At 51.1% G+C, this 69122-nt stretch overlaps 3 protein-coding genes across 3 annotated transcripts; 2 read left to right on the top strand and 1 right to left on the bottom strand.

The window, feature by feature from the left end:
- Positions 1–2093: 2093 nt before the first annotated feature.
- On the bottom strand, positions 2094–8526 carry EMC8 (ER membrane protein complex subunit 8). Its single transcript, XM_010220438.2, has 5 exons — positions 8276–8526; positions 4495–4571; positions 3289–3358; positions 2690–2784; positions 2094–2416 (listed from the first exon to the last, which is right to left on the bottom strand). The coding sequence occupies exons 1-5, from the start codon at positions 8483–8485 to the stop codon at positions 2257–2259; spliced, it is 612 nt and encodes a 203-aa protein (XP_010218740.2). The 5' UTR covers positions 8486–8526; the 3' UTR covers positions 2094–2256.
- Positions 8527–8601: 75 nt separating this feature from the next.
- Positions 8602–12808, top strand: COX4I1 (cytochrome c oxidase subunit 4I1). Its single transcript, XM_088529075.1, has 5 exons — positions 8602–8739; positions 9398–9477; positions 10456–10623; positions 11631–11762; positions 12544–12808. Exons 2-5 carry the CDS (start codon positions 9399–9401, stop codon positions 12678–12680), a joined length of 516 nt encoding a protein of 171 aa, XP_088385201.1. The 5' UTR covers positions 8602–8739; position 9398; the 3' UTR covers positions 12681–12808.
- Positions 12809–24111: 11303 nt separating this feature from the next.
- Positions 24112–31779, top strand: IRF8 (interferon regulatory factor 8). Its single transcript, XM_088529074.1, has 9 exons — positions 24112–24166; positions 26464–26638; positions 27331–27514; positions 28282–28370; positions 28848–28959; positions 29291–29338; positions 29979–30365; positions 30938–31050; positions 31511–31779. The coding sequence occupies exons 2-9, from the start codon at positions 26465–26467 to the stop codon at positions 31679–31681; spliced, it is 1278 nt and encodes a 425-aa protein (XP_088385200.1). The 5' UTR covers positions 24112–24166; position 26464; the 3' UTR covers positions 31682–31779.
- Positions 31780–69122: the final 37343 nt, after the last annotated feature.

Here is a 69122-nt window from a genome sequence, read left to right as displayed (position 1 = left end):
TCATTTTGGTAAGTCTTAAGAGGAAAAGAAAGGGTGGCATACACAAGGGCAGATTAACATATATATTAACATACATATGAACAAAGCTTGGTCGTATGACATGTACTTACAGAGAATGAGCAATACATTTCCTGTGGCTCACAAGACATACCAGCTTGTATTTCAGAGCTGGTTAATAACCTCACATAACGAATGCAACGTGTCTTGCTAAGATAACATCTGCCTCTGGAAACCGTAGATGAGAGTTCACGAGATGTTTGCACAAAGCAAGGCAGCAGCCTCCTTCCTGCAATATGCGTGATTTGTGGCGTTTACTCTGAACACACACGGCCAGAACGTTGCTGTTCCTGGGAAATCTGAGAGGTGTGTAGGAAAACAGGCTCTGAAATACGCTCATCTCCCTGGTCGTGAGCTACCCGCTAGTTTGCATTCAGCAAGTGAAAACACTTCCCTTTCCTGCAAGTGCATCTGACTCATGCTTAAGGAAGACTATTTGTATCGTCTTCCTTTAGATCAGAAGTGCCAATCCCTTTTCTAATCCCCATCATACCTTATTAGTGTAGAGAAGGGGTCAAACAGAGCCATTAAATTCCAACTTTTATTCTTCTCTTCTGTGGGCAGGGAACCAAGCCTCGGACATGATGGTTCTGTTGAATCTGAACTGCAGTTTGCCAAGCGGGACCGAATTGAACATCTCATTCTATTTGTTGCTTATTATTTCAGCCTTATTGTGTCTCTCACTAAGACTGAGAGTAAAATTTGTGCTTATTTAAACAGAAGCAGAGGTAGACCAAGAAGTTTTGACAATCCCATCTCTCATTTTTTTTTTAAATAAGGATACTAAGGAAAAAAAAAGCAGGAACTTGGAGGCAGCTGGATGAGTGAAGATATGGATCTTCACTGGAAAAAATTATGGAGGAGGAACAGGAAAATGAGAGAAATAGTTAAAAGACTGAGGCTACATTAACTTAACAAATGTGCATTAGAAGCAAGACAACAAGTGTCATTAAGGGCTGATCATTCCTAGTCCCAGGCTGATGGCTGGCACGTGCATCAGGCACTAGGTAACCACAGTGGGCAGGTTGTCCATCCATGAGGCCATTTTTTTCTCTTCTCCACCAAAAATTCCACATGATCTAACAGACACTCCCCACACCAAATGTATTTTGAAGTGGCGGGGACCATGCTGCAACAACAGTGGATCAGCCAAAGTGTTTTTCTTTCATTGAAACTGTTTCTGGCAAAAAGTGTTGAATGTTATAAAATTAATTCTTCTGAGTTCATTAAGTTCACCAGGTCAAGCAGTTACAATCATGTAGTGAAAAGAAAGAAGTGAAAAGAAAGAGCAGGTAACATGCACGACGTTTGGTGCACCTGATAAAAAATAAAACACATAAAAATAATGTAAAAGGAAATGATACTACAATGATTTCTATTTGACTAGCAAACTTATTCTTAGAAACCAACATTGATTAGAAAGAGAGAGAAGCTTTAACTAGAGTATTTCTGGACTCCTTGATCCAACATATTCAGATTATTTGCTTTCAACTCGGATCCTTCATAGAGAAACTCTTTTGGGAGTTTCACTCAAAATCATTACTGCGTTTCCAGTCCTTTTTTTACCTTGGTTTTAACTTTTTCAGGCAATAACTGCAGTTATACGTCCGGGGAGAGCAGGAATCACTGTAGGATTTGGGAATATTGCTTTAACACATTATCTGTAGTTGCATCATCCTAAACTGCTGCAAAATAGGTGCCATGGAGGCATGATACATCATCTTCAGCAGTTCACCTTTTGCTGCCCTGATACAATGTCCAAGGACCAGTTAACCTAAGATTTTATGTATTTGACCTTAAAATGTCTTATTTGAGGACAAGACTGATTTTTGGAAAGATATCATCACAGATCTTTAAAAATTATTTAAATATTACAAAAGCTTAGTTAAAACTTGTTAATATGAACAATGGGAACAAGCAGTAGCTTCGTTTTTGAATGTTATAGCAAAATTTGCTGCAGCTGGGACTGCATCCACAGGGGCAGCTGCACCTGACAGTTTGTAGCTCTTTCATGGCATCTTATTAAAAAGATTGGATTGCTTAAGGACACATCACTCTTTGAAATGTGACATGTCACTCTTCTTTTAATCAGTCGGGTTTCCACACACGGTACTGAATATTACTCTATTTACATTCAAAAATATCATTTCTGTATCTTCAGCACATAGTGGAAGGGCCCATAAATTAGTCCAAGTCTCTCTAGCACAGGTGGAGGACGGCTTTGTTGATCTCTGGGTTTGTCCAGTCATTCCGGATATCATCCAAGTGATTATCAAAATCTACAAGCGTCTCGTAGGACTTGCTGTCCAAGAGGGATGCAGCGATTCTCTGGGCTTCAGACCAATCTTCACAAAAATCACTAGGAAGCAAAATAACTCGGAATTAATCATCATCACAGAAAACCCCCCATCCTCTCCTCTCTGGAGATGTGTCACTCTCCACAGTGTGGTCACGGTGAAGCAGGGGCACAGGCTGCCTTGGTTTTAAAAGGTGGCTGTTCCCTCTCAGTTTACGCCCACCACTCTTATGGTATCATTCTGCTACGGTTTTGCCCTTGTAGCTATACATTTTTGACCAGGCAGCCTTTTTTGCTGACTACTCAAATACATGTACATGTCTCAGGTTTACTCACACATGTGGGTCTTTGCACCTCCACTTGTTCTCGTGAAGTTCATACACGTGGATGGCAGGTTCTACGCACTCCATTGTGAACTTGGTGTTATCAACCTGGTGAGCAGCAGAGAAATATGGTCTTATCCTTCCCCTCAGGACCCCGAGTAAAGAGATGGAATTTTAAAAAGTCAGTTTTTACAAACAGGGCACCTTACATTAACTCATTTACTGCTTTAGATTCAAATAAGCAGATTTTCACGTTTAAACCACTGATCTTCTTTGTAGCTGCGACAAGAAGGCCAAGCACAGTTTGTTTCATGTAAGACACTTTTCAATCATAGAAGGGCTCTGAATTAATGAATGTGCCACCTTCGTGGAAGTCTTATAAGCACAGAAAGTCTCCACTTCCTTGGTGACAAAGCAGAGCTAACAGCAGTCACTTTGCAGACTTATTAACAACTCTACTGGCTAAAAAATGATGGTTTCTCTTCCCCAGAGGATTTGGTGGGAAAGGGCAAATTAGTTACTTCACCATTAAAAGGTCCAGAGAATGGCATTTAAATGGTCAGTCCGATACCATGGTCATAACATTAACAGTAGGGAAAGGAAGTAATTTACCATTATGAGCGCTGTATCATTAAAGCCTTCTGCGATTCGGGAGGCCACCTTTTCAGCAACTTGAGTTGGACTGCAGAAAAAGGTGAAAAATAATTGTTATCTGAACCGTGACACTTGAGCTCAAGCCAGCAGGAAATATGCTTAAAGAGATGTGAAAATTGCACTGTGTACTTATAAACAGGAACAAGGTATCAAGCTGATGCTATATTTGATTTAAGTCAGGAGGCCAAGAAAACCCTAGCTCCTCTCTTCAGCACATGATTTGAATCTTAGATATGCTCAGGAGATGCGTTTTTGAGCAGCAAAATGCTTACTGCAGATATACAGCATATATATTAAATATCGATTCTAAGCAATGCTATTTCCTCTTAATAACTGTAAAGGGTGTCTATAGTGGGGGGTTTCCAACACTTGTGTTAGTTTTCTTGCTTTCCTGCAATTTCCTATGACTACAGGTTTTGTCTTGTTTGTTTGTTTTACTTGTAAAACATTTTGTGGAATTTTGCATATAAAATAGAATTTAGGTCTGACAATAACTGACAATTAGTTTGTAATCAGAACCACCCAGGCAAGGTTTCTGAAAAATAAATTAATTGACAAATTATATCGCCTTTTCAAAAACAAAGCTTTCTAAAGCTTCTAACAGAAAACACATGCACCAGAGGACCTCCACTTTTATTGAAGTGTAACTTGACCATTAATACTACTCCTGTGGCAAAAAATAAGCAAAAAGCAGGATTTCTGCTTGGCTGACATCATCTTCCTTTTCAAGACAGTCCCTTGACTGCACAAGAAATGAAGTATTTTACTCAGGGACAATTAAGCAATGTGGAAAGAATTAGATCTCTTCTGAAAAACTTTCCAAAAGGTATTTAGAGTCATTAATTAGAGGTCAGAGAATAGTTATTGCATAACCAAATCACCTGCAAATTCTGGCCTTTTCCCTGATAACTGCAATTAAATTGGCTGGCAGTCATTCAAATACTGGCCTGCTATAACATCCACTGAAGAAGAGAAATTCAGGAAGGACTGAGGTTTCTGCACCTGAACAAAAGCCGTATCCACCAGCACCGCGAAGACAATGTGAAACCACATGACAGGTGTCAAAGTTAATCAACATTCACCATTTATGTCAATGATTTGTGCTGGCAGAGTCCAAAGTACAGCATAAAAGAGCAAACAGAAGGAGATATTGCACCAACACACCTGGCGTCTTTCACACGTTCATTTGCCTGGTAATATCCAGCTATCACGTAGCTATTTTCTTTGCACCAAGAGTCAATCTGAAAAAGCAATTGGAACAATTGGGCCCAGGAAGTCAAAAGCCACTAGCGCACACAAGCATGGAAAGTCTGTATCTGTCCCACAAATAAAATAGCAACTGGCATCTTTAACAGTATAATTTAAGAGGCAATTGGAAAAAAAAATAACCAGATGGTATTTACAGATATTTAAAAAAAACTAAAACAGAGAAAAATAAGCATTTGGCTAATGTTTTCTTTTGTTTGATTTGTACAAAGACGGAAGTGATCCCAATCAAAGCATGGCCTAAATTTAAGTGACAGGATTTGTGGAGCACTTGATCCATGCTGCCTGGGAGAGGATTTCAGGTCTTATTATTTTATCTTGCTACTTTCAGTTAGTGCTCATTTAACAGAGAAAAAACAGACAGGGTTTAGTGTGTGGATCTGTGACCATACTGCTGTTTCAAAAGAGTTTCTTGATTTTATTTTAGATATAACATTGCGAGAAGGTTAAAGCACAAATATCACTTACCTGAATTAGCAATTGAAGTTTCAAGAGAAAAGTAAATGTGTGGCAGAACAATAAATCTGTCCCTTTAACATTTTTAAACCCACTCTATTATCAAAGGCTTTTGCAATAAAATTGTTTTTCTTTGAAAGTTCACTTGCCCTGAAAGTACCTTTCAGTACATTTCAGTGCTCCCTCTGCTTTACGCTACATCTGACATTGTCCTACTGACTCTGTCTTGCTTTGAAAAAAACATATATATGGGTGTGTGTGAATGTGAGAGAAAGAGAAAGATGGTTTTGCTTATAGTTAAGGATACCAGGTCAGAATAATATAGAGCCTTGAAAGAAAGAAGTTAAGACAACAACTAGTACTTCTCTTTGCTATCCCCAGAAAGCATGCATGAAAAAAAAAAAGGTTATATTAAAATTGATTCCGAAATATGGCATCCCATAAATCAAATCAGTCTCATGGTTATCAAAAACAGCAGCCTTAACCTGCATAAACAAAGAGCCATGTGAATAATCCCGTATCTACGGGGGGATGACATGGATTTGTATGATAAAAAAAAAAAGCTATGTAGCCCATTTTGAGGGCTTAGGACTATGGTTTTAATTGTTAGTTGGTTGAAAGCTTGGCATTAAGGCCCAGACACTGTGTTTTAGTTTTTGGAGAGTCAATTTTTAAATTAAAAACCTTAGTCCTAAATTAGTTTCTGCTGCCTCTGAAAATAATGTAGAAAGAAGTAGGCTTTTCAAACTCTCAGTTCCCTAAGTGGTAATTAAAAACTGTTTTTGTAAAAAAATCTAAAAAAAAAAAAAGCCCCAAACAAATCTTTCTGGATTTACTGCTGTGCTTCCAGCTGCAATTTCCAAGCAATCTCTAGCTGCAGCAATGTCGCTGCAGGTAGCCCTAGCATCAATTAGCCACTGATATTTTTAATCTCCAGCCCCAATTAAAGAATTTCAACAGGGAAAAAGAAAAAGAAGAAAAAAAAACCCACCCTGGATCTAGCTTCTGCAGTGCTTGTCACCTCCTGGAGAGGTAAAAGGTAAAAGAAAAGCCAGGAGTCAGGAAAGCAACTGAAAATACAAATGATTCCAGCTGAAGTTCTGTCCTTTGATCTCTCCTTTATCCATTTCCAACTCTGCAACAAGTGGAGCTGCAGCCCCAGACCGCCTGTTGCAGGGCACAGCAGCTCTCAAAGGCTTGAAGCTCCAGAAAAAAAAGAGCTTTTTGGGTTTTGTGCGAGCTGTGAGAGGAGAATGACTTAACCTAGTGCTGGTCCTGCGGTGGGAGCAAGCGATACAGAAACAGGGGCAAAGCACCTTTTGTTTTTAGAGAAGTTGTGGTCCTAAAGCCACATCAAGTAGCTGAAGAATTCAGGCAGCTTGTGAAACAACTCACTTTTTCTTTAATGACTCAGTTTTGAAAGTTTTTGAAAAGCCAAAGCGCAAATTAAACACATACATTGCAGCTCTTTCTTCCAGAGCTGCAGGGCCTCAAGAACTGCTATGTATTTAATAGAATCTAGTTTTAGAGCTTGTTTTATAGAGACTGTGGCTAAAGCATTGCTTGCAATTTTCAGAAGTTACCAGGTGGTCAAGACTATCAACCCCAGAGCAGATGAAACTTACAGCCAGGTTCTAAAATCCTTCACACACATTAAAAGTCACTTCAGTTTTCAGGACACCTTGACTGACCTGAGTAACCATCAGCAAGGACTGAACTGGATGAGAAAGCGACTCCATCAGATTTTGCCAAACTTCCAAATCTATTAGAACTGAGGTGCTTAGTTAAAACACTAAAATATAACTGTGCAAATGTCACCGATTTATTCTTGTAAATACTCAAGCGTTACCTTGGACAGAACAAGCAAGAGAGACTTCCTTTTAAATATTACAATAATAAAATTTAGCTTTCATAGCTGCTGAGCTAATATTTATTTCCACCTTTCCTTTTGTTTAAATAAAGAGTCATAGAAAAAAGGCCTTGGGCTCTTCTCAAACACTATGCTTTAAAGCTGCCAAGTCATAGGAATCATCAAAATACATCACAAACCACAATATATTTTAGTAAGAGGATTCTAAGTAATATGTGAAATGCCAAAGGTTTCCTCTCTAAGTTTTTGGATCAAAAAACATGGGAAAGAAAACTGCTGCAATGACCATGCCAATTCTTTGGCCCTACAACAATTCCAGATTTTGGTTGCTGTAGATGTTGTAAGATGTTTCAGATGTTGTAAGGAACAGGATTTATTTCCCAATAATCGGATCCTGTAACAAAACCTATGCAAGAGGACTAAGAAAAATTACAACAACAACAAACTTCCATGGCAAGAAAAAGATCTATCTAATGTGAATACTGGCCAAATCTCCCAGGTTTTACTGCATTATTTTGAAAGATGGGAGCAGAATTCTAGTATAGAGACTTAACCTCCCTCTTCATCTCTCTCAGAGGCAAGAAGACACATCGTATATAACTAACCAATATTATCAAGAAACAAGTATTTTTGATGAAACAATCCAAATGTGCGAGAGACACATTTAGGTCAAAAACTCTACAGGAACCAAAACTAGTTATTCTTATTAAACAAATAGCAAAAAGAATGATTTTTCCACTGCCAATAACCACAAGTTTCGAATAGCTAAGATTGCAGCTCAAATCACACACACATCTCACATTAGTAGCTGCCGTGTCTACACGGAAGACGTCGTTCCCAACCAATCCACATGGCAATACGGGATAAAACAGGCTATCCCGACGACTTAGTGTTGGGCTCCTGGGCAGCAGGGAGCAACTCATGGCAAAAGGGAACACGCTGGGCAAAACCTGCCTATCCCAGCGATGACCAAGTGGTTGTGTTGCCCATGGGAGCAAACAGAGACCTACAGTGAACTTGTAATAAACACCTCAAAGGGAACTTGTAATAAATACATCAAGTGGGAGCTCAAACTCCAGCCAGCAACTGCAAACTAAAGCCTTTGGTTTGGGTTTGTTTATTCAGCTAATGGGTTCTGTAAATGGGCAAAACATGCAAAAATATACATAGGTTTCTGTGCACTCTTTGACACAACAGGGGATCTCTCCTGATTACTGGCCGCTGCTTCCAAAGGGCTTAGGATAAATGAGGGGAACCAGGACAACCGGCAGCTCCTCCGCCAAGGCAAAACCAGCCCAAACCCCCGAGAAAAAGCTAAGAGAAGGGAAACACCGCCGCGCAGCGGGGCCTTACCAGCGTGAGGGCCACCTCGAGCATGGGCGCCAGGGCCAGGGTGCCGTGGAAGAGCGGGACACAGTCCACGAAGAGCGGCGGCGGCTGCTCGCGGCCCGGGCGCGGCGGGCCCGGCGGCCGCTCGGCCACCAGGAGCCCGTTGACGGCGCAGTGCGGGTACTTGGCGCCGTGCAGCACCATCTTGCAGTAGGCCTGCGTGGTCAGCTTCATCCCGGCCTCAATCCCAGCCGAAATCCCGGTCCGAATCCCAATCCCGCTCCCGGCCGCGCGCCGCCGCCTCAGGCCGCCCGCCTCGCCGTGCCGCCAAGCGCCCGCAGCGCTGTCGCAAAAGGCCGCCGCCGCCAGGCCTCCCGCATCCCATCGGCCCCGCGGCGGGAGCCCTTCCCGCGCGCCCTCTCGGTGGCCCGCGCTTCCGGCCGGCGCCTCCTTCCGGTGGCGGGCGCGGCGTAGAGGACGGTCGACAGGTCGTGAGGGGAGCGCGGCCGAACGGGGCCGAACGGGGCCGAATCGGGACCGAACCGGGACCGAACAGGGACCCCCGCGGGGCCGCAGCTCGGCCTGGGGCCCCGGGGGACCCCGCGGGGTCGCTGTCGCCAGGCCCGGGGCTGGGTGGGGGGTCGGGCCCGCTGGGGCCGGCGGGGCCCGGGAGCCGCGGCGCGGCCCGGCTCGGGGGTGCGGGGCCCGCCCGCCTCAAGGTCACGCCGTCCTGGCGCCCGTAGGCCTCGCGCTGGCAGCGGGGCTTAAAAGCACGTTATCTGTACCAAAGCGTATATTTTTAATATTTATAATATAAATGTAAGTCGTATATGTTATTAGAGATGAGGTTACAGCTGAAAACCGCTGGTAGAGCAGAGGTGCTGCTGCAGGGCAGTGCGGGTGCATCAGAGAGGCCGTTGGCGCAGCCCCTGTGGCTGCCCTTGGACCGTTTGGGTGAAAGGGGCAGGGAAGGGTCTTCCTGGGAGCTGGAGTCGTGGAGCAGCCGTGGGAATGCAGCAGGGCTTTGAGGATGCTCTTCAGAGAGCGATTCCTATATCCAAAGGAGCAGAAAATGGTGTTTCTTTGACTTAACGGGTGATTCTGATGTCCCCTCGTGGCAGTGATTTACGTGTGTTTTTCCTGCAGGATGTTGGCTTCAAGGGCATTCAGCCTCGTCGGCAGGAGAGCCATTTCCACTTCCATCTGCATGAGAGGACATGGGCAGGGTAGGTAGTGTCTGCTCCACGTGTGGAATTGATGGGGTTGAGGGTCAAGAAGAGCTTTACAGAGCGCAGAGTGCTGCTGATGGAAGCTCTAAACATGATCAGGAATCTTTGCTAAATTCAAGGTGTTTCTTGGTATCAAGTGAATAAGTCAAAGATGCTGTAAAGAGAGAACTGCAGTGGGAAGGAACATTAGGTCACTAATGTTTTTACATAAGAACCTGATGCATTACAACCTTAGTAGACAAATAACATGAAATTTGACCATAGGATTTTAGTGAGTACGGGATTATTGAACCTCCCTGCATCTTTCCTTTGCAAACACAGCTAATTGGCAGCACGTGCTCCCTCGGGAATCCCTTTCCGAGCGCTCTAGCCCTGGTGCTCACGGACCCAGCGCTGCTGAGTGTTTCTGCTGCAGCTTTCAGCTAGGAAGGGTGTCCTGTTCCTCAGAGCAGGACAGGGCAGCGGTTGGCGAGCCCGATTTCCAGGCCTGGCAGGGAGACTCATCCCATCCCATCGGCTTCCTTGCCGGCAGAGGGCATTGCCGAGGTGCCAGCAGGGATAACGGCGTGTGGGGCATTGCAGGAGCACAATCCTGGTAGGAACTAGCTTGGAAAAGTGTGTAGAGTTCCTAGATAACCAGGGTGGCACTTGGAAACAGAGGTATCTTAGAGTTCAGAGTCATTTCAGGTATCACTTTTCATGTAAATTCTCTACTATTATTCTTATACTCTTAAAATAGCCTTCATTTTAAGAGCTGTTTCTTTTTCTTCTTCCCTGTTATAAACATGGATGAGACTAATGGTATAGGCAGGATCTAAGTGTCATCTGGGACTCTTTTTCCCTTCTGGCCTCCTTAGGTATCATTCCCCTTTTCAGATTACCTGTATATATGTGCTTTTTCTATAGTAGCCATTAGGAGATGTCTTTGTAGGAGTCACAAACTCGAGTCACTGTCTCTTCCATTTCCGTATGCAGCTGGTGTGGTGAAAGCCGAGGACTTCAGCCTTCCAGGGTACTATGATCGCCGGGACATCCCCCTGCCTGAAGTGGCCTTTGTGAGGGACCTGTCTGCTCAGCAGAAGGCTCTGAAAGAAAAGGAAAAGGCGTCGTGGACTGCTCTGTCTGTCGACGAGAAAGTTGAACGTAAGTAGTGGGGGCTTCAAATAAACCTTACTGATGGCAGTGAGGCTTCCTGATCTGTTACAGGTACCTTCCTGATGACTTTTAGGAAAAAGACAGCCTTGGAAGGCATCGGGGCTCCTCCAGGCAGCTTTTAAGCCCTGCTCTTTTAAATGGATCTGCAGGCAGAGACGTGAGCCAAGAAGGAGCCATTAAATGTGATGCAGCTCCTTGTGTTTGCTCAAAGGGGGAGCGGAGTTGTCTTCCATAGCTGGGATTCTTGGTGCCATTTCAGAATCTCAGATACACCTGCCTTTTATCTATTATGTGCCCTACATCACAGGGCAGACTTGACATAACGGATTTGTCTAGTAATTGGTCGAGTTCAGCAATTTCTTCTTAAAAAAAGCAGGTGTCGTGGCTTGCAAATGAAACTGCATCATCATTTCTGGCTGTCATCGTGCAGCGCGAGAGGTCCCACGTTGGGTGGCATCTCTGAGCGGTGTCATGTCCCCCTGCATCAAAGAGGGGTCGGGCTCTGCCTCTCTGGAAGTCCTTGGATGTCCACGAGCCCTCTCCAAATGTGATGTGGAGATGTGGCCCTTACTGGCAGAGCTGACAGCAGCCTTTTTAGATAAAAGCATTCTGGTTGAAATGATTCATGTAAGTGAGATTTATGGCAAATAGCTGTACTGGGAGTTGTGGGGAAGGAAGGAAAACTCTATTTCTCTTTCTGCCAGGCCTAATATGTGGCTTTAGCCAACTTCAAAGTCATATTTGCTGTATAAAGTAGACACTAACGCTGACTTTACTCAGAAGGGGTTGGTGAAACACAACTTGTTTGCTTTGGCACAGGTGTCTTGCTACTGGCATGGGAGAGGCTGGCTGAATCGAGAGTTATTTTTGCCTCCTTCCTTTTCAGACTGCCTTAGGCTTTGGTCATCTCCCTCTGGAGAGTATCTTGTTGCCTGCATATTGCAGAAAAAAAAAAGAAATACATGGTTTAATGTTTTGCTTTCCCTCCCACGCAGTGTATCGTATCAAGTTCAATGAGAGCTATGCAGAAATGAACAGAGGCTCAAACGAGTGGAAGACCGTCCTTGGTGGAGTGTTCTTTTTTCTTGGCTTAACTGGGCTCTTCCTTGTTTGGCAGAAAATGTATAGTAAGTAAATAACATATAGTGACAGCTCTTTAGTTTCAGAGGGGTATCAGTTAATATTGAATGCAAAACCTGAAAATCCTCTGCAAGCTGTTTGGGAAGCCTGAGTTTTGCCTAGAACAGCTGCATGGGTGACAACTTGGCAATTGCTCTTTGCTGTGCTCCTAAAACTCAATTCTGCAATTGTGCCTTAATGGATATAAGCAGATGCGTAGCTTAAATAATCAGGAAGTTGACTGTAGAAATGTGATGTCAGTGGACAGAGCTTTGGGGGAAGAGAGGAAAGGGAGGTGAAAAAAATAGTGATATCCTCATGATCCCAGAGCTTCCCCTCTGTGAAATCTGGTGTCATGAAAGCTCATTGCCTTCCTGGTAGTAAAAGTTTGGGGCTTTGCCACGTCTGGCTTCCTGCCCAGGAAAAGATCCTACCTGGAGCGAGCCCTGCAGTTGCCGTGAGGCAGCACGTGCTGTTAAACGAGCTGCTCTCCATCTTGAGTCCCCACCTGCTCACGGTGAAGGTTGGGAGAAGCTGTTGTCTTTGTACCTGTTTTTACTGATTAAGGGAACTGTTGGAGCCTCAACAGAGGAGTCCAGCTGGTCCAAGCTCAGCACCTCGAAATCGGATTTAGGGAACTTGAGTTGGAGCAGGTGCTGACGTGTGTGTGATCGACACTAATTGCTTCCCTTAGCAAAATGTTTGTCTTTAGTTAGCAGAACTTGTACATCTGTTCCCAGCTTGTTCGTCTTAAATCCCGGTGTAATTCCACCTGCTCTTGAATTGCAGTGTATGGCCCTATCCCGCACACCTTCTCCGACGAGTGGTTGGCGGCGCAGACGAAGAGAATGTTGGACATGCGGATGAATCCCGTTGAGGGCATCTCTTCCCAGTGGGATTTTGAGAAGAACGAGTGGAAAAAATGAAGCAACTCAGTGGAACCTGCTCTGCTTGAATATGAAATGATTCCATCACCTGCGTGTGACCTCGTTGCTTATGTACTGGAACAACCTCCACCTAAGTAGATGCTAATAAATGTCTGGTTAACTTGAAAGTTTGCTTTTATTGGTCTTCAAATGCTTTTGTTGTGATTGTAAGTTATGGTGCAGTTTTGTTGAAGAGCGTTTTTTTTTTTTTTTTTTCTCAAAAGGTCTTACCATAGTTAATATATGAACAGCATTAATGAGTTAAAGGGAATGAAACACTTGTGTTTCTCAGGAGAAAAACAAGATTAAAGTCAGCTTGAAAAGTTTCAGTATTTGATCTTGCATTTATTACCCTGGAACTGAAGCAGCAAAATGTCACCTGGCTCTACAGTGAGTATTGCTGAGCCTCCAGCCTAGATATCCTGCTACTCTGATGCTATGTTCTTAGCAGAAACTCTGCCTGAGAGGGAAAAAAATGTATTTAGTGTTTCTGGGGCACAGCCTGAAGTCTTGCACTGTGCAGGGATCTGAACTACATTTAAGGTAAGCGGATTCTCACTCCTGGGGAGGCTCAGTGTCCCATAACTTGATTCCGAAAATAGCACGTCAGCGCTCCAAAAGGCGGTGGTATGAATCGAGCTGCTTTAGTTATTTACTCGACGGGGATAAATGCTGCTCCGTTCTTTTTGTAAAGGGAACTTGGCTCAATATCCCGGTTCCTCTCAGCTCCTGCTTCCAGCTGAACGACATGGGAATGTTCCAGCGAGCTCTGCAGAACATTCCCATGTTGTTCAGCTGCAGTGTTGCCTGGAGGGAGGAGAAGAGAGTTAACAGCTCCAGCTCAGGCGTGAATGGGCTTGGGTTGAAACCCCAGGGCTTCGTTAGCTCTCCTCTAATTTGAGCAATTGTGCAGAGTTTAACTCCAGCCACAGGAAGGGAAGGAAACGCCTCAGGTAATGGAAACATTTCACATCTCTTACTGAATGTTAACGGTGTGAGCGAGGTCTGGCTCACAACAGTCTGAAGGGCCTTAATATTTTTCAGGGCTTGGATTTAGAGGGATAGTGCTCCTGTTCGCTGTGCTCTGGCGGTTGCTGTTGGATTTTCCCCCTCAGGATCGCTCCCCAGCACCACTGTGTGTCCTGGCATTTCCATGGGCAACTGCAGGCCTCCGGGTTGCCCTCCTAGTGGGCCTCCAAAGATCAAAACTACCTTTTATTTATATAAATAAATAAATAAAAGGCAGCTTCGTGTTCATTTTGGTATTCCTCTTTCCTGAAGGTTGTGGTTTTAAGTCCGTTTTTGTGTATTTAGTTGTTAAGGCAGAAACGCTGGGGAGTCTTCGGCCCTTAGTCACTTGGTCACAGCTCTGCTGTGGCAGGGCTGTCCAGCCTTTCCATGTCATTACAGGGACTTTTAGGGGAAGATTTCAAAGGTGAGATGATTCAGTGGGATTTAAGGGATGAGCTCCCCTTCCTGCTCCTGAGATCCTTTGCGTAAAACGTTTCTCCGGCGTGCCAAGAAGGATGTTATGAAGAGGACTGCGGGTGAGCTGGCCAAATTATGTTAACAGTAAAGTGGAAATGATGACAAACTTTGTGGCTTGTGCTCCCAGGACATCTGGATTCCTTGGAATTGGAGGTAGCTTCACCTTGCTGCTGGGACACAGACGTGCAGGGACTGCAGGGCTTTCCTGGCCAGAGATATTTGTTCTTGTTCCATGTTAGTACAGCTCTTGTCTCCGACAAGCTAATAGCCATGAAGTGAGATGGCATCTTCCTTTTCTTCTCCTCCTTTGAGACTCTCGGCATTTAAGGAAGGGAATTCTTCTCATTTCTTCATCACATCCACGATGCCTCCGTGCTGGGGACAACTTACTGATGGTTGTTGCTCCGCTCTGCTTTGCGGCTGGCAGAGGAGATTGATTTCTGTTTGTGTCCTTAAATAACCATTCTGTACACGTGTTATCCAGGTTAAAATTAGACTCTGGAGCTCGCAGGGTTTCCACAGTGGGATTCCTCACTGGAAGGCTGTTTTCCTTGTCCCACCTTGGGATATGCAAGGACCCCGAGCGCTGCTCCCTGGCTTTGCTATGCTCAGTGTGTGTCCTTGCAGATCACTGCACTTGTTGCAAAAACAAGCAAAAACTTGTAGCAAAAACACCGCTGTGCCGGCTGCAGAGCTGTTCACCAAATCCAGGTGTTCGCACCCCAGATGTTGGAAATGAGGAACTTCTCCCTCCATCTCGTGTCCTCTGTTCCCTGTCTGCAGCCCTCTCTCCTTTTTGTAGCCAAGAGCAGGGAGCTGGGCACAGATTTTGCATATTTGGAGGTACCTCTCACAGCATCCCGGCCAGAGAAGCAGTATAAATAGCTGCTGCTATTTATAATGCCTTTATAATGCCTGTTTATTCCCAGCTGGTGGAGGCAACCTTGGAAACAAGTTAGAAGAGGCAGTTGCTAAAGGAAGACAAAGCAAAGCCGTGGGCTGGCCCCTGCTCCCCGCTTGGAGCCCAAGTCCCCCAGGGTCCTGATGGGCTCCTTATGCTCCAGTGGGTCCTGTGTGCCTTTGGATCTGCCTTTGGAGGTGGATCTGTTTGGGGAATGCAGCTCCTGGCAGGAATTTCCCGTCAGGCACAGGTGGAAGGAGGAAGGATGCTCTCGGCAGTGGGATGTGCTAGCGGGGAGAGGTGGTTCTTGCTCTGCCTCTTGTGCCTTTGCTCTGGATGGTTCTTCAGCCCTGGATATCAGTGTCTTGGGAGCTACAGGCAGTGCCAGGGAGGAGGGCGCCTCTGGGTCCCTTCTTCCCCTCACACCCTGCAGCAAATCCTGTGTCTTTGGGCAGTTCCCGCTTGGGGACCTTGGAAAACCCAGAAAAGCCCCATTCCGACTGCAAGTGCAGGGCAGCCCCATGCAGCAAGGAGCAGCGCTGGCCCTGGCCAGGGGATGTCCCCAGGGGCTGAATGATGTCCTGCTAGGGAGCTCTTGGAGCCCTGGGAGGAGAGGGGAGGTTTATGCCTTCCTGCAAACTCCCCAGCAGCAGCAATGCCCTTGATTCTGATGCACAGATTCCCCTCGCTGCAGCTTTCCCCGTTGCCTCATGTTTTAGCCCCGCTCCTAGCAGAAGGGTGACGCTGCGGGAGGGAGCCCTTCCCTGTGGGAGCCCCGGGAACGGCTGCGGGATCCCGAAGGCCGGGCAGGGAGGCCGGTGCTGGCGGCGCGGGGGCCACGAGAGGGCATCGCCGCCCCGTGCACGGCGGGCGCGGAGCGCGGGCAGCGCCCGGGGGGCACCCAGGGGCGCTGGGGGGCTCGGATCCCGCATCCATCCCCATCCCTAGAGGAGGAGAGCAGCGATGCCCGCTCCTATGGGGCGGATGCAGCCGGGACGGGCACGTTGGTGCTCCGGCTGCACGGGGCGTTTGTCACAGCAAGGGGAAAAATGTCCCCCCCGCCGGTGCCGCTCTGGTCCCTTGGTCACATCGGGGCTGCAAAGGGGCTGTCCAGACCCACCCCCCCATGTTGCTGCTCCCTCCCGAAGAAACAAGCGCAAATAACCGCGGAGCTCGTCCCGGCGGAGCAGCCGCGTTGAGCAACGCGGCGCGGGGAGGAAGGCGCAGGAAGGCGCAGGGGGCACAAAAGCCGGGCCCAGAAACGGCCGGGGGGGCAGCCGGAGCCGCGGGGCCGCGCGGGGACAAACCGCCCGGCGCTTACGACACCCCGGGGGGAACTGCGCCCGCCCGGCCGCTTGAGCAACGCGGCAATCACGGCCCTGGCGCCGCAAACCCGGCTCGTGTCCCCCGGCACCCGCCGGCGTGTGCCCGGTCCCACCGTGTCCCGGTTTGGTCTGGATGGTGCGGAGGGCTCTGCCCGCTTTGCAGCATCCTCCTCCCGGCACCAGCCTCGTCCACCTCCTGTGGATGCTCCCAGCAGCTTCCATCCTGTCCCTTCCCCTTGCAGCCACTTGGAGGGTAGGTAGGGAGGGAGCCCCTGGCATGTTCCCCTTCCCTCCCTCTCTCCCTCTATCCCACAGGGATACTTGGGAGGAGAGGGATGAGGCCAGTGCAAGCTTTGGTGCTCGTCTCTTCCAGCCCCACCTGACAGGATTTTCCACTCCGTTTGGCTTGGAGACAGGGAACAAAAAATAAAATGGGATGAAAAGGCTCTTATGTTAGTGGGGAGCAGGGAGGCTTGAGGAAGCGACGCTTTCCAGAAGGAATGGGGCCTCGGCCAGTGTGCAACAGTGGGAGATAAGGAAGATTAAAGAGTTCAGGGAGGAAATGCCACCGAGCATCCTCCCGCCTCGGGAAGCAGCCAGGATGCAGCAGGGATTTCACCCGCAGCTCCCCCAGGGAGGAGCAGAGAAATGGTTTTTTTTTTTGCCTTCTTCTGCAGCCTCTTGCTGCCGCATCTCTCTGCTTCTGGCAGGGCAGGACATATCTCAGCATAACAGCCTCGGACACGGCCAGCCAAGACCTGCAAGGGATTTGTGCTCTCTTGGCAGCATGATAAGGAAGGGCTCGGAAAGGATGCGCTTGCCCTTGGCTTAGAGGAGAAAAAAAACCCAAAATTGTCATAATCTTCCCAGCACTTTCCTTGGAAAGAGGAAATAGAATAATCATTAAATGAATTTTCACGGAAAGAGAGGATTGAGGCATTTTTCCACGTGGGTTTTCCAGCGCCTTTGGGAGAAGCCGTCCGTGTCATTCTGCTGGCTCCCGCTCCCGGCTGAGCGGAAAGAGAAGCTTTACAAGAAAGCCCTGCCTCAGCAGGAACAGGGGCTTTCGGGTGTTATTTCTTCCCCTCCTCTCGTTTCTCAGCGCTCGCGGCAAATCGGCTGAGCCAGGAGGGAAAAAGCGAGTGCTCGGCTGCCGGAAGGAAGGCGAGCTCTATTTTTTGCCTGGCCGTTTATGCCTGGGATTTCGCAATCCGGGTGAACTCGGCGTCCAGGAGATGTTTGTGCCCCACAGAGCTGAGTGCGCTGGGGTATCTGGATGGGGATATATCCTCCTGGATAAGGTTGGGAATGAGCCTGGGGTCAGGGCTGGACCTGCAGGCTGAGATGGTCTATCCAGGATTGCTCCGAGGAGCCGGGACTGGCACCTCCTGGAATGGCCATGAGGATAAATATAGTGTGTGTGTGTGGCCAGGGCTTGGAAGAATCACGTTTTCCTCTTCCCTTGCTAATTTGGGCCGTTGCCTTTGACTGGCTTCTTAGAAGATGCCCAAACTCTGCTATTCCAAGGACTGCAGAGCAGCATCCCTGCCGATGCCATGGAGGTGGGAAACTCTTGTGGCTCCTGCCCCATTCCTGGCGGGAAGCTGGAGCTCTGGCAGGTGGACTGGCCAGGAACAAGAGTCCAGAGGAGGAATAACTCTGCAGCCGCCGGGCTCTTGGCTTCTGAGAAATCAGGAAGGCGAGAGCACGGCCCCGTCACGAGGAGCCAGAGGAAGTCCGGGAGGCGGCCGGCTCGGCCGGCTCGGCAGCTCCACTCGGACACAGTCCCAGCCACATGGGTCTCCCTACACCTCCCGTCTGCTTCCCACATGGGGTTCCTGAGCTTCCCCCTTGCTGATCCCTGTCTGCTTCCCGGCTGGCTTCATGCACGGATGTGTTCCTGTGGTGATGACAGTTGCTATGGGTGGGATTTAGCAGCTGCTTCCCATGGGAACAGTGTCAGGATACAGGCAGGGTGCAGCATCCCATCGCATCCCATCCCATCCCATCCCATCCCATCCCACTCCATCCTATCCTATCCTATCCTATCCTGTCCTGTCCTGTCCTGTCCTGTCCTGTCCCGTCCCGTCCCGTCCCGTCCCGTCCCATCCCATCCCATCCTATCCTATCCTATCCTATCCTATCCTATCCCATCCCATCCCATCCCATCCCATCCCATCCCATCCCATCCCATCTCGTCCTATCCCATTCCATCCCTCCGGTGAAGGTTAAAGTGACCCCTGCCCTGCCAGGAGCCGCCCGTTCCTGGCAGCACTTCCCATTTTGGGAATGGGGACCAGTGCCGAGGGCGGGTGCCTGGGTGCCACAGCCTGGCACAAAGCGGCTCCCATGGCCACGAGAGGCGGCTCCCGCCCGGCCGGCTCCGGAACCACCTCAGCTCCATCTTCCCTAGGGAACAGGCTGCTCCCAGCACAGAGGGTGAGTTTCCCCTGCAGTCGATGGGAGATCCTAGCAGATATCCCTGGCACAAAGGGGCGCCTGGACCACTCGGACATCTGGCTCATCCCCAAGCTGCTTCTGCTCCAAGCTCTGTGCCTTGGGAAGCGGGAAACTCCAGCCAGGACCGTCCATGTCATTTTCTTCCTCCTAGATGAAGATTGAACCCAACGCTCTTATTTTCTCCGGCCTTCAACATGGACTTCATTTGCCTGAAAACCCCGTGTTTTGATGCACCTGCCAGAGAGGAGCAAGCAGCAATGAAGAAATTCCGCTCTCGCTCCCAGACTTAAGCGGGACATCAGGATTTATGCGAGCGGCCGTAGTGCCCAAGGGGGTTTCTGGCCTCTTTTCTCCAGTGCTGCCGCACGTGACGCGGTGCCGAAACCCAGTGTGTTCCCGGGGCAGCCGGGGCACGGCCGCCCACGGAGCACCGGCTCCGAGCACTGCAAACCACGTGCTGGCGATTCCCGCGGGGCTTCCCCATCCCGCGGCGCGATCCCGCGCCTTCCTGCGTGCCGGTGGGATGCGGCGCCTGCCAGCGCTGCTCGGCTGGCGTGATTCCCCCCAAATCGGGGGCCGCCTCCGCAAACGCCGCCAGCTCTTCCCTTTTCTTGGGGCTTTGCTTTGCCTTTTGGTTTCTTCAAGCAGCACGGTGCGTTTTGCAAGAGTTTCCATGTGAGTTGCAAGGGCCGGACCCTGCTGGAGCTGTGGCCGAGCGCGTCCATGAGCTTCCGAGCGCTTCTGCGAGCTTCCAAGCACCAGGACTTAGCAGTTTGCCCGGACTTTGCAGGCACTGCCTTTTGCTGAAAGTGCATCCCATGGACAAGGTCGGCAAACCAGGGTGCTGGCTGGGACGCATGGGAGCTGTGACCCGCTGCCACCCTGATCCGGTGCACATCCCTGGGAGCAAACACGTATCCCGGAGCTCATCCTTGCTGCAGGCTTGGGGCTGCCTTCCTGGCCTGTGGCAGGTGGGAATCAGGGTGTCGGGAGCTGTTCCCTGTGGCACATGATGGAAAAGCAAAGGGGGAAGGTCAGGTTTCCCAAAGTAGCCCAGTTATCATTCCAGAAGTGCAACAGATAAGAACACTGGGCTGAGTGGGCGGCCAGAAAGGACGATTCCTTGTTGGCTAAAGCTGCCCAAAATCAAGTCAGTCCTCCCGGATCTGGGGGATGCTGCAGGCACCTCTGGGCCTCCATTTCCCCCGCTCTCCGCCAGACTGGGGTCTCAAACAAGACCCCTGGAGTTGGAATGGGGAGGATCCATTGCAGGCAGCGCTGCAGGATGCACCCGGCAGGTCCCCAGCACTCCCAGCCCATGGAGAGATGTGGGAGGCCGCAGAGCGCGCAGGAAGCGCCCAGGAACCACCTCTTTCCCCAGTGGAAACGCCCGGCAGCGGCGGCAGTGAGTGGTGCAGGTCCCGCCTCGGCATTCCAGCCAGGAGCATCCAGCCCTGACGCCAGCTCTTCCAAGTGGCCAGTCCATGGCGAGTCCCTGGCCCGCCAGGCGGGGGGATTAGGGAAGCCCCAGCATTCCCAGCAGAAATCCCCTCCAGCCCAGCTGACTTTCCCTGGCTGCAGGGAAAGGGGGTCCGATGCAAGCCTCAAGCTCGGACTTTCTCCTGTTGCACCTCGCAGGGCCCCAGAGTCACTGCTGGTCTGGTCCCTGCGGGATATGGGATTCCAGCAGGATGCGACTGTGGCAGACCTGCTCCGTACCCTCCATCCTTGCTTAGGATGCACCCATGGGAATCGTTTCCTATGGACCATCTTCCACTTCCAAGCCACCTCTGGATCGTGGGCCGGCGCCAGCTGGTCCCTGGCCAGCGGGATGCAGGGATTGCAGCCCCGGGTGCCCTTTGCCTCCCGGGCAGGGATACGGGCCCAGCCGGATGCAAGCGGGAGGCGGCTCCGCAAACAAACCCGCCGGCGGGCAAGAGCCGACCTGCCCGCGCTGGGAATTCCAGCACCATGCTGCTGCAAACCCCTCGTTTTTTTGGGTGCAAAACATTGTGGCTTTGGGTGCAAAACATTGTGGCTTTGGGTGCAAAATGTCGTTACTTTGAGTGAAAAATGTCATGTCATTGCTTTGGGTGCAGAATGTTATTACTCTGGAAGCAAGAGCCTTCTCGGCCGGCACATAGCTGGGACACCGGTGCATCGTTCTTCATTATTTTGCAGCTGCAAAGACCTGTTGGAGCTGACAAGGTCTTGCTCCTACCTAGCGGAGGCACCTGCACCACCCAGGACACAAGTTTGCAGAGTCTCTGCTGAGCTGGGGGTGCGGATAGTTTGGGGAAACGTTGCCTCTCTGGGTACAACACATCCGTGCTGCGTGTGTTGCTGGTGCCTTAGGATCCTCGGGAAAAAGTCCGTGTCCCGCTGCTCCGCGTCCCTCTCGCATCCTGCTTCCACCTCCGCAAGCGCGTTTGGACTTTCCTGCTCCAGACCATTCTAGACAGATCCTTGTCTGGCGTTTTTGCAAAACCCCCCAGGGGGGAAAATCCAGAGGCTCTGGAGACTGGCCTGTTCCAGCACCTCCATCCTTACAGCTGGGCTGGCTTCGGTTTTCCCCTGCTGCCCAACCTGAATGTCCCTGGCTGTAAAAGCAGACGATTTCTCCACCCGGCTCAGTCCATTTAACAGCATCTCTCTGCAACGACTCCTTTTGAACACCAAAAGGTTGCTACCAGGTCTCTCGTTTTCAGGCCGTGCACCACGTCCCTGTGCACCATGTCCCCGTGCACCATCTCCCCATGCACCCTGTAGTGCTTTCTCAGCCCAGTTTCTTCTGTGCAGAAGAGACTGGCCCTGCACTAAGACCTTTTTGAGGTCCTTTTCTCCCAAAGCGGACGCAGTTCTTTATTTGCTTCATTTTCTACCCATATCTCTGTGTCCAAGGACAGAGGCCTTCACCAGCTCCGCATCTGGAACATTTAAGTCTGAATGCAAGCTTCATTTTTTACTATAAATACCTTGCTTGGCTTCTCCAAAATCTCTGTTCTGCAATGCCTTCTGAGAAAAACGGGTGCTTTAAAGTACTTCTAAGAACTCCCCTAATTAAATTTTCTGGATACTGGAGTCTCCAAGTGTGACAATGCCATATATGACCCGAGAAGCTTGTACTGGTGGGGAGACTGATTAAAAGCACAAGAATTGCTGTTTTTGATTTGCTGCATTACTCTTGGGAGGGCAAGGACATGCCTGTTCTGCTTTTGGGCCCTGTTTATCATTTTCGTGGTGAGAACTACCAGGAAAATTAAGTCCTGATGAAAAAATAATAATAATAACAAATCCTGATTAAAAGGTTGCCGTATCAGAGAGGATTTGGGGAGAAATATTGTGGGGCATTTTGCCGTCTCCTCCAATAGAGCAAACCTACAAGGTGGCTGGAAAAGCAGCTGCAGTTTGGACTGGTGATGCCCCGTGCACAAGAAGGGACTCGAAGCAGTTAATGCCATAAAGTGCCATAAATGCCATCGACCTGATGGATGGCAGGGAAGCTGAGTGAACCCTCTAGCTATTGTACTTATTGCCCCGCTTATCATTTTAGGAAGCAGAAAAATGGAACTTGTGCGCAGGAAAAAGAGAAGAAAGCTGGTTTCTGGTATTAATAGGAAGTCATCGGAGATATGTGATAAGCAGAGATTAGGTTTGCAGTAGGTGCGATAACCTCCTCCCACCGAGCCTAGTGTGAAGCGCTGCTGCTCCGTCGTGTCCATCTGTCCATCCGTGCCTTTCCTGCGTCTGCTTGCCTTTCCTGGGAATCTCGATGCTTCCCAGGATCTATTGTAATGAGGTAACCTGGGAGAAGCTACCCGGACCAACAGGAATCACAAGGGAATCCTATCTGCCCTGGGATGAGCAGCTGCTCCGGAGGCTTCTCCAGCCTGCGTCCATGGGCAAATTGGGCCTGAAGCAGTTAAAATTGCAGCGGTTTCCACTTCTTCTTGCTCCCGCGCTGCTAAGAGCTCTCTGCATTCCTGCTCTGCTGCCCTGTGCTCCAGGGCTGCAAGCCTGGCATGTGGGAATTGCTCCACTTAAGTGCAAAGGAGCTCACCAGGATGTTTTCAGGGGGAAATAGTTCTCAGGGGGAAATAGTTTGAAAGAAATTCTTGGCTGCACTGCGTGCCCATCCCAGCGCTTCGCCTTGCCAGCGGCTGCCGAGAATCCCATGGTCATTCTGGGACATCTCTCACCCCTTCCAGGGCCGCCTTTACCCCTGGCAGGAGTGGGACCAGTGTTACTGCACGGGCACAGAGGGCCCAAGCACCAGAAAAAGCCATAATTAGGTTTCAGGGAAGCCAATTTGTGCAATTTGCTGCACTCCCTTGCAATCGCTTCCAGGCTGTCTCCAAAGTCACACAACCAAAAGGCAGCCGGCGGCGGGGGGCTCACCCCGCTGGCTGCGGAATTGCATTGAATCCTGCTTCCCTACTTCCCTCGCCTCGGCTCCAGGTGGGACCAAGTGATCAACCAGCTTCATTACAGGAAACCCCATTAAAACATCCCAAGGGTGTCACACCTTTTAACTCTGCTTTTTGATATCAATCAGAGCAGGGACCAGCTACTGCTGCTGCCTCAGGTGTCATTTACACTCAGGGGGCATCAGTAGCAGGTCCTGGCGGGGAAGGGCCTCCCAAACCCCTAGCTCAAGGCTTAGCAAAAGCAGCAATAACTCTCCAAGCTGCAGCTGATGCAGGGGAGGTTTCTGACCCGCACAAGAGTTACCTGATTTGGATCAGCCGGGCACTTAACAGCTGGGCTAGCGCAGTAGCTTTAACTTACAAATCATGGCAAGGGTTGTGCGCGTTATATAATTGCTGCCTCTATAGCAACCGCACCGCTTCAGACACTTCCCCGTACCACCCCCCAGGGGAGCAATTACGCTTTCCTTCCAAGAAACACGCGCGTAATCTAGCAGCCCCAACATAAAAATATAAATAATTAAATTAAAAAAAAAAAGGAAAAAAAAAAGGGGGGGGGGTATTCCGTCCCCGCAAAGCCCCGGGGAGGTGGAGGGGGACCCGGGGGGACCCGGGGGGGTCCGGGGCTGCGGAGGGCAGCGCGGCCGGAGCCCCGGGCCGCCCCCGCGCGCCGCGGGCTGATTTCTCGGAAAGGCGCGCGCTGCGGAGAAGGCGCCGCGCGGCGCGCGCTCCCCATTGGCCCCGCGCCGCGCGGGCCGGCTCGCCATTGGTCCCGCGGGCGGAGGGGGCGGGGCTTGCGGCGTCCCGCCCCGCGCGCTCCTATTAATGGGGCGGCGGGCGGGGCGGCCGCGGCCCCGGCTGGCGCGGAGCGGCGCGGAGCGGCAGGTAGCGCGGGGCGGCCCCGGGTCTTTGCTCTTCTCTGCGGTCCGGGCCCCCTTGGTGGCCCCGGGCTGCCCGAGGGGTCCCACGGGGAGGCGCGTGAAGCGCGTGGGTGCGGGGTGCACGGGCGTGGGGACCCGCGGGGTGCGGGGAGCTGGCTGCACCGAATGGGGGTTGTGGCACGTGTGGGGCTCCCCGGGAGATGCGCCCATTCGGGGTGCGGGGGTGCAGAAATGGGGTTGGGGATGTTAGGGGTGCGGTTGAGTGGGGCAGAATTGGGATGTGGGGCACTGGGCACTTGTGAAAGGGGCACGGGGCGCTAGGGATGAGCAAAACTGGGATGCAGGGCACCGGGGATGCCCGAAGTGCAGCCTGGTGCGGGAGTGGAGCCGTGCTGTGCACCGGGGAGGGGACTGCGGGGCTGTGACGGGTCCTGGGGCAGCAGGGATGGGGGTAAAGTGCCACCCTGCTGCGCATCGCAAGGAGTGCGGTGATTTGGGGTGGCCAAGGTGTCCTTGTCCCTTCCTTGTCCTACTAGCGGGGCTGGGTGATGACGCTAGGATCCACCTTGGGTTGGAGGCAAGGATCACGAATGCCTCTTTAAATGGGGGTCCTGGGATTCAGCGCATTTTCTAGAAAGCATAACCAGGACTGAGCTCTTTGATGCAAATCACATGGCTCTGGGAGGCAGCTCTGAGAGTCTTGAACGTTGTCCTGTGCCAGCCCCAAAAAACAGGGGCCGACTCTATGGACAGCACTGTGGACCTGATGTCCCCAGGGCCAAGAACCTCCTGGGAAAGTTCTGATCCATGGGGCAGTCACTTAAAAATAAGTGGGGAAAGAGTTGAGCCCCTGGTACTCAATTCCCATTACTTTAGATGTGTGGAGTCGGATGCTCTGGGAGCTGCTGCGAGCAGCCAGCATCCACTTTGCTGGATCAGGGCACATGATAAGTGTTTTTATTTCTCTCCTTCCCAACCTTGTGCGGAGCTGGCACATGTTGGCTCCTGGTGTCCCGGCCAAGCCGGTCCTTGAAGCGGGTGACACCAGGCTGGGGACACCGGCCACGTCCGGGGCCCCAAGCCCTGTGAGCGGGAGGAAACTCGGCCGCTAAGTTTAGCACTGAGCTGCACGCACAGAAACGAGCTGCCGCCGAGGTCCCTGCCGCTTTTGCTTTGGGCTGTGGCTTGATCCTGCGTTTTATTTATTTATTTCTTCTTCCCCTCTGCCGAAGCGGAGGGGGTTGCACGGGATGTGGGGAGATCTGGTGCAGAAGTCCTGCTCTTCAGGCCATGGGGAGATGTGATAAAGGGCGTTTCCGTCCCCTGAGGACACGAGTGACCCTTTTCTCCCCCAGTGGTCTGTGTGGTGTCACGCTGCTAGGTGACAAAACAACCTGGCCCTTTAGTCTCTGACTCCATAGCTCATGCACAACATGTCACGCAGCCAAAAAATGAGTAAACAGAGCTCTAAGTCGTCTTTTTGTCTTTCCTGTGACTGGGGCACACGGGCTTTGATCAAAGGAGCCAAGAGAGGAGTTTAAAATAATTCACAAGGGAAAAAAAATTCTCCAAAATACATGTTCTTGTTGCTGTCTCAAATATAGGTCCTTTAGGAGGCTCATTGGGCCTCTCATTGTCCCCCTTAGCTCACTCTTTTAGAGGGAGTGTTGTTCCCATTGGGATGCTATCCGGAAAGGTTGGCGGGCTGTATGTGTGGGGGAATTCCAGCATGTCCGAATCCAGGGAAACGGATACCAGCAAGTGCAGCTGTCCTGGGCATGTCCTCCTACATGAAGCTGCTTTCCAAGAGGAAGCTGTTGCAAGGGGCAATTAGCCACTTGCAGATATACTTATTTTCCCTTTTTTTTTTTTCTCCTTTAAAAAGGAGAAAATTTGCACAGTAAAAGCTCAGGGCATGCAGACCTGCCTGTGGCTGCTCATCGCTGCAGGCGTTGCTATTTCCAGGTGCAAATGTGACAGGCTAAAGCCGAGTGTGGTCACTTGTACCGAACTGCTTTGCTTTTCTCTACTATTATTTTTTTTCCTGGAAATCTCACTTCAGTCGCCAGTTCTGGGTGCAGGGACTGCTTATATTCAGCTAAAAACATATATAAAGATAGCAAAGCACCCTTGAGTATCTCCATACCCTCATTTTTAGCAGCCTGGCATGGAAATGTAGTAGCTCCTTTTTATTTCTGGTGCTAATGGACAAGCTGCCACCTTCCTGTTTCTTTTCCATGTGTTGGGATATTGGGATTAGAAGGGATCGCTTCACAGATGCTGACACAGTCTCGCTCGCAGGATGTGCGACCGGAATGGCGGGAGGCGGCTCCGGCAGTGGCTGATCGAGCAGATCGACAGCGAGCTCTACCCTGGGCTCATCTGGGAGAATGAGGAGAAAACCATGTTCCGCATCCCATGGAAGCACGCCGGGAAGCAGGACTACAACCAGGAGGTGGATGCGTCTATTTTCAAGGTAGGGCGAGATGGTTCATCTTGTTCTTGGTGTCTCCCGAACGCTGTTGGCAGAGGGATTTTCTTGGCGGGTGAGAAGCACCCTCAAGGTCCGCAGATTTTGCAAGTTTGTTCCTTCCAAGAGAAGCTTCTTCACCTCCTCTCCTGTGGGAATATATTTCCAGAGGCTCCTGTGGGGGTGGTTTGCATCTTTTCTGGCCTTTGCCTGGTTTGGATTCATTTCAACGTGTTGTAATTCTGGCCTGATGAGAGCAGGAGCTGAATAGGCTCTTTTTCACCCAACCTAACCTTCCCATAAGACTCTTTCTGCTGAAAGACGGGATTTACAAAAAATGAAGCTTTAGGGGAAGGAAGTGTCAGCTTTCCATGGAGCAGGGTCGGGGGGAGGGAACTTCACACTGGGGGTGGAGGTGAAGGACTGGGAAGCCCTTTCTTGAACCAGAAAGGTCAGATTCTTCCTCAGGAATTCCCTTGCCTCCCACTCCCACACTCCCAGACCTCTGCCATGGAGGATGGAGATGCCCTTAGGGGCATCAGCTAATTAGGTTGCCTTAGAATGGCGTAATTGGCAGTAATTTAGGGTGTGTGACTTGATATTTAAGCTTTCCGAGGATTTTAATTGGGGTGTAGGAGCATGGAGGGCTGTGGGATCCACGGATCTGCTGCAGCCCAAGCTCTGCTCTTGTCTCCCAGGCTTGGGCCGTCTTCAAGGGCAAGTTCAAGGAGGGCGACAAAGCGGAGCCGGCCACGTGGAAGACCCGGCTCCGCTGCGCCCTGAACAAGAGCCCCGACTTCGAGGAGGTGACGGATCGCTCCCAGCTGGACATCTCGGAGCCCTACAAGGTCTATCGCATCGTCCCCGAGGAGGAGCAGAAGTGTAAGTGTGTGGGTACGGGGCTCATCCTGGCTGTTCTCCAGGCTCCCTCCTCCCAGATCAGGGGAAAAAATTGGGAATGTCACCTACACACCATAAAATCAGGAGTGGGCAAAAGCCCCTAGGTGCAACTACACATTGCCATGTGGTGAGGGCACAGCTGAAGTTCTTCCTCCACTGAGATTTTTTTTGATTTTTTTGTGGGGTGGAAGGGGAGAATTGAGCCTCAAATGCTTCATCCTCCCTGGAAGGTTGCAATCAATGCAGCGAAATAAATGCAATAAATCCCTTCCCTTTGCACAGCAGGCATGGCAGTGATTACAGTAGCAGCAGTTGAGCAGAGAGCAGTTGTTGCTGTGATGTCCGGTGTGGTGCAGGCTGCACTGAGTATATTTTTATTTGTGGTTAGGTGTGTGCGCGTGTGCTTTTTTCCTCTTTTAAAGTGAAAAAAAAAAACTGCAAAAAAATCTTGCTGCCAGGAAATCTCCCTTTAGCATCTTGGCCGCGTTCACACGGAGGGCTCTGTGCAAACAGCCCTGCAGCCCCCTGAGGCCCTGCAGGGAAGGGAGATGGCTTGGGGGTGTGCTGAAAAACTGGGTGCTGCTGCTCAATTTGATGGATCTTTCTGCTTGCCATGGGGAGACCTGCTTGGGGGGGCCTGGGCAATGCTGGCTCTGCTTCCTTGTTCCATAATTTTCATGGGATGGGGGGAATGTTTTCTATAACCCATCGGCGACGGATCGCAGCTGAATGCCTGTGTGTGTTCCCAGGCAAGATCGGCATTGCCAGCGGGAGCAGCTTGGCTGAGGTTACGGACATGGACTGCAGCCCCTCTGCGATCGATGACCTGATCAAAGAGGTAAATCGGTTCTTGGAAGTGCGTGAGACTCTTCCCACCAGGAGAGGACAAGCGGCCAAGATTTTTGATTGAAATGCAGTAAAATCTGCAGAGATCTGGGAGTCGGAGTGGCCCCAAAAGCTGTGTTTTCCTGCTACAATGGCCCTATTGATTCTGTAGCTGGCCGGGATGGTTATCCATGAATGGGCTGTGCTTTCGGTTTGCATTCGGCTCGGCTGGACACGCACCGGGACACAGAGGCTGCCTTCATAGCTCCGTTCCCCGCAGTGTAACTCAGTTCTGCTCAGCAGCTCCCGGGTGTTAGCCGGGGACACGGCCTGGGGATTCCCAAACTCTCCCTTTCTAGGCAAAAACAGTCATCTGTGTCTTAAACTTAATTTCTTGCCTTGCCTTTTCAGCCCCTTTTTGGGGACTGCTGGTCCCCGTGCGTGACCTTTGTCTCTGGCTGATCTAACAGGCTGTTTCTCCCTGCTCCAGCCCCCGTGCGTAGACGAGTACCTGGGTATCATCAAGAGAAGCCCCTCACCACCGCAGGAGACGTGCAGAAACCCCCCGATACCGGACTGGTGGGTGCAGCAGCCCAGTCCCAGTGAGTATCCGATGGCCCATGCAGTGTTTAGGGTGGCTGAGCTTCCCGTCCCCCTTCCAGATAGCAGATGTTTTATCTTCCTTTCAATCTTTCAGTCTATTAAGAATTCTTAAAGTACCAGCTGCGAATGCTGTGGTCTGTACAAGAGACCTGGCAGTGTGATGCTCATTGCACAAGATTAAATCCACCCTAGTGTATTTGCTGGCATTTTCCATGCAGGAACAGGGAGTCTTGGGGCGCTTGTGGGTCCAGTGATGCTGAGCAGGACTTTGTGCCCAGGCTCTGTGGAGCTGGGCACTAAGACACAGGCCTGTTTTTCCTTTGCCTACAGCTTTGCCCCTGATGAATGGATACCCCAGCTATGAGCAGCACCACTCAGGTAAGGCAGCTCCCCAGGCCCTGCTTTCCCTTCTTGGCTGCGCTCTGTGGCCATCAAATGCCTTTGGGGAGGTTGGTTTCCCCCTGTGCATGCAGCTGTGGTGGCAGGAGGTGGCTCTGCTCCCTGCCTGGCATCGGATGCTGTGCTGGCTTTGGGGGTGCTTGAGTATCCACAGCGTCTGTGGGCCAAGCAGGGACATGTCCCACCACTGTGGGGGTGTCCTGCAGGAGGGCATCTGTGCATGGGGCTGCTCCGGGACACTGGGGTCAGCTGTGCCTTTGGCTTAGGGCCATTTACACTGCGGGGAGGTGTGGGGTGAAGGCAGTGGGAGAGGAGGACTTTGAGTACCCCTTGCAGCATGGGAGCCTCTAATCCTGAGGCTCCGACATCTTCACTGTCCTTTCTGCGGTTTGGACCAGTGATGCTCATAATGCAGTGACTTTGTATATAAAATAGCTTAGATTGCAGCCATTTACCCAAACTGTATGTTAACTGGGTAGATCAAAAGAGAGGCAAAACCTGGGGAGAAGTATTACTTGGGCCAGTATGGAAGCACATCAAAAATCAACATCAGCCAGGAAAATCAAAGCTCAGGGAGGCTTTGGCTGCCCTTTCTGATGGTCTGTGCATCTCCCCACAGGCTACTCCCAGATGGTGATCACCTTCTATTATGGAGGGAGACTGGCTGGCCATATCACCACCTCTTACCCCGAGGGCTGCCGGATCTCGCTGAGCCAACCCTCTGGTCACAGCGAGAAGCTCTACGCGCCCGACACCCTGGAGCACGTGAGGTTCCCGTCGGCCGACATGATCCAGAATGACCGTCAGAAGCAGATCACCAAGAAGCTCTTCGGGCACCTGGAACGGGGGGTCCTGCTGCACAGCAACAAGCAGGGCATCTTCATCAAGAGGCTGTGCCAAGGCAGGGTCTTCTGGAGCGGGAACACCATGATGTACAAGGACAGGCCCAACAAGCTGGACCGGGATGAAGTGGTGAAGATATTTGACACCAACCAGTTCTTCCGAGGTTTGTAGCAGTGTTTTCTCTCCTCCTGTTCAGCTTTTGGTTACTGCTGATCCTGCTGGAGTTCGGCTGGGAGGCAGAGCTCAGCTGGGCTGGTGCTGCTGGTGGCCCTCCTAGGGGCTGAGTGACAACCCTGGTGGCTCTGACCACTGTGCTGGACTTGCAGTGAAGTCCATGAGCCCCAGGTGTGTGGGTCCAAAGCATCTGTCCCAGGGCATCCACTATTCAGTCTTAAAACTGGCTAAACACCCTTAGGGAGGCAAATCCTTTGGTTGAGCCCTTTGCCTTGGAGCACTTAGAAGTTCTTGGCATCCATCACTGCTGAGTTACCCAGGGCTTCTGGTGTTGTGGAGTGGCTGTTTCCTCCTGGGGCGGGATAATCTGGTGTGTGAAGTGTCATTTAGCACATTCCTTATGGTTGGAAGCTGCACAAAACAGATTTGATTTCTCCTGAGCAAGCCGACAGGTTTCTTTTACAGCAGGATGCACTTGGTCCCTGGAGGGTAGGAGGGGGGTGTGTGGCAGATGTTCACAGCTGTGCCAGGTGACTTCCAGCTGTGCTCCCCTCCTTGCAGAGCTGCAGCAGTGCCACAACCAAGGCCGCTTCCCAGACAGCAGAGTGATGCTCTGCTTTGGCGAGGAGTTCCCGGACGCGGTGCCGCTGCGCTGCAAGCTCATCCTCGTTCAGGTGCGGCCTTGCTTGGGAGCTCTCCTCCCAGTCCTGGCTTCATTTCCCCCCTTTTCCGAGTTGCATCGCGCTCTTTGGGATGGGAGCTTCCTCCCCTGGGGCTGTGGGCTATTTGGGTGCAAAGATTGGTGGGGCGCTGGGTAAATATTGGCTTCTCAAAGCCTCCAGGGGTGCATGGGCAGCTCTTTCTTGGAGACACCATGCACCGTCTGTTACTAGCAAACGAAGCCCCTCTTGCAATTTAAAAAGCTTGCAATTTAAAAAGCTCTTCTGAATTGCTAGCAAGCCTGTTCACTCCCCTCTCCCCTGCACAACTCTCCCATTCTCATCACTTTTCACCCCGTTCCACCCCTTGCATCTCCCCCACCTCGTGCTCGGCTCCCGGCTCGGTGGAGCGTGGCCGGAGGCGATGCCTCAAGATGCTGCTCTCGCTCAGTGTCCTCCTGCCCCTCGGATGCAGGTGGAGCAGCTCTGCGTGCGGCAGGTGGTGGAGGAGGCCACCAAGACATGTGGCAGCAGCCCCATGCTCCCGCTGGCCGAGGAGGCGCAGCCCGACCAGGTCTACAGGATCTTCCAGGACATCTGCGGGACGCGGCCGCTCTTCCGAGAGAACCTGCCGATTGCGGTCTGAGCTGCCGCCTTCCCAACACAGAGAGGCTCTTTGGGTTGATCTAGGTCCAGTCTGGTTCCATTAGTGCCTAAATGCTCCTTTTGGAAAGTGTCTTCTGGTTCTTGTCGTTCTTTGTTTCTGGTCTAGATTCTGTATAAGCACAAGAGTTTAAAAAAAAGTTGTCAGGTTTGGAGATATTTAATTGGAGATAACACTGTTTGTACTGACTGAGATAGTCCTTGCGTTGCTGCCCCAGCTGATGGCAGGAGAGGAGAGCATGGAGCTGGGAGGGGGATGCTCTGCACTAGCAGCACTTTGTGCTGCCCCTGTTAAATACAAACCAGGCAGAGCTGAAAATCAGCAGCTATAATGACCTGCCCTGATCTGCAACTTGGACATGGCTGTGAATATCAATTTGTAAGGAGGCAACTCCTGGATAAGCTTTAAAATGATCAAATGCAGTAAATTTATCCCAGAACTTTTTTTTTCCTCTCTCTCCCCAAAAGAGTCAGTAATACTGCTGATAGATAAGGTATGCCTTCCAAGGAAAACTTCCTCAAAGAAATTCCTGTCTTTATTTTTGCTAGAGATTTCTATTTTTATCTGCAACATGGAATTACTTTGAAACTTGGAAACCAGTGCAGCGATTATATATGTAAATGTTGGATATAGGAACCTAGAAGTTTTAATTCCTCTAACCAGAGACAGTTTATATAAATATATATAGAGATATGTTTTATTTGGAAGGTCTTGGTGTAGGGTGAATAGGCTGGCTTCACTCCAACATGCACATGTTGCTCTCCCAGGCATGACCAGCAGTGTGTCCATGTGTAAATCCTCACTAACTTGCTTCCTGTGCGTGTGACTAGGACATGGGGCTTGGGGCTTGCAGCTGGTGACAACCCGGCACTGTGCATATGTTGCTAAAGCTGCCTATTTATTGTATGCCTGAGTTTTTTTGGTTAAAGTAATTTTTTATCTTTCTGCAAATAAAGTGCTATATTTTGTATCACTCTTGCAATGGTCCCTTTTTTTGCATTGCAAGTGGAGTGCCAAATCTCTGGAGAGGGCAGCTGGCACCTCTGCCTTGTTCCTGCCTCTGTTTCCCTCCTGTTCCATAAATACTTGACTTCAATTTGGAAGCAGGAGGGGGGATGCAGCTCCAGGGAGGAGGAGGGGTGTTGCATCCACAGGATTTTGAAGATGGGTCCATGTCCATCTCCCACAGCACTGATTCAGCTGCCCTGTGCTCCTGGCCACGATGGTCCAGGCCTCGTTGCTCCATGTTCCTTGCAGTCCTTTGGGAAGGCAGATGGTTGTCCTGGCCCTTAGGTTGCTTGTTGGAGCTGTAACCCCGTGTCCTCACTACCGGCCTTTCTCAGGGGCTGCAAGTGCCAAGTCTTGTGTGTTTTGGGGTATTTGGGGGAGGGCTCATTGGTGCGGAGCCAGGAGTTAATGGCAAGAAAGGGAATTTCAAGGTTGGCGAGGCAGTGAGCTGTGCATCTGCTCAGGGGCTGGCTTTGTTTCAAGCCTGATGCTGCAGCTGCACCGGGAGCCCAGCCAGCCCCTGCCTGCTGTGTCCCTTGTCCCTGTGAAGGACAGATAGAAGTATCAGCCCTGTGCAGCCTGGTGTGAGTGGCTGCTGTGTGTTCTGCCCCTGCTCGGTGCATCCTGACACCCAAGGGACCATGTAGGGCAGTGCCTGCGGTCTGCAACGTCCAGGCTGAATCTCCTTGGGAAATGCTGCAGGGAAGGAAGCCAGACTGTGAGTGTGTCTGCTTGGCTGCTGAAGAAAATCAGCCCTTGCTTGTTGCTTTTGGGCTCCTTCCCCACCTTTTTTTTAGTTGATGACAGATCTTTTCCCCAAGCAAAAAGGTGCTGTCATGACCCAACTGAGGTGGGAGGACACGAACTGCTTGCAGCTTGTGCTGTTCCAACATGAATACATGTTCCATCATGCCCTGGCTTTCCGTCCCTTTTGGGGTGACCATCTCTCAGCTTTCCTAGGGAGATGTCTCTGAAATAACGAAGCGCTTGGGTCTCGTGGGACTTGAGGCTGTGCAGGGCGCTGCGTCAGAAGGGGACCGGTTTTGCATATAATTCGGCTTCACTACCACCCAGGTCGAACTGATGCAAAAAAAAAAAAAAAAAAAAAAAAAAAACACGAGAAAACAGGGCTGGCCTTTCCCCTTTAGTACAGGCTCTTTGGGCAAAGCACCCATTCCGCTCAGCCCTCCTGCAGCCGGTTTGTCCCCTGGCCGCGGTGGATGGAGCTTGTGAAACACATGACGGCCGTGGGCTGCAAGGACAGAAGCAGCTGGTGGTTTCCCCAGCTGGCCTGGGATGAGGCCTTCCTCCGAAACCAGCCTGGTGTGCGCCGGGGCCACCTGCTCCGCGCTCCGGGCTCTTTCGATTTCCACCCCAACACTGCGGGAAAGCAGGGGGGAGCACGGGCAGTGGCTGCTGCAATGGGCTACGCTCCTTGTTTTCAGCGTTCCCGTGGTGCTCCAGGGCCTTGGATCCATCTGGGACCTCCGCAGAGCCAGGATGTCCCAACCATCGGCCCCACCAGGTCCAAGAAGAGAGAGCTGGTAGCCCCGGGGTGACGGGGATGGGGACTGTGGGATGGGATTAGTCATCCTGATGGATGGTGGCTCAACACACGGAGCTAGGTTGGTTTTCTTTTCCCACTGTGAGACTGAGGAGGGTTTTCGGGCTGTAAGGTGGTTTCTGCGATTGCAGACAGGTTCCTGTTTTGCAGAGGGCTCAGGTAGGACACGTGGGGTTCAGGTCTAAGCTCTGGCCAAGCTGGGCTCCCTGGCTCCGCTCCCAACCCCAGTGTGGGAAGTGTGGCCAAGGAACAGGACCTGCGGCTCCGGAGACGGAGCGGCTTTCCAGGTGCTGCGCTAAGCCATGCTCCGACCCATGCATCCCAAGGGAAGACACCCATCGCTTCCAGAGCTCTCCTGGCCACCTGGAGCTCCTCCAAACAGCCTCATTTAATCCCTACGGGCTCCCTCTGCGCACACCCATCCTGGACCTCCTTCCCCATGAGCAAGTCCCCAGGACACGGGGACAGATCTTCGGCGTCCTCTGTGCTCTCCGCAGGTGCAGGTGGTCCCGGGAGCTCGTGGCCGCGCTGACGAGCTGCTCATGCAGCTGCGCTGAACCCCGGTGGTTTTGGGCTACTGAGGCTTCAAATACTTTCGTTGGTTTCTGTTCGCTCGGCTTCTTCTCCATGGCCGCAGTGAAGTGAAACCTCAACGTCTCCTGTCTGCTCTTCTTCATCCACAGCTTGTCATCAGCACGTCCGAGCATCTTTCCAGCTAGGATTCTTTCCCCAGGTTCCAGGAATGTCAATCCTACTTGGGATAGCAGCTCATTCCTCCCCAGTGAGACAGGATTTGAGCAGAGATCGGATACGATGACCTCCAAGGTCCCTTCCAACCCCAATTATTGGATGATTAAGGTGCCAGGGAGGATCTGGGAAGCCTGGGTGCCAGAGGCTCGGAATTGTTCCCCACAAAGTGTTCCCCCACTTTCTACCATTTCAAGCATGGTTTGCAAGCCTCCTGAAGCAGATGTTTGGGCTGGAGCAGTTATGTGGTTAAACTCCCTCCTGAAGTGGAAATATTCCTTGTTTCCTAGGAAGGCCCACACGGCTCCTACTGCTGTTCTGGAGACTGCTGCAGCCCCTCAGGACAAGTGATGGCACCTTCTGGGAATTTTCCATGCTAAACTCCTGCCTTTTGGAGTGAAAAGGCAGAGAAAAAGAACAGCATATGTAGAAAAAAGGGAACTTGGTTTCTGTGGAGGAAGGCTTGACCTTTTCCTTGCAGAAGATATATCTGATTCTCCTCATAGGAAGGACCAATGTACTTAGCAAGTCCTCATATTAATGAGTGGAGAAGTGTGGGCCAGGGTAAGGAATATGGCAGAATTATCAGTTGCCCCTTTTTTTGAGGTTTTATAATGTAAAGACATCTATTCTGGGGGATTTGCTGGCAGACTTTGGTTTCTGGGCACTGGAAAGGACTTGTGCTCTCTGACTTGGCGTGTCACTTGGGCTCAAAGCCAACCTTGCTCCAGAGGTGTGTTATGTTGGAAGGCTGTTGTACCCCGTGGAAGGACTCGCTTTGGGAGAAAAAGAGTCTGATTAAACACTCTAGGGTTATCAGTCTTGTCCTTTAACGTTTTACTTGGTGTTTCAGTAGTTTCCTATGATCTGTCTGTCAACAAAGACAAAAAATAGACCGCTGTATGAAGCTTTAGGAGCAGAAGTCGGTGTCTTCAACGACAGCCAGTTTCTACCCATCCCTACTACACATTTAAAAGGTTACATGCTTACATATACAGTAAGTTATACGGTGACAGAACTCTAATAGGCTCATTGGGCTGGGGAGGAAGAAGCGGAGGTTTGGATACAGAGCTCCAGTCCAGCCAAAGCTCCTGAGATTTTGTCCTTCTATTCCTGGAGAAATGGGAAAAGCTCCATAGCCATCTCCTTGCAGCTCTGGAAGCAAAGTGCTCTGTGCAAAAATGACCGCAATTCAATCGCAGATCCAAACTCACAGTTGAACTGCTCAGGAATACGAAATAAACCCACTACAGCTGCTTCCTCCAACCTCCCGCTGCTTGGTTTGGGCCCCCACCAGCTCCTATAGGCGTTAGAAAACAAACAGTCACTTTTTATTTCTAGACACCAGGGTTTCCAACTGGTTTGATTGCTCAATGCACCATTTCGGCACAGCAGCCCGTCCACGGAGAGCATCTCCGTGCTCTTCCTGTGAGCGTGTTGTAATATGGGAAGCACCCTCCTTGGCACAACAGGACATCTCCTCCCTCCTGCTGAAGGGCCAGGGGCTCTGCTCGCTGCTCCGGGTTGTATCCCTGCCCGAATCCTGCTGGCACGAGATCGGTGATGGTTCAGGCTCTGTGATTCTCTCCCCCTTGGTGTTAGTGCTGTTCATTGCTCCCCTGAGTTCTGGGACATGTTCTGCACCAGAAAAAGCTGAGTTGTCCCTGGCCACCACTGAAACAGGCTCTTTCCTCCAGTGAGACTTGCCTGCAAGAGCTACATGTCACCTGGAGGGACGAGAGCCAAAACTCCAGCGAGGATGACTCTTATTTTACTTAATCCATTCTTGACAAATAAGCTCTTCCTCCTGCAACTCTTTGCTGTGACACCAGATTCAAGGTCGTAAAAACAGGCTCCACCCAAGCTGCAACTACAAAAATACACAAGGACGAGGAGACACACAGCGATACTTGTTTTGTTTGATCAGACCTTCGGGTTTATTATGAGACCTAGTCTGTGAAACCAAGGTCCAGGCTGAAATCCCCTGCTTCCCCCCAAGTTTGCATGCGCCTAGGTGTTGTGTCCTGCTTTGGGTCTATTTCGGGTGCATGCAATTTGCTTGCAATAATGCAAACACCCTGATGTACTAAAGGGGCCGGAAGAATAAAATATAGTCAGACAACTTGCCGTGTGAGTCGCAAAACAACCTGCTTGGATACTAGGTATTCTGCACCTCTGTTGTATTTAGGAAAAGTGACAAGGCAGAGTTTTGACCCAGGCCTAGCACATTTGTGAAAATGGGAATTGTGAAAATGAGAAAAAAAAAAAAGAACTTTTCAGGCTCATGCAGAGAGAGATCCTTGCAACATGGGGGTATTTTTTTGCACGTTCTTCCCCCAGTGGATGAGCATTACTGAAAATTCGGAAGAATTTTCCCCAGTCCTTGCTAAGAGTAAATTCCCACAGTATAGGTAAAGCATCCTTAATAGTGCTAGTCGTTTTACAGGAAATGGCCAAAACCCACAGGTTCTAATGTGAGTTTCAATAATATTTATCAGCTGAGATGTTTGGCTCTTGATTTTGGCTCTGTCCCCATTCAGCTCCTAGATCTGAATCCTTTCCCCAGTGCAAGGAGCGAAAGCTGCTGGAGGACCGTGCATGTGCACAGAGCTGCTGCAAGGAACCTTGCCCTGGTTTCGTGTTTTCATCTGCTGCTTTCTGCTGCAGCGTTCCCAAAGCATGAGCTTGGGTGCCTTGAGGAAAGCTCTAGGGTGGCAGGAGCAGGCTCCGTTGCACCGGAGAGCGATGCGCATGCAGGATTTTGCTCTTTGCACTCACGTGCAAACCCAGCGCTGCGGGACAGCTGGGCCATGTCAGGCAGGTGCCTGCAGGACCATTTTATTTGGGTAAGGAGAGGTGTGGGGAGCAATTTCCATACGCCAGCTGGAGGGCGGCCGGCCCTTTCGTTTTACCAGAAGTCACCGGGCAGCCCTCTGCTCATCCGAATGTCACCCTTGGATCTGGCTGCAAGCAGGGCTTGTATCCAGCTCGTGACCTAAATGCTGCCTCCACCTCCCGAATTTGCTCTTTGCTAATGATCTCTTTGCTCCCGGAGGCTGTAAAGAAAACACGGATTTCTTGGACAATGGGGGCTTTGTTGCCCCCGAAACAGGTCTCCGTGTGTGGAAAGCTACAGCCCTATAACACTCCCCTCCTGATAAATCCACCCTGAGACCTGAAACCTCCTGAGGTCCCTGTCAAGGTTCCTACCAAAAAGAGCGTTTCCCCATTTCTGCTGCCGCGGCTGCCCCTTCGCAGCGGCCCTGCCGCCCCTGGTGCGGGACGGGGTATGTGGAAGCGGCCCCGGTGCTTCTGAAACAAGTGATTCCCTCGCCTGGATCTTTCTGTTCTGTATTTCTCTTGAGAAGAAACCACTTCTCCCCCGAGATAAATCTGGCTCACGGACGCATCCGCGGGGCGCAGACGGCAGCGTGTCTGCAGGTCCGTCTTCCCTGGGAGCACGGCTAGAAAACAGAGAAAGGCACCATGTCCAGGGACTGGTATTACACCCCACCAAAGAAAAGATAGGATCTGTTCTTAATTTTGGAGCACCTCTTTTGCAAAGGTCCTGAATATTTAGGATTTGCTCTGAGGTTTTCTCTGGCTGCTCCCATTGGCACTGCAAGTGCCCATCCTCGTGCGGGGCTCCAGCAACAACGTGTTCCCAAGGACACGGACCATCTTCCATGGAGAAGGCCGTCTTCCATCAAATGGAAGCCTTGCAGCTCTGTTTCCTGGCTGCTTTCATGCAGTTATTTTTTTGGGTGGAAAATAGAAAGGAAAGGAAAACCTGTTTCTGCTTCATGTGATGATGGAAAAAGCAGCATGAAATGTTCCCTGGTGGGAGTGTTTCCCCTGATGGGACTTGCTCAAGTCCCCAGGCTTAAGCAAGGGCAAGGAGAGCCTGGAGGAAGCAGTTGTGTGGTCATGCAGCTGGGAAAGGTGGGCTGTGGTGCTCACCACCAAGCAGGAAAAGATGGGGGAAGTGAGGGATGAGGACGGATGGGGGGAAAGATTCATCACATGCCACAGAGGAGAAGCTGATGGAAGAAGGCCAACAGAGCAGGAAGAACATCTGCTCTACCAGGGTCAGACAAACATCCCTCCAGATGAGGTGCCCAATGTCAGAACTGGAGAAAGGATGGAGCAACTGTTGAATAAATCTCACAGATTCCTTCTGATGCGCTGAGAGATGCTCGGGCACACAGCTCTGTCCCGGTTCCTCTTTCCTGCAAGTGATGGTGTTGAGCCTCCTTTCGTGAAGGCAACGCGAGGAGGGAGACCAAGAGGAGACCAAAATGGGGGGAAAAAACGAACCTTTTGTGCCGGGCAGAGATGGCTCCGCACATGGGGTGGATGTGGGAAATTCTCAGTCTCTACAAGAGACTGGAAATTCTGGTGTAATTATAACCTTGCCGTGGGTTGTGAGAAACCAAGGGGCTTTACAGGTTGCTGTGCGGGCAGGTCAAAGTCACGCTGTGCAACTCCCCCAGGAGCTGCATCGAGCCGCAGCTGAGCCCTGGCGCCGAGCGGGGCAGAACGGGTGAGAACGGGTGAGAAAAACGAGAGCGGGGAGCACGGCGGGGATATGGAGCCCTCCTGAGTGCCAGAAAACACCTGGGAATGGGTTTATCATAGTTAGTGTTGAAGAAGAACGAGGGCCTGGGGTGTTTGGAAGCATCTCTAGAAGATGAGCGTTAAAGCTGCTTGCATGTTCCTCCTTGATGGAGCTGCGTGTCTCCAAAAGAGGGTTTTCTTCTCTGTTTCCTCCTCTTCCAGCCTTCCTGGGTGAAGGTCAGTCCCATGCAGGAGGATTTTCAGTAGTCACCAGGCAGGTGTCTATCTGTGGGTCTTGTTAGCGCCCATCCTGTCCTGGAGCTCCTTCTGCTGCCGCATTTCTGGGCCCTGGTCTCTGCAGGGCATGGCCAGGGGGACCCGAGCCACAGAGAACGTGCAGGTTTTGCTTGTCCAGCCCTGCAATAATTCCTATTTACACTGAAGCGACAATATCGGTCACGGCTGGTGGGGGAAAGGAGGTTCCTCTGCTCACGGCTGCATGGACCACCCTGTCTTTTCTGCCTTGCCGCTTGGGTAGCCAACCCCTCTGACAAAAAGCTCAAAATTGAGCAGTTTACTCTTGTTTTCACGAGAGTGCTTTAATTTTCAGTAGCTTAAAAATGAGACCAGCTTAGATGCTCCCTGTAGCCTACAGAGAGCTCGCGAGAAGGCAGAATAACCCCCAGCCCAACAGCAATTCCAATCTTGCAGTTTGTGGCATTTAATCCTTCGGACTGCCCCACGCCTCCCGCCTCCGAAGGATGCTAAGGAAGGGAGGGTGGCATTGGATACCAAGCTGCCTCTGGGGAAGCGGATGGATGCTTAGCAGGGCGGGATGTTAAAATGTGAGGATGGCCATTTCAGACCGACTCCAAAATAGCCCTGCTTATGAAAAAAATGAGTGCTTAGGCTTCAAAAATCCACAAAGCTGCAAAAATCCCCAGCCCCTTCCCCCTAACAGAGACTGAGCTGCTCTCACTTTTATGCACTGGCAAAACTTGGGGTTTCACTGAATTGAGCTGGGGAAATGCACCCCTATCCTGTTCCAACCTGCTCCTCTTCTTGCAGCTACCTCTTGTGTGCATTTGTTGGGGTCTCTGTGCATAAAATCTGGCATCTGGGGGCTTGAGTCTTCCAGATTTAGTTATATCTGTGCTGTGACCTTTTGCAGGGGCATGAACCATGCTTTTTTCCTTTTTTATTTGCACTTAAATTGGTTTAAATTCTCTCCAGCTCTTTTGACTCTAATATTTCATGTTTTAGGACTTAATCTAATATCACCATAATATCTAGCACAGCTCAATAGCCCCTCACAGGCCACTTGCTTTTTTGGCTGCCATTGTATTTTTCTGTTCTCCGGCCAGTTCTTGTTTTGCTTGTGGGTTGCTCCGTTGCTTTTTTCTATTGGTATCGGAGCAGTTTGGAGACCTGCAGATTAATGCATGCAGCTTAAGCCACACACAGACTTTTGCATTGCGCAGAATGGTAAAATTCACCAAATAAATCTTTATTCTGCTCAGCTTCGGGTCTTACTCTGCTACCTGAAGTGGCAGAAGGAACTTGTTGTGCTGGGATGAGTCTCATCCCAGGTGATACATTTCCTCGGGTGATAAACCAAGCCTCTGCCCTCAGGTTGGACTTTGGGCTATGCCAGGAAGGAATTAATACGCCTTGCGCTAATCTTATCAACATTTCGTCTATTTGGTGTCCTGTTTGAGTACGCGGGCACTGATGGGCAACGGAGAAAAGCAAACACCATTATGTATTTTACATGGCTTTATAGTGCTACGCACGAGAGTCAGGCAGATGGGCCAGTGGTGGCTGCCTGAGGGGATTCTCTGGTGTCTAGTAATAGGGTTTGGGACGTGTTCCCACCTCTCCTTTGGAGGATTCCGCTCTGATGATCCCTCCTGCTGCCCCGCTGCCCATTTCATGCAGTTTGCAGCAATTTGTTAGTTTTGATGCCGCTGTCCTGGTGTTGAATGTGAGTGACGGTAGCTGGCAGCTCCCCACAGCACCGTGAGGAAGAGCTGGGGCCTTCGTGCCATCGGGTGGGTCGCAAGCGCCTCCGCATTTTGGGAAACTGCAAAGGGGCAGCTCCTGCTTGCGTACCCACCGCTGTCCCCATGCCAGCCCCGTGGGACTGCGCAGTGTGACAGCAAGGAAGCACCTGCGAGCCCTTGCTCCGGAAAGCCAGAGGCGTCCCTGGCCCCTGCTTGGGTCCCCATGCATAGTGACTTCAGGTTTGGCCAGGGAGAGGCGGCGTTTTTGGGTGCAACACTTGGGCTGGCTGCAAAACTCCCCGCTGGGGTTTTGCTGCTCCTGGGATTCCGTGTTTTGGGAGAGCAGTGCAGCAGCTCCATGCTGTGCATGCAGCGGGAGCCCAGCAAAGCCACCTTGGTGCGAGGTGCATGAAATGCAGGGATCCAGGACGAGTTTCTGCAAATTCCCACTCCAAGGGCCATCCCTGGGGTTCACTTTTGCTTCACTTGAAATTCAACATGACAACGTTGACAAATTCTGCTCCAACTTAGCCATATTCCAAACCCTCCCAAGCAAAACTCAGCAACGTGATTGCCCCAGCTTGGATATTCTTGAGCTCCCTTGGTCGCGGGAGCTGTTTTGACACCCGGGGGGCACGAAGGAGCTGCATCGGGGCCTGCGGCATTTTGCAAAATCGCTGGAAATCTCACCAAGCTGGGCTGCGTCTCATGAGATTTCTGATACTTCCTACTTCTGGCCGGGGCCCGAAATACCACAAGAACAACGCTGCGTCATCACTCTCGGCACGGCCGCGCTTCCCACAGAGCCGGCACGGAGCCGGCGTGCCTGCTGCCACCGGCCGGAATCCACGGAAAACCGAGTTTGGGATTGGGAAAACCAACGAGCCGTCGGTGAAGCCACCTGGGTCACTGTTGCCTCCCGCGTTGCCTTGACAGGGACGATGGCCCCGGCCGCGTTCGCCGCGTAGAGGAAGCCTCGACAAAGCAGACAGGAAACCGAGGCTCATGTTGTCTGCCCTGGGCTAATTTTGAACAATTAAAAAAAAAAAACACACACACACAATGTATTTATTTCTCTTATTTATAAATCCCGAGTGTTTGCTCGGCGGCCACCGGGATGCTCTGGTTGCAAGGACATGTCATGTGCATTCTGGGCTTGCAGCAAGCTGGCTTGTCCCCAGCTGGGAGGGGACGTCAGGGACACCTCGGGAGCTGCTTTCTTTCTGTTTTTGCTTTTTTGGGGGTATCGGGGGGTTTTTCCAGGGCAAGGTAGCGCGATGCCGGCAGGCAGAGATGAGTCAACCCGCCGGAAAGTGAAAATGCGAAGGGGAAAGCTGCAAAACCTGCGAGGACTTCCCGAATCCCCCCCGGGAAGCAGCCCGAGGCACCTAACGGGGCACCTGCACCACGGAAAAGCTCCCGCGCTGCCTCTTGGTGCTGCTGTTATTTTTCCGTAGGAAATGCCATGTTTTCTTCCAAGATATTGGAAGCGTGGGGCCTGGACTCCGGGAGCTCTGCACATGGGGGAAACCTTCCCTTTTCCCAACGTTTTCACAGCTGTGAATGCACGGATGTGCGTGTGGAGATGCTCATTGCTGCATGCCAGGTAGCTCCAAATCCTCCCCGGTGGCAGCACCTTTCTGCCGTTATTTCACGCGCCAGGACCAGCCGTTTCCCTGTTTTCCCTCCGTGTGGGCTCAAAAAGCCCCGGAGCCACCGTCCGGGCTCGCTGCAGATGCACAAACCGCACGCGGCCGGTGCAGATGGACACGGCTAAAAATACTGCCCCGCGGCGGCTGCGCTGGCTCCGGCCCCCGAGCAGCTGCCGCCAAGGACAGGGTTAAAAATAGGGATGGGGTTGCCAAAAATCCCCAAATATGTGGTGCAACTCAGCCCTTTTTTTCTCTCTTTCCACTGTTTCCATCCATGAGAAAAATATATATATATATGTACATATATATACACAACATAGGCAATATTTGCTCCCTGGGATGCTGTGCACCCCAAGTGCAAAGGAGCCCTGGGCAGCCTCGGCTCCTGCCCAGGGAAATCAGAGCTGCTCTTGCAAAAAGCAGCTTGTGATTTATCGCTGTAATCTTGACCACAAGTTGAGCTGGCAGCAAGTTTGGGGAGCCGCGAGGAATAGGCTCCGGCTTAGCTCTCTATTGCTGCATCCTCTCTGCTCTTGAGGTTTTTATTTCTTCAGTGTGAGGGCAAGGAAACAAGGCTTTCTGCTGAGTAAAGAGTATGGAGGAAAAAGGTGGGGGAAAAAGCAAAAAAAAAAAAACAACGAAATTGGATTTGTGGTGTAGAAGTGCTATTGGCCAGCTGATTTGGAGAGCAGCTTTGCACTGCTATTAATGAGTCCTTAAATCAAAGGAGCAGCTGAATATACATTTGCCAAACAGTGTGTGTTTCCAGAAAGGGCCGCAGCTCCGCCAGCCCCAAACGGCTGCGAAATAACAACGTGGGGCTCTCTCGCACTGGTCTTTATTTAAAGCTTTTATTGTGGTCCTTATTTAAAGCATTGAACTTTGTAGTCCCCAATTTTTCCTGGCTTGGAGGACAGCTGGAAGCTTATTTTAAGCTAAATGGCAGTGAGATATGCATGATTCATGAGAGTCCAGGGGCTGGAAATTGGATGAAACCGCCCAGTTTCTTAGCACTGAAGCCTGTTAGTCCTTTGCACCAGGTAGCTGCTGAAATCCAGACATCCCCCAAAGACACCCAGCAGGTTTTTAACAACTTATTCCTTGTCTTCGAGAGGAAAAGGACGTTTTCCAGACTGGCCCTACGCTGTGTAGGAGTCAGGCAGCGTTTAACCCACGCGGAGGAAATGACAAAGCAGTAACTCCTCTGCGGGGCCCTGGCAGAGTTTTCATTAGAGGTACTCATTGCAATAACCCAGCAGTTATTTTCCAAGCCAAAAAAAAAAAAAAAAAAGAAGCTGTTCTTGGCCTTTCGATTTGCTAATCTGCTTTGACATTTATTAACAATTATTTATTTCCGGCCCCTTTGCCTGTTTATGGTGCAATTTTTCGGCAAAATAAGCGTTACTCAATAATAACCCCGTGGAGGAGGCGGCGCTGCATCGTTCCCTTCAAACCAGTTCAGAGATTAGGGCAAACATTGTGTGACTCTTTTCTTTTTAACTGTTTCCCCCACTTCTTTAACCCTTGGAGGGTTTTGTGGGAGGATGCTCTGGTTGCAGCATGGGGGTCCAGCGGGAAGGGACACGTTGTCCCCACGGGATGGCCCTGCTCTCCATGGCTTTGCAAGGAGAAATACACATTTGGACAGGCCTTTCTTTGGCATCTCCCGTGTTTTCGTTTTCTCCCTTCCCCTTGGGCTTGTTTCTAGGGAAGATGCTCAAGAAAACAGGACTCTTGTTCCTTAGTGAGAACGTGTGGAGCTCAGAGTCTCCCACGGAGCTACAAGGTAGTGTGAGCACAGAAACCCAAAACCCCCAACATTTCCACGTGTCATTTTGGAGCATTTCCTAATTTCAGCCCCCTTGGGAGTGTGGGGAGAACTGGGGCCTGGACTCTCGCTGAGAGCAGGGGGAATATTTCCTTTTTTTCCAACAAATTATTCCAAATGCAACAAATATTCCAACAACCTGGTGCTGGAATAACAGGAATGAGCCTGCCTACGGACTGTAGCAAAAAAGATCCATATATCCAGCAATGATCGAATATGTAATAAAAACCCCCCAAAGTGATGATACGCTTCTTAAATCAGCGTAGCATTAATAGTCCCTACGCATAAAGCTCCCAGAGCCACCAAACCCTCTCCAGACAAGATTAAGGTCACCAATAACATATGCAATGGAGCTGTGTCTATTTACATGAGCCGTTAAGGCGTATGTATAAGGCCGCAGTATATTTCTTTACGTATGCCATGAATCGTGTGCTCCCCAGTGCTGCGTGCTTACTGAGATCGTTTCTCTCCTTAATGGGATCCCCAGCTCCAGGTATTGCCTTAAATTCCCCAGAAAACTGCTCTCCGAATTGGATGAGGTCTGAGCATCCCTATGGAGGATCCCTTGGGAATGGTTTTTACGGCTGAAGACCATCCTCATGGATCCCCGGGAAGGCAGAAAACTGGGTTGTATTTCTTTTTAGCTGCTTATTTTCAGCATTTGCCACCCCAAAGCCTGCTTTGCTCCTCGTAAAATACATAACAGTGCAACTTGCAAAGAAAATGGCGATTTTATTTTTTAAAGAAGCAAAGGCAGCCCCTGAACTCTGGAGAGGCGCAGTCTGCTGAAGGACGTGCATGTGGATGACAGAGGGACGGATCCCATGGTGATGCCTGCGGTTCTTTCTGCTCTGCTCCAGCATCTCCCTTCCCTCCACGGGGCATCCGGACGTCCCGCGGCCTCTGCGAGCGTCACGGCCCCGTCACGGTCTCGGTATTATTCACCATCCGGTTTCTTATATAACCTAGCAGGTTGGTGGCCCTTTTGACTCACCAGCGTGTCCCTGAGCTCAGGTTTGCACCGAGCCATTCGTAGGAGCGAGCAGCTCCCTGCTGGGAATCCACTGGGCTAATTTAGAAACTAGCAGCTGGCAGGAATAGGTGACACCTCCGAGGCTGGGGTCACTATGGTGGCCAGGTCCTTCTGCCCTTTCCCCAGGTTCTAAAGTTATTTGAACTGCCCCTGAAATCCCTCAGCAATTGCAGTGGCTCCCTCTGAGCTGAATCATTTGGTGTCACCTGCAGCACAGGGAGCGCACGGTCCCTCTGTGCCTGTTTCCAAGGATGGGGAGTGGATCGGTCTCTGATCCGGCACATCTGAACCTGGGAGGGTGCAGCAGCCGTCAGCACGTCCATGTGCTGATCCCTATAGACCTTTGCTAGCGAGCTGGCTAGTTAGGTGTTTAACATTCCCCTTAAAGTGAAGCCTTTTGCAGCTCCAGCACCAGATTCCCAGCTCTTCCAGCCCAGCAGTGTTTCCGCCCCTGGTCGCCCCTTGCAAGAGATGCCCAGGAGGGAGATCTCTTCTCCGCTCAAACCTGTATTTGCAGCATGCCCCCGGCGAGCATCTTTGCAGAGGCAACTAGCGTGTTTAAGAAGCTAAGGGGGCAGGCTGAATTCCCCACAAGGATGGAGCACGAGCAACGCAAATTGCAATTGCAGGTGGAAAACTCCCGGAGCGAGCGGCCGGGCCGGGGACCGTGCAGCGCCGGCGGCTGAGCCCAGGTCACGCCGAGCCACATGATCTGCGGGGTCGGAGCAGCAACAACAACAGGAACAATCTGTGGGAGAGGAACTTCGGATGAGCCCAACTTCTCCAAAAATATAAAAAGACCCTGGGGGGGGGGCCGCAGAGGCATCAACTGCACGGCCGCCGCCGCCGTCCCCGCGCCGCCCCGACGGTTGGAGGATGGAGCTGCCCTGCGTTGTGCAACGCCGGCCCCTGCGCGCGGCAGCCGCTCGCTCCGGCTCGCTTGCCCTCGCAGGAGAGGAAACGCGACCGCACCGATGTGTGAAGGCCCTTTGCGAGAAAGCAAATGGCTCCTTGGCTCCGTGGCTGCCTTGCCAGGGAGCCTGTGCGCCCCCCTAAATGCCCTTGGAAACTTGTGGGAAGGGGATTTCAGGGAATCCCTCTGCTTCCAAGCTGGTGATGCTCATGCAGCTAGAACCAAGCCAAATCCCCACCTCTGAAGAGCCTGGCAGGGGGGCAGCATCCTGACAGATAACCCTTTTGCTTGGGAGGTTTTCCCACACGCATGAGGTTCTTCCATGCAGAAATCCCACCGAGCAGCCGGGAAGGGCCACACGCTCTTACTCTGGAGCTGGAAAAGTTTTTCCGCTGAGCTTGTGGTGGAGCAGGGAGGGAGACAGGGCAAGGAGATTGGAAAGTGATAGTGCAGCTGCGGCTCTGCCACAAGAGCCACTTGCAGGAGCCCTCTTCCCATCTAGTCCGCAGAGGGAGGAATGGGAGACATGCAGGAAATGGATTTATGCAAGGGAAGCTTGTGTTCTATAAAACATTATAACTTGTGTCCAGTTTAGATATGCTGATGGCTTTTGGGAGATTCTCCTTCATGCACAGCCCTGCACTGCTGAGAGCCAACCTCAAATTCCAGGTACCTCTGGCTGTTGCAGACCGGTATATTAAAGCAAATGGATGGGAGCAGAGAGAAGAAGGACTCTTCAAGATGCATCACTTAAAAATGATGCATCACTGCAAGGCAGCGGTGGCCTGAGGGTTTCAACATTTCTACTCTTTCTAATGAGTCACTTGAATGAGCAGGAGTAGAGATTCCAGGAATTTTGATTTATAAGCAGATAGGAAAGGAGGAAGAAGCACACAGAGATATTGGTTATGGCCTAAAAATACTGTTTAGAGAAGGACAGCTGCTCTACAGCTTTGAATGCCAAGGTCCTTGGCGTCCGGGCTGTTCTGCTGCAAATGTCATCGTCTGATGTTGGGAAAGAAGCAGAAACCGAAAGGGAAAGGGAAAGGCTCCATCTCCATTGGGACCTTCCAGCTTGGACCCATCTCTCCAGCTGGAGGATTTGGGGAGCTGCCCAGGAGTATGGATGGTTATTCATTAAGCTGCCATGAAAGTGTTTGCAAAACTAAGCACTTTTTTCTTCAAAGCATCTAATCAATGACTGCTTTTCCTTTTATTTTCATTTTCGAGCTCTCACCTTCCATAGGTCAAGCAGTTTAGAGGGCTTGGCAGAGGCAGAGATGTGAGCAATCCTGCAGGCTGCTTTATCTTCCTGGCCATCATGTTGCCTTGCTTTTTGCTGGGCTCAGCAGTGCTGCTGGACCTGAAGGTTCCCAAATGCCACAGATCGGACCCGTAAGACGCGCGTGTACAAAAAGGGGAAAAAAAAAGGTGCTCTGGGTGCCGTGTCTGTGCTGCTCCATTTGGAGAGGTCCCTGCAGTTCTTGTTTTTCAGAAAAAGGAAGGATGGCTCTGACCGAACACCAGGAGCTGGGGATGTACGAGGAGCCCTGAGTGCCGGACAAGGCACCACGAGCTCCCTCAGCTGAGCCCCGTCACCCGCCTTCAACCAAAGCGGGATTTAACCCCAGCAGGCATGAAGTCTGGAGTTAAACATTAATGTGCGAGCATGACAGCAGGTCATTGGAAATCCTTTGAGCTAAGGTCATCTTTATGGATCAGTTATGGGGTTTAGTTTTATTAGGCAGGGGATAGGGCAGGGCAAGGCTCAAAGGGGAGGACCTGTGTGGGATTAGGTGTCCATGCGGGGGCCGAGGTCTCTCTGGTGTCGAGTCCCACGTGGGTGATTCACGTCAGACTTCTTGGTTCACTCTTGGGGCCCTCCTTCTCCAAAGTCTGCTTCCCTCCATGAAAACAGCCTTTAATCTACCTCCTGCCTTCCACCAATTGTTTAATATCTGCATTTTATTCCCTCTCATTCGTCTTGCTAACTATCCTAATTTTTCCAGGCTCCCCCATCAGCACTTCCCCGAGCTCTTGGTTGTTTTCTGATTGCTATAATTCTGCAAAAGCTCTTGGCACCGAATCGCAGGTCCCCAGGATGGGATCATGACACGGTGACATTATGCAGGCTGTGCAGGCAAGTTTGGGGCTGATTCTGACGTCCAGCAATGCTCCTTTAGGTCCTACCTCTTCTGTCCATGCAGCTCTTTACCGGCTGGATAAACAGCACTTGAAACAAGTAGAAACTGCCCATGTGGTTTGCTCTAGTCTGTCTTGTACATTCATGGGTGTCTGGGTCTAAATATTTGGGAGAAAAAGGCTGTCTAACGCTACACGATCCTCTACACCTCTGCCTCATCGAGGCATTTCTCTCATTTGTCAAGACAAGAGTTTCAGCCTGGGAGGAAATTTTCCCCGTGGTACTAATTTGATATTCTCGCAACCGAAGCGCGTTTGAGAATTTGTTCCTGAAACTTCCCGTGTTCTAATTTTACCTGATGGGGCTGTCAGTGCATTGAAGACGTGAGATCTCCTCTGTAGCTCCGGGGTGATCGCCCGGAGCTGGATGATTGTCTTAGAAAGAGTGATGGGAAGAAAGGGAAACTAAGGACTCCTTCCCTGCTCGTTAATACCAAATTTTCTACCTTGGCTCCGGGAGGATTTTGCTAGAAATCTGAGTCCAATATGACATTCTTTAAATCTTTAAGCAATGCCACTTTCTCTCCTCTTTTTCCTGTTTTACAAAGGAATCTGTCTTTCAGTCAGTTAATTTGCTGTGTCAGGAGGGGAGTCTTAAAAAGGACCAGTATGGGGAAACTCTTTGGGAAGAAACATGTTTGCTGGGAGCTTCTTCCTCTCCCAGCCTCAGAGTGCTGGAGGCCTGAGATGCAGGAGCCAGACTTTGTTCTGAGCTTGCTTCGAGCGACCCTTTTAATTTCCTCCAGTAATTTGTTCCTCTTTCTGCCTTAGGCTGGGATTAAAAGAGCCACAAATGATGACAAGAGATTCGGTTCGACAAGCGTTTTGCGATTTTTGAATTCCAGAACATGGTGATTCAAGGTAAGCGCCGATGGGAGGGTTGAGTGAGATGCACAGGCTGCCTTGAAGACCGATGCTGGAATCTCACCAAGGCTGGAGCTGAGATTGGGGTTTCGGCCCCTAATTCTTCATGACTGCTTCCTAGCTCATCCCGCTAAAACGATAAGGCCGGATCACTGCAAATTCTGCCTCTGGTCCCAATAAAAGCGAGCGCAGCCTCGCGGCCTCCCTCAGAAAGATGCTCAGGGTCAGAGTAGGAAAGTGGTTTCCTCTATGGCTCGTTAGTTATCTGCCCAGTATCTGCCTCCTCTTCACACGGATCAGGCGGTCCCACTCGTTGGGAAGCAAAGTCTAATGTAGGATTATTACGTTGAGAACTGGCCAAGGCCCAGGGAAACCACCTGGAGTTGCAAACTTTCATTCTGGAGATGTTTGGGTTGGTCTTGCAGGCCCAAAGGCTTTGAGGTAGCATTGTGTAAATGTCGGATACTAATGATGAGCAGGAATCAGTGCCTACTTGCCGCTGGCTGGAGGACAAACACTTTTTTTCCTTAAGACTGAGGTCTCTTTGGGGTTAACAGTCACCGTTTTCTCCTATGTTGGGCAAACAAGAGTAAGAGGGGTCCAAATTAAGGCCAGGCCTTGGAAGTCCTTGTAGACCACAAGCAATACTCGTCATGGCATCTAACAGTGTTTTGCTGGTCACTGATTAGTTGATCGTCGTTAGCGCAGGGGGTCGTGGTGTCCAGCAGCACATCCACCGATGCACTCCGTGTCTCATCAATTCCGAGGCCGGGTGGGACCATGTTCCTCTGAACCAAACCTGCAGGGGCCACCACCTCCTGCCCCGTGAGGCCTTTCCCCTTTCCTAGCTGCGTGATGCGCTCATCGGAGCAGGTCATGGGACAACCTGCCACGTGGAAGGAGCCGACCGCATCTCGCCGTGCTCCATTTTCTTCTTTTTTCGGAGAAGCCAGATTATGACCATAAAAGGGAAGACGGGAATGTTGGGCGAGGAGCTCTGTCCCCATTGGCTACATGCGGATTTGTGATGGTTTCAGGGGAAATAACCAGATCGGAGTCACTTTCCTCCCCCCACCCCGGGCTGAGAATTAAAACGATGCAGCCCAAGAGTGTGGTTCACCAGTGAAACCAAGGCAGGAGTTTTTGTGTCGGTGCCTCCTGCTTGTTCTTGGTTCCACCTGCATGAAACTGCAGCAGGGCCCTCACTTCTGTGTGGGCACAACGGCTCAGCCGCACAGAGCTTCTGGTTCCCATAAAACATCTCTGCAAGCCGCAACCGACCGATGCCATCTAGGGTAACGTCTTCCGGAGGCGAAATGGAAAAATCCAGTGGAGGTTGGCCAAGAACTGGAAGTGCAACCATCTACCAGCAACTTGGTGGCCATCTGCGTTGGAAGAGCCAATGCACCGAAGAACAACGTCTGAAAAGCAGCAGAGCCAAGTGCCTTGACAGCTGAATGTCTCTTCCACCAGCTCTGTTAGACCCTCATTAGACCCTTTATGTGGTTGTAAGACAGGACTTTAATCTCGAGAGCTTACTCCAGAACACACCACCAGCGCTGAATTGCTCCAATTAATAAATACGATGAAAAGGCTAAAAGGGTTTCCTGGAAACCCTGCCAGCCTCGCGTTGCAAGTGAGTATTGGCAGCGCATGCAGTTCTTGTAAGATAAAAAGGCATTTTCCTGTTTAATGATTAGCCTAGAAGTCTCCTGGCTGAGCTGGATTATCTGCGAGCCGGAGCGCGGAGCAGTTGCGTGTCCATGACGCCGTTTCTGGGAAGGCCGCACCCAGAACAGATAATTTCTCGCCGCATTCACCCAACAGTGGCAAAACAGCCCTACGGGTAACACTGTTCCTGGGGCCACAAGCCACCTCTGAGCTGTCATCAAGGCACCGTCACTCTTGCCCCTTGCCTTGGCACTCGGGTTGGCAGCTGCTCTTTCCTCCCTGTTCCTCTTCACCTCCATCCTTCCACCCCAGCTTCCCTTCTTTCCCATTGGAGACACGGGTACCTCCTTTAGGAAGAGCACCTGCAAAGTGGGAGCTGGCGCCCACCTCTCCGTGGAGCCCCGTGCTCCGCTCCTGCCCGTTCCCGGGTACCTCGAGCTCCTGCATCCCAAGCGCCGGCTCTCCGAGCTCCGCCGCCTGCTCCGGCTCCTCTCCCTGCTGCCACCGCGGCTCTTTCTTTAGTACGACCGCAGCGGCGAGCCCCGGGACCTATCGCAGCATCGCAAAGCCTGGTGCTGGGCCCCACAAAACCAGAGGGGAACCACAGGGTCTTACTCATTGGCACTGGTGAGGCGCTACCCCATCACCGCGGTTTGGGGAGATGGGGAAGAGGTGGCCGGGCTCATCTCGGGGCAGGATCCTGCCTCTCTAGGGTATCTGCCACCTCTGTCACACGCTTGCAGCCCAGCGGGGCTTTGGGGGCAGCAGGTTTCCCCAGCTGAGGTCCATGTGCAGCCCTTGGTAGAGCATCTAGGGAGCAACCAAGGTCATGGCAGAAGGTGGTGTTTCCAGCAGTGTGACTGCTGTGGAAATTACTGCTGGGATCCAGGTGGAGCCAGCCTGGTTGATGGGATGTGCATGAGCATGTGTGTGCATGTGCACATGCGTGTGCATGTGCATGCGTGTAACGTGTGCATGTGCATAGCCTGCTTTTCAACAAGGCTTCCTGCCTTTCAACAGTTGCACTTGAGTCATCGTATTTTTGTGGCTAAAGCACATTGTTCTTTACATGATCTGCAGTACATGTAACATAATTCTCTAGAAGCACAGCTCAGTGTGTTTCTCACTTAACCTCGCATGAGATCTCATAGGTAGGGCCGTGCTGACATCCCCGTTGTGCAGATGGCTATTCAAGGCCTGGAGAAATGAGGTGACCCACATAGGGCTGCAAAGGAGCCCTGTGCAAGGAGGCAAGTCCTGTCTGCCCCCAGACACTGCCCTAGACAGGCTCTGGTCTCCCCGGCTTCAGGTTTCCTTTGGTCTTTGGTCCTAATTCCAGGTCAGCAGGAGGGAACTGCAGGAAGGCCTGGCTGTGTTTCGGAGGGGACATTCTGTGGTCCTGCCCCAATGGCTTCGGAGGCTTTTTGGGCAAAATGGGGGCCCTGAGTGCAAACAACATGCTGCAAAAGCACCACAGTGGGGCTCGAATCCGGCAGTTTCAAGAGCAATTCAGACCTTTTGAAGGAGGGAGAGTCCAAGGAGGGGAGGCTGCAGCAGGGGCGAATGAGGACAAGGTGCTCACTGAGCTCGCACGCAGCTCGCACCTCTCCGGCACTGCCGAGAGCCACCAGCAGCACAACTACAACAGGCAAATGAGCATTGGAAAAATAACAACAGAAAAAGCTCCGGGCCCACGGCCGCTTGCCTGGGACCCTGTTGCCGTATTTGCCTAGCGGAGGGCTATCTTCACAAGCCGCCTCGCTGCCAGATGCTGCAGCATTTGCATGCGGCGGGGAGCGGAGCGATGCTCGCGGAGACGCTCGCGCTGCGATTGCCCCCCTGTGGCTGCGCTCCCGCTCCAGCCTCCGGAGCTCGCGGAATGCCAGGGCTGCTACGGGCGCTGCATTCCCCTCTGCTGTGCACCGAGGCAGCCCATGCAGCGGACTTCCCTGCCACCCCTCCGGCCATCCCTCCCCAGGGCAGGCCCCGTCCTCAAACCCTGCGAGAAACGTGCCCACACCCTCCCAGACCCGTGTGTTTTTTGGGAGTTCGTTCCTCAGCTCAGGCCATGGCAAGGGATAGGTCCAGAGCTAATCTCTAAATCTGCAGCTGCAGGTTTGCATTGCGGGGAACATCCTTGGAGACCCTCCGTCCCTCCTTTCCTGTGCAAACAAGCCTCACCTTTGCATAGACCTGGTCCCTGCATGCTGAGCTGTCTGCAGCCCTGCAAGTGCATCTGCAGCCCCCTTCTCTTGCACGCACAGTCCCCTGTGTTCTCTGCTAGGGCTGCTGTGGCCGCAGGAGGTCACGCACCTTGCAGGCCACCAACCTCCAGCCCTCGTCCGGACTTGCTTGCAGGGAGAGGCCTGAGACACTCAGTTCTTCCTTTTTCTCATGCTTGTTGATGGGCATCTCCCATTCACTTGTTTTTCAGTGCATGCTCCATCCCTGGAAAACATCTCGACGGTTTCCCTAATGGAGCCTGTGAGAGGGATACCCGAGGTCAGGGCTGCTAATGGCTTTTCTGGAATGTTTGCTATGGAGCGTAAGTGGCCTGGAGAGAGAAAACTTGCTCATCAGAAAGCCCAGGCTGAGCCTGGTGGCAGGCAGGGATGTGCATGACCTTGGGACAAGGCTGCTCTCCCTGAAACCTCCTTTGCAGCTGCTGAGCATCCCCATGGGGCTGCCATGGGGCAGCTCCAGGGGGTCAGTCCCACCTGCGTTGGTGCCTGGTGTCCTAACTGTGGTGACATGGTGCCAACTTTGCATACTCCCTAAAACCTGCTGCCTGCTTGCAGCAATCCCAAGCTGCTTTTTGCAAGAGGAAAATACCAGTGGTGACTTCCAGCACCCTTTTCAGTGTGTCTAAGGGGCGGTTTGGCAATCCCATGGAAAGGATTCGTATGGAAAACCCTGGGTTCTACATGGCCAAGCTCTTCCTGCGGGTGGGCGTTTGTGGGAACAGTTTGGCCACTGCTAAAACTTTCCCTTGATGCAGAATTTCTTCCCCATTGCTCCTTCATGTCAGCATTTAATTTACACTCGTGTCATTTAAGAAAAAAAGGACAACAACAACAACAAAAAAAACAGTGGTCTCCAAACCATTTCCCCTTTCTGAGGCAGACGCGCTGCTGAACCAGAAGACAAGCAGCGTGTTGGAAAGTTCTACAGAACCTCCTCCGTGGGGCCGGTGAAGCCAGACCCGGGTTATATAATAGCTTTGGGCTGCTATAAATAAGTGTGTGCTGCATGATGGATCAGTGGGGTTGGGGGTAGGAGGTTCTGGGTGATGGGATGAGGTTCAGGTGTGGTGGAGCTCCAGGATGCTGTGTGGGCTTCTGCTTGTCCTTAGTCCCAAGTGAGTGGTGGCCCCAGGTTCCCTCTGGATCAGGTATTGGGAACAGGCCCTCGGAGTCCCGGGGATGGGAATTCAGGGAAACCCCGGAGCTGCGATGGTGCATGTGCAGCACATAGGACAAGACCAGGCTGCAGTGTCCATCGAGCTTGATGCCATAAGCACGTGTCTTCTCTCTGCTAATGCAGCACAAGTGTCACGATGTGACCGTCCTCAGCCTGAGGACAAGAGCAGGGTATGAGAGCCTCAGATGCCAGCGGGGTTCTGGGGGAGCAACTTGGAGCAGGAGCTGATCCGAGCTCCCCAACCAGCCCAAACTCTTCTGCAATGAGCCCGGTGCCCCATCCAAGCTGGGAAACAAGGGTAAAACCCCCTCTGAATTCCATTAAATGTTGAGCAGTGATTGGGGCGGATGTTGTTGGGATATCACGGGAGTCGGGGAAAACAATTTCTGTGGTGGCTCCGTGTCTGGATTTGGGCATATTTTTCCTGTTTGTTGCTGCCAGTTAGTGCTGTGATATTTAGAGCTCCTCCGTGCAATGAGATTTTTAGGAGGTAAAAATATGCATGTTTTGGTGACCACAGCATTCATAGGATGGAGCAGCCAGGAGAGAGCTGACATGGTCGGACAAAATGAAGACCTTCACCTGGGGTTCAGTTTGGGCCAATTTCATGCCACTTTAGACAAGGCGTTGGAGTGTGCCAAGCAGCAAAAACGTCATCCCAGGTTTTACGCAGAAAGCGGAAACTCGGCTTTTTCCTCTAAATCAGCCCAGGGATGGGACACGGGGGTTTCAAAAATGAACCTTTTCTCAAACTTCCTTAAAAATTGAACTTAATCCTTCGCTAGACCCCTATATGTATATACAAATTTTCCCTGAGGGAAAGAAGAAGTGGAACCAAGTACCTGCATTGATTTTTTTCAAAATTTGTTTTTATTCCACCCTCTTTTACAAAGCTTTAGAGAAAATGCGGTGTTTAGATGCAGTGTTGACTACTGAAGAAAGTCCTTTTGCAACATCTTAAACTTTTTACGCTATATTCCTCCAGCTTGTCTCCTTGTATTATATAACTATTAAATAGCCATAAGAAGTAGAGCTGCTTAACAGGTATTTTTCTAAGTATCTTATATAGAGAGATTATACTGTCCTTTCAGAATTGTTCTCTTGGTCTTAAAACATCCTCAGAATAGTGGCATTTATTTCATTTCTTGGCCCAACTATGCTGCATTCTGCATATGCATCACCCTTTACTTAAAAGAATATATATACATAGTGGTAGGTATAAATAATACAGAATATATGAAGCTCCTAAGGCACTAATGCCCCAGCTTAAACCCATCCCAAATGCAGTAAGTTTTGGAATAAAATGAAGCAAAAAGACACGTGTCCTGCGCAAGCGGCTTAGCGTGGAGGCTGCCTCCCTCTAGTGAGCACCCGTGCAACCCGCATGCAGGGCCCGTGGCAGCGTTTCGGGTGTCTTGGGGTCACAAATTGCAGGTTTGGGGACGGATAAAGGGACAAGTTTGTGCCGGGGAGCTGGGTTTATACCGAGCTGGCGCTTGTGGTCCAGTGGGCGCCGTGTTTTAATCTAATCCTTGACCCTCCAGACAAGGTTCCTGCAGCTGCATCTTCCTCTGCCCGTGGCGCTGTGATTTCCTCAAACAAGATATATAGCATCACTATATCCTCAGGGATATTTTTAGGCACTGAGGGCCTGCTCCACCAGCTCCGGAGCAGGTTGGATCCCATCCCAAAGCAGCAGCAGGCTCTGGGGCTTGGGGCCGCGCCGTGGCGGGAAGAGGGATTTGCAGGGATCGCACTGGGACAGATGGGAAAGCCGGAGCTGCTGCTGTGCAGCGGATAGTGGGATATTTATTCCGGCAGGATCACAGCTTGCTCCTGAGGCTGAGCACAGAGCGGTGCATTGCAAACGGAGCCGGAGGGAGTACGGGATCACTTCCCATGCTCGTCCTTGCAAAGGGCTTGGTTCCCCTCCGGAGAGAGCGGCTCGGGCAGCCGCTCTTGCAAGGCTCAGGCACTGCGATGGAGCACAGCGATGCAGGAAAATCCGATCCTGGCCATGCCGGGAAGGGCACAGCAGCGGCTCCTGGGCTTGGTGTGCACTGACCCCAGGAATGGTGTTCGGGGCAGCCGCTTTGATCACATGTGTGGAACTAGCAGGATGCATTGCATGGAGCAGAAATGTAAATGAGCCAAATGTGCCAGAAAAGTGATGTCAAAATAGAATCAAGATACATTGTGCAGGGTGTATTAGTATAATCCTGCTGATTTCCAGCGAAATCAGATCTGGAGGCCAAGCCCAGAACCCAGTTTTGCTCTTGTCTGGATTTTGAGGCACGAAAACCCTTGGCCCCAGCTTGTCCTCCCCAACATTCGGAGCTTGTTTCTGCTTCAGCCACATCCTTCGCTGATTTGGGCCAGTGGAGCAGAGGAGCCTCCCTTGCCTGCGACGTGGGCTCAGCAGAGCTTTGACTTCAAAGCCTGCTGCTGTTTTTTGTTTGTTTGTTTGCTTTTTTTGCCTTATTTTTGCCTTTTTTTTTCTGCTGCTGTTGCTGTTTTGCTTTGCTTCCCCCTCCCTGAAGATGCCTATCTGCCCCCAGGCTTTCATGTGGCACCTCCCTGGCCGCTAGCCCCGTGCGGATGCAGATGAGCCCAGATGTGCAGCATCCCGAGCATCCCCACGGCCCGTCCTCCATCCCCTCCCCGGATCGCATCCGCGCCTGCCCGCGGGGCCATATAACAGCAAGGGGCCCTTTGCAGCCCAGGCCACACGTCAGCGGGGACACTTTGATTCCGATAGGCATCAGCACGCCGGGCTTTATGGCTCCTGTTTCCCCTCAGCTATTGCCCGTCTGCTCCGGAGGCAACATCCCCAGCCGTTATCGGGATCAGGGGTCTCCACCAAGGAGGAAATGAGTGGCAGGGAGAAAACAGGGCAGCTCTCACTTTTTTTTTCTGCTCATTGGGGCATTAGCTGCATCTCCACAGGGATGCTCAGAGCTGGGAGCTTCTCCAGCTTGGATTGCCAGCACCGTGTCCCAAGCTGTTCCCCATGGCCAAGGCACCCAGCAAGGAATTTGCGGTGCTCCTGGGGTGGTTGTTGGACCATGTGTCCCAAAGCAGGTTCATCTGGATGTGTTTAAACACAGGGCTGGGTGCATTTTGGGTTGGCAGCGATAGGATCCCCGGAAAAACGGCTCAGCCATCATTGCTTTAGTTACTGTAATCCCATGGGAAATGTAATGCAATCGGGGCAGCCAGACCAGTGATTCCCCTCTCAGGCGTTCAGCTCCTCTCCATGTTTCACTACAAAGACCTGATGCCTTCGGTGCATGAGGTGCTGTGCTGCTCTGCACAATATTTTCTTATTTTAATCCCATCCAGACTGAGCTGCTTTGCTCCACTGCCAAGGAAAGGCATCAGAGGGGTGTAACCTGCAAAAAAAAGGGACTTTTTTGGATCAAGGGGGTAGTCGGCAGGGAGCGAGGACCCAGCTTTGGCAGCGGTTTTTCTTCTGCTTTGGGCTCCATGATCTCCAAAAGCTGTTGGGGTGCAGAACCTGCCCGGTTTCCAGCTGCACATAGACCTGACCCTATTTACAACCACTTTTTGGTTTTGTTTCTGGAATTTGGGGCCAAGGAAAGAGGATACGGGCTCGAGAGGGGAAGGAAACAGGCCAGCCGCAATGCAACTCCTTCCCCTTTCATTCCATGTCGCTCTGCTTGCTGCAGCTCGGCTCCTGCAGAGCCTCCCCGGGAGGAGGCAGGTCCCCATTTCCCAAGACCTTGCTGTTCTCCTGGATTTTTCCTCCTGGCCAAAGGATGAGGAAAAATGCCTTTTATATCTGAGTTCACTTCTCAGCTGTTAGATTTTGCCATAGATGAACCCAGCTGAGGATGAACTGGCAGATCTGCCTGTGCTGCTGGAGGCACCCAGTCTGAGGCTGGAAAGACAGCCCAGATCTGGACCAAAACAGGCTTTCATTATTAAAATAAATATTTGTGCATACATGCATGAGGATATATATGCCCAGACACTATGTGCATGCCCATTTCCAGCTCTCCTATCCGCCCAGGGGACAGAGCATTTGGATGGGAGCTCTCACAAGCAGGGATTTCTCCCAATGGATATTCCCAGCGCTCAGGGGAGAGTTAAGTGCAGGAGAAAAGGCACCCGCTGCACCCAGAACCCCTTCCCGAGGGTCCCAACGTTCCCAGCACCCTTGGGAAGCCCCTGGGCACCGTGTGCTGTTTCGCTGCCCTGCTCCCGGCTGCTCCAGGGAGGAAGTTTGCAGGATGTTATCAGCATCCTGTTGCTGCGACCTGCTGAGCTGTAGCATGTAAATGCGGCTCCCCTGTGCCGCAGCCCAGCAGCACCTTTTGGCTCCTGTCAGCTGGCCACGCTGGGCGAGATTAATGTGTTTTCCAGTGAAAGGGAGGGATTTCTGCACTTTAATGCACAGCAGGCATCTGCACATGTGGAGAAACCTGGCGGTTCTACTGTTTTCCTGACTCTTTTCCCTGATCTTTGCTGATTTTGTGGCTATGAAGGCCTGCAGGTAACATTTTGGGAATGCATTAAGGAGAGTGTTTCCAAGCATCTCCCCGGAAACAAAAACTGCAAAAAAAAAAAAAAAAAGAATAAGAATAGGGATTATTCTCTCCGTCTTGAGCACACAGGCAGTTGCTTTGTATCTGGTTGGGGAGGGGCAAGTGGGAACACTGGGCCACGACAGTCCATATTCCCTTTTTCCCCTTGTTTTCATGATATTGCTCTAATTCTCCAATCCCTGTTGCTGGCGGAAGGCAGCCGGCACAGTTTGCCATTGGAAATAGCTCTGCCAAAATCAAATCCGCTGCAGGAAATGCAGGAAAAATCTGCTGAAAAATGTCGAGGAAAGAGCATGAAAGGGACCCACGTGAGGCTGCTCCTTCCCTGTTCATGTTCATGGAATTTTGTTACAACACAGCCATCAGATCTTAGCGTAGCATTTCTTAGGCTGGGAACAAGACATTCCAAGGGCTCCCTATGCACATACACATATATACACATACACACATATATATTTGGCATATTTATGTATGTTCTTGTTTCAAGAGAAGAGAGTGAAGGGCCTTCCAGAGCAAAAAGAAATCTCAAACTCATATCAGAATAACATAATGATTAAGGAAAAATAGTAAGAGTGACTTTTTTTAGGTTAAAGGAAACAACAGTAAGCATGTTTCAGTGGAGTTGGATGGAAAGATAGAGATCCTGGAGACAGGAGCCTCCAGAAATGCAGAACTTGTGGATTTTTTGGGGAATTGGTACCTGGTAGAGAGGGGAGAGCTTTGCTTTCTCAGCAGGGAGCAAGGCAGAGGAGCCGACAGCCCCAGTTTGAATGTTCTTAATCCCTGCAGAATACAACTACATGGATCCACTTCCTTGGTTTCCACGTGAAACATCCCCAGCATGAGCGGACCTGGTTTGGTCCAGCAAGTCCTCAGGCTGGAAATAGCCGCTGGATAAGATTCTGCATGAGGTTGGGATTGTGTCCCAGATCCCTTCAGGATCTGCTCTGCTGGGCTCTGCTGACTCATCCACCCCAGCTCCCATCCTGATGCTCTTTTCCTTGCTAAGGAGGCCAAGTTTAAAGGAATTGGGTGGACGCTGCTGGTTCAATAATGTTCATTGGAACCCCTGGGCTCCCCAGGATGCTTCTGCATGGCTGTGGGTCCCACAGCAGCCGCCCTGGCCACTGTTCCTGGAGAAACCCCCATGTCCTCTCCCTTCTCTCACTCGCCCGGCTCTTTTCTTCTCAAGGAGCGCGCAGCTGCCGCGGGAGCAATGATTCCCCAAGGCTGCTTGGGAATACAAACGAGCCTGCAAGGGGAGCAATAAATCACGGCGACTGCCACGGCTGCTGCCAGAAGATGCAATAGCTGAGGCCGTTTCAAGCGATATTAATTCTGCACACTGACAGAAAAGCTGCCGGAGCCGCTGTTATCGCAGTGCCTTGACAGGGCTGTCACCTCCGTGCCAACCGCTGCGGTGACACGGTGCGTTTAAGGATACGGTCCCGGTGGTGGTTAGTTCAGCACTCCCTCCCTGCGGGTTTGCTGCTCTGTAAATGCAAAATTCTGGCCATCAAGGGAGATGGTGGCTTCATCCTGAGGCTACGGAGCAGCCCCAAAGACGAAGCCCGGTTATCCCTGCTAAAGGGGTCCCTTGAGAAAAGCTGAGGCCTCTAAGGAGCCACAGCTTCCAGCAAGGTGTATCAGCCCACCTGATAGCAGTAAATATCTACCAGATGGCTGGTCCGGGATTGAGGATTTTTGCCCTGTGTACATGCCCAGCGTGAACTCCAGGGACAGAATCAGGATCTGGATTGTGGGTTCTCCAAGGGCTGGAGGATCTGATATGGCCCTGGGTCCAAGGAGGACAACTGGTAGGGCTTGGACCACAGGAGAAGCCCGTGCATGCTCCAGTCATCATGAGGACATTCGGTGACAAGGGACATGGATGCCCTGAGAACGTGACATTGCTCATCCAGGCTCCTCGCCATCCCCATCAGAACAGACTGCAGCTTGTCCCTGGGAGAACCAACAGCCTCTCCCTGGAATAACAGCTGATGCAGAGTCCTGGGCTGCTTTTATGCCTCTCCAGGGGAATGACGCTGCTAACCCCTGCTTTTAATTGGCCTCTTTTAACGACACAGCCGCAGGGGCTGCCAGGGGAGGCTGCATTTCCAGCCCTGTGACGGAGGGTTGGAGCGAGCAGGTCACCGCTCGCCGGCTCTGCCAAGTGCCGCCAGCTGCCCCTTTGCACCCTGCGCCTGGGGGACTGTAAATCTGGAGGCAAACATTCGGCCTTCCTGGAAAGCCTGACCTCGCAGGGAGGGAATAAAAGCGGGAGGCTTTTATTATCCTTCTCCTTATTGTCTTTTTTATTGCCTTTCGGAGTGACCCTGGAGAGCGATCTCCATCCCACATCGTGTCCCTGCCAGACTTCCTCTCCCTGTGACTGAAGGGATGGAGGCCAATGGCTTTCTCAGCTCAGGGCACTAATGACCATGGCCCTTCATTACAGTCCCAAGGGTCTGTCCCCCAGACCCATTCCTCCATGGGGATACATGGATTTTTCCAGCTCTCCCCAGCAGAACTGGGGGTACAAAGATGGGAGACATCACCCTTCTCAAGACCCTTTCCCAGAGTCACATAGCAGATGGAATTTGGGGAAGGTGATACGGTGCAATTGATTTCTTGGAAATGGGATGGGATCCAGCAGGGAAAGTCAATGCAACCAACTCACTGGGAATCCCTTGCGCCCAAGAAGCAGCTTGCTTTGACCCACGCAGAGCTTGCTTTCCACTCCAAGCTTTCTCTGGACATCCTCCCTCCTCCTTGCCTGCAAAGGGGGAAGATGCCCTTGCATTTTGGAGCTGGAGAGGCTGCAGCTTCCTCACCTTCAGGCTTGGGGCTGTGGTGGGAAGTCTCCGAAAGGCCTGGATCACTCAGGGCAGTTGGCACAGGGGAGCGATGGGCGTCTGGCAGCAGCAGGGAGGGTGGCTGTGCAGCAAGAGGCTTCCCCGAAGGAGCTGCACACCCATGTAATTCATTAAACCCTTATCTCTTGCTTCCTAACGGCTCCTGCTCCTTGGGAAGACAGAGCCGGTGTGGAGGAGGTGAGGGGAAGGCCAGACAGCAGATTGCAGCACTCGTGCACCCTTTAAAGGGCAGCAATACGCGAGGCACCCTTGCTGGGTCAGCACCAGATTACACAGGCTCCTTCTCCCCTTATCTCTAAGGTATGCACCAAGCCTCTGCCTTCCCGGGGAGTCAGGAGGCAAATAAAAAAAGTGAATTGACACATATATGCAACAAAGGGAGAAAAGGGGGAAAAAAGCCTGCTTCCTTTGGTTTCTTGTTGCCAAATGCTGCTCTATTTTGCTCTCCGGGGCACACAAGGACCCAGCCTGACCACGCTGTCAGTGAAGATGACACAGTCTTGCCCTCATCTGTCTTTGCCACAAATACAAGGTATGAAATATAACTGGGGTGGAGGTGCAGTGACAGCCAATTCAGGGGTTTCAGTTTCTATTTGCTATTAAAAATAAGGAGCCTTCACCCTGCAAAGCCTTGCACACCAAAGCAAGTACATATTTGAATGAATGGGTTCTGCCTTGACAGCAGACTTAGGACACATGTTTGTAGGAGGGGGCCTTTCCCCCTGAGACTGACTGATGTCCATCTCCTCTCCCTATTTATCCCATTCTTTCAGCACCATCCTTAATACAAATTAAGTATTAACCTGCTTACACACCTACCTTTAAACAGATCCTGGAGTTCTGTTTATGTGGCTGGAGCTGGTTCAAAATTGACCTCTATGTTACCAGAATATTTTTTCAAGAAACTTCTCCCAGCCAAAAAAATCTGCTGGATTTTCCTTCTTTATTTGCTTCAAAGCATGAGCCCTAGGGGTAGCTTTTTCCTTCCCACTCTCTATCTTGCAGAAACATTCCCACAAAGCACTCCATCAGGCTTCTTTTATTTAATTCTGTAAAAGAGTTTTGCAGGTGTTTGGTGTTGGCTTTAACAAGCTGCTTTTGTGGCTTCTCCACCCCAACTCTACTGGGGGTAAAGTGGTGTCCTTGCAGGATGGAGGTTCCTTGCATATCTCCTACTATGGAGGGGATGGAAGTTCTGGCTCTGTGTAAAATTGTAGTGAGCAGAATGCATTTGCTTTCTATGCCTTCACTTGCAGAAAACACTTTTTTTGCTTCTTTTTTAAGAGAAATCAAGAGAAATGCAACCTGCCTCTTGGAAGAACTGCTTTCCCTCTAGCAGGATCCTTCTTTTATGCTGGAAAACAGAGCCACTGATGTACATAAGATTTTTTTTTGCCTTCTCTCATAGTCTGTGTCTGGACCAGGGTAGGGATGTCTCAGTCTTGGCTTTGGAGGAGCAATCTGAGCTTCTCCCTGTTTTTGAAACATCTTCTCAACCCAGCATGGGGAAGTGCAGCACATTTCTGCCTTGCGCTCTCGGTGATGTAAAAAGAGGTAATTTGAAACCCATCCCAATTCCTCATACTTAGTCACCAAGCTCAGATAGATAGGGCTAAGAATCTCCCCAAATCCGTGTTCACTTAATGCATGGGTAGGAGCCAACCCCATCAGACATTCTTGCTTTGGGGATTTTCAGTCTCTAGATGGAGCAGGACTAGGCTTTTATTTCTCCGTATTTCCAGTGACGTTCCCATCGCATTTCCAAGGTCACCATTTTGGCTGACTTACTCAGGACCAGCCCGGGGATTTCCAGCTATTACGTGAATATATGTGTATTTTTAATGAATCCTTTGAAAACTGCCTTAGCCCGAGCGCTCAAAGCCTGGCAGGGCTTGTCTGGGATAGCGCAGCTTCCTTTTGCCCAGATGATCCTTCTGGGAAAGGTTAAAGGAGGGCCAGGCAGCTCACGGAGCTGAGCGGGGCTTTCTGGTCCGTTGCAGAAGAAAACCTCAGTAGATGTACACACACATATATATATACATATATATATGTATACATATATATATATATATATTTATATATATATATACATATACATATAGATATATAGAGTTTTGGCTATGAGAAGGCTCCTGGAACCGAGTATCCAGGCAAATGGCTAGTGCTGGGAGAGATGGATTTGCGGGTTCGTTTCAGCAGCAGGATTGGATCCTTTAGCAAGCACGGAAGGATAATTTATTAAGCCTGATATGTGCAAAGCTCAGTTTGCCTTAGCTCTTTCCCCTCCCATAGCATCTTATGTGCCTATGACCCTTTCAGGAGCAGACATGGCCATAGCCCACCTTCCTTCTCCTTTGCAGATCTCCCCCGTGTTGCCTGATCTGGAAAAGTTTGGAGAGTTTGGGGGGGCGGAAATCCATGATTTTCTCCCCCAACATGGATTTGGACTCGAGGAGAACAGCAAAGACTTTGCAATTTCCAAATTGGAATGACCCCCTCCAGGCAGTAGAAAAGGCCCTTCGGATCCTGCCAAGGATCCGAACTTGGCAAATCCCTGGGCAGGGGCTATTTCCTGGGCTGGGTGATGCCCCTCTGTTGCTGCAGGGAGCTGACGGAGCAGTAACAGGGACAGGAAAACAACATTCAGCTGCAGCATTTGCTGGTTGCGTGCAGCCACAGGCAGGAACTGCTTCCTCTGTTTGCAGGCTTTTAGGGAAAGGAGAGCTCCACGGAGTTGCTAAATTAGAAAGAAGTGAAAAATATTGCTGCGAACAACAGAATGCTTAGCTTTTTTTTTTTTTTTTTTAAACAAAAACACAAAACCTTGGAGTGATTTACATGGGAAAGGGGAGCCGGAAACAATTTTAGAGGCTGTTTTCCAAAATTGATGAATAACAGAAGATACAATGGTTAAAGCAAATGGCCCAAATTTCCTGCTCTTTTAAGCAGCTGAATAGATACTAAAAACAAGGGTACCCTGTTTTTCTCCTTAGAGGGCTGGCAGGGAGGGATTTTTTTCTTGGTTATTTCATTTTTGGGAGGCTGGTGTTGTGCACAAGGCGGACAGGGCAGGGTGCCAGCGGCTCCGCGGCGGGATGCCGCTCCGGCAGGCAGGATGCACGGGAATTCCAGAGGTGGGGAAGAGCGCTGCAGGCCGGCAGAGGCATTTTGAGTAATTTCTGGTGAATAACGCTGAAGGCATGAGCCAGGAGGAGGGCTCTAAAACTTCCTTTTGGATTTTTTGTATTATTATTTTTGCGGGTAGCCGTCTGATTACTCCTGAAGAAATGCCAGAACTTGGGATTCACAAATCTCCTGTTGTGAATTATTTCCTTGGGTTGGTTATTTTCAGCTTCCAAGGCAATTTGAGGGGGGAAACTCAAGGAGCATCTTGGACACCCCTAACCCGCTACCCTCCACCCTCCCTTAGGCCTTTGGGCTTGTGAGCATCCCCATGGGGCTCCAGCACTTTGTGCTCTTTCCAGCAAAACAGCAACTTTCTGCGTTACTTTCAGCTTTGAACACCCTGAAGATGATAAATCGCTTTCCCTGTTGCCTTTCCACATCTCCGACATCTCTCCTCCCCAAAAACCTGGAAACTCCAGGCAGCTGGCTGCACCCACTCAATCAAATAGCAGCAACCACAGGCATCAAGCTGAATTAATAATTGCACTCCAAAAATTATCTTGCTTTTCACTGTGGAGATGTATGTGTCCCCCTCCCCAGCACCTCCTCGTCCCTGGGCTCATGCATTGGACAGCACATATGTTAAACGCGTAATGCAGAACCACAATTAGAAAATCCCTCTTTTGGGTTGTTTCCCATGTTAACCAAAGCTTGATAAATCATGTCATTTATTTATGGACTCTGCAAGCAAATTGTCATTCAAAAAGGCACTTGTAGCCTTCAAGACCAAATGAATTACTGCGCTGGCGATACACACCTCTTCCTTAACAACACATTCAGATGTCGGGATGTTGAGAAGCACTTTCCTCTCGAAGGCTCATTCAGGCCTCCAAGGAAAAAGAATTCAGGCTGCTTTGGCGTTTTTAAGGGCTTCTTTCCCAGGTGAAGGGACAGGTCTAGACGTTCTGCTGAGACACCAGCCCATGGGTCTGCTGAGTTAGAGCATGAAATTACGGGAGGTGCCCATGCACAGGCTGCATTTGTGTGGTGCAGCCCTGCAAAGAGCCCTCTGATGCATTTGAGTGCATGAAGCAAAGTGCTTGAATGAGCATGTCTAAGATTGCATCAGCTGATGCTTTGGTGCAGCTTGAAATCCAGCCGCTGTTGGGTATGAACTTCATCATCATTCCTATATTTTACTACACATCCCCCTTTATTTTGCTATGTACATCCCGATCGTATCTAGGAGGGGTTCACTAGCTATTTCGGAGTGTGGATTGAAGCGTGACGGATATACAAAGCAATGGTAGGGCAGGTTTACGATGCACCTTGATCTCCGACAGGAAGGCAAGGGTATGTCCCGTATTGCCTGGCTCCTGAGGATGCCCGTGACGTGAAGGTGACGCTGTATTTGGGGCAATACTTACTGATCTGGAGTGTGTAGCACTAGTAATATACTTAATGTAATTTGCAGAGCCTGGCATGGGTGGGGGTTGCGTATGCAGAGAGCTTGGATGGTCGTGGTGGGAATGGGGGGGAAAACAAGGAGCCGAAGGCCGAGCGTGGAGGAAGCGCCACCGTCAGCACTTCCCTGCTCCGGGATGACCAGCACACATCCTGCGCGAAGGGTGCTCCCGTGGAGCGCTCTGCCCATCCTGCCGGGAACAATGAGGCGGCTCCGAAGGGAAAAAAAAAGGTGCCCTTTTTTGTTGGAGAGAAAAGCAGGGGCATCGGGAAGGGTGGCGGAGCTGAGGGCACGGGGTGACACGAGGAGGAGCAACAAGGTGCTTGGCCATGACCTGGGCATGGGACCTGTGCTTCAACCGCCCCATTGCATTCCTGAGGCAAACCTGGCTGTATCCAGGGTGGCCCTGGACTCCGTGTTCCCCTCTCCAAGCATCGCTGGGACATAAGGAGATGGAGGTGGCAGCTGGCTTGAGCATCCCTTCCCGTACCACTCCTTCATGTTGCCTGTGCTTTCTGCTCTGGGAAGTGCACCACGCTGCCTTTTGGGCTGGATTTGCTATGAGTGGAACCTTCTAGGAGCAGAAAGCATCATTTTGTCCTTCCAGTAGCCCCCGGGGTCCCGATTCAGAACTGGGGGTTTGTAGGATCTGCAGCCAAGCAGCTGGTACGAGTGGGCTCGGCGCCTGCTCACAGGGGTCCTTAGACCCTTCTTTTTCCCACTGGACTGGTTTGGATCACATTATTTCCTCCATAGTTTGGATTGCAGCCTGGTCAGTATTTCCTGCAGCTACAAAAACCACGCAGGACTCTGTGCGTGCTATGACCACCCAGGAGATGGACCCTCGTTGGGCAGAGCTGTTTCTGGGCACTTTAGGGTTCCCCAAATCCCTCCAGGGTTGACAGGGAGAATTTCAGCAACTATCATCAAATTTTGCTGTGCCGGCGCCTCGGCTCCCGCCGCTTGGCATTTTCCGCAGCGGAACTTGAAGCACTTTAGGGAAGGTTAAATGTCACCGCTGCCCTTTGCACGTGGGGAACAGGGTCACCGAGCAGCAGAGAGACTTGCCCCCGGGTCAGCTGGCAGCCTGGGACGTTGGTCAGGGCCAGGGCAGCGCTCAGACCCGATACCACAAGGGATGGCCCCAGCCCTGAGGGCTTTATGGGGCAAAAGGACTCCTTTCCGGGCCATCTTGGAGAAATCTGCTCTGCCAAGAGCCCCTGGGAGCTGCTGCTGGATTGTGGTGGGAGCCAGGGACACATCTGTACTTTACTCTGGCAAATAACTTGGCAAGGGCAGGACCTGCTCAGAAGCGACTACTCCAGAGGCTTTGAATAACATTTTGTGCGTGTTTCTTTTTTCTTTTTTTTTTCCTGCATTTTTAAAATCCCTAAACTATGCAGAACTCAGACTGAACAGAAAATACAGCTAAGAAAACATCTTGGTACAACGCTCGGAGTCAGGCTGCTGCAGCATGCCCCTGAAATCTAATTGTGGTGGTAAGGTGAGCCCAGAAATGCAACGATTACAACCAGCAGGAAGGTCGCAGATGCCCAAATGTCACTGGGACTGAATAATTTTCAGAGCCCATTTAAGAGCACTAGATGCTCAACATTTCTGCTTGCACCAAGGTGATGCTCATAGGATGGCTCCCAGCATCCTGGAAACACAGGCACTTTTAAGAATTTATATTCATAACAGACAAGTGCCACATGAAGTACGGGGAAATGACCAGTCATGACTCTGCCTAAAATTAATAGGAGCTGGGCGTTCTTGGCATCTTCAAAAGTGAAATTCAAGGTGTCCTGAGTAAGAAACCAGCACCTGCAAGCAGTGTGCGCTTTGCAACTCTCAGATGTTTTAAATTGCTGATTCCACCGTGGTGGCTACAAGCCTGGGAAATCACAAGATTCTGTCTCCCTCTGC

This window comes from Tinamus guttatus, unplaced genomic scaffold (genome assembly GCF_059628265.1).
Source record: "Tinamus guttatus ecotype Peru unplaced genomic scaffold, ASM5962826v1 Tinamus_guttatus_pri_ptg000323l, whole genome shotgun sequence".
In the NCBI taxonomy this organism is placed as follows: domain Eukaryota; kingdom Metazoa; phylum Chordata; class Aves; order Tinamiformes; family Tinamidae; genus Tinamus; species Tinamus guttatus.
The sequence above is the reverse complement of the archived record's forward strand: the minus strand, read 5'-3'. Positions and strand labels throughout refer to the sequence as shown.

Coding starts and splice junctions, on each gene's coding strand:
- EMC8 (XM_010220438.2), bottom strand. CDS start 8,485: ATGAAGCTGACCACGCAGGCCTACTGCAAGATGGTGCTGCACGGCGCC. Junction 4,572..8,275: donor TCGAGGTGGCCCTCACGCTG/GTAAGGCCCCGC, acceptor TTGCTTTTTCAG/ATTGACTCTTGGTGCAAAGA. Junction 2,417..2,689: donor AGGTGCAAAGACCCACATGT/GTGAGTAAACCT, acceptor TTTGCTTCCTAG/TGATTTTTGTGAAGATTGGT.
- COX4I1 (XM_088529075.1), top strand. CDS start 9,399: ATGTTGGCTTCAAGGGCATTCAGCCTCGTCGGCAGGAGAGCCATTTCC. Junction 9,478..10,455: donor CATGAGAGGACATGGGCAGG/GTAGGTAGTGTC, acceptor TTCCGTATGCAG/CTGGTGTGGTGAAAGCCGAG. Junction 11,763..12,543: donor TGTTTGGCAGAAAATGTATA/GTAAGTAAATAA, acceptor CTTGAATTGCAG/TGTATGGCCCTATCCCGCAC.
- IRF8 (XM_088529074.1), top strand. CDS start 26,465: ATGTGCGACCGGAATGGCGGGAGGCGGCTCCGGCAGTGGCTGATCGAG. Junction 26,639..27,330: donor TGGATGCGTCTATTTTCAAG/GTAGGGCGAGAT, acceptor CTTGTCTCCCAG/GCTTGGGCCGTCTTCAAGGG. Junction 30,366..30,937: donor CACCAACCAGTTCTTCCGAG/GTTTGTAGCAGT, acceptor CCCTCCTTGCAG/AGCTGCAGCAGTGCCACAAC.